This window comes from Lissotriton helveticus, chromosome 4_1 (genome assembly GCF_964261635.1).
Source record: "Lissotriton helveticus chromosome 4_1, aLisHel1.1, whole genome shotgun sequence".
Taxonomy (NCBI): domain Eukaryota; kingdom Metazoa; phylum Chordata; class Amphibia; order Caudata; family Salamandridae; genus Lissotriton; species Lissotriton helveticus.
In genome coordinates, this window is record NC_136063.1 from 342074947 (window position 1) to 342147035 (window position 72089).

Below are 72089 nucleotides of genomic sequence, written 5' to 3' on the forward strand. Positions count from 1 at the left end.
CCATGTCCTGTGATCTACAGTATTCAAGCCCTTGGTCTCTGAGGATTTTCTTAGTACAAACTATATTCAATGAAGGTGAACGGAGGCTCAATTTCAAGTGAACAGCTACAGACTGGAGGACTTTCCTCACATCTCGCGCCCAGCGTAAGCTGCTCACTTGAATTTCCTCTCTACACCAAATTGAGACCTTCTGGTCACCACCAGGCTCCTGTCGGTTCCAAAATCTTATTAGGACATTTGAGACTTTACCTCCCATGCTGTCGGTCCAACTTCCATTTTAATGGCTTGGATCATGGAGCTATTTGGTAGGGACAGCAGCATTTTCATAATCTTACCTTCTTCCCGGTCCCACCCCCTTTTACCACTCAGGTAAAGCACTTCTGCTCCATAAAGTACTTGTGGGGGGATCATAACTTCAAGAGCCTTTAGAATCGGTCTGTGTGACATATCACCGTAATCTTTATTACATTTTTTCAAACCACAAACCAATGAATACGCCTTTGCGGTTTGTGCCTCCAAGTGGGTATTCCACTTTAATGCGCTGTCAAACCAAAGACCTAAATATTTATATTCACCTACTACGTCTAACTTTTCCTGTCCTAAAAACCAATTAAAATTGTTTACCCTCTTTCCAAAACATAGGATCTTTGTTTTCTCCATATTCACAGTTAAAAGCTTTTTATCACAATACTTTTTGAACACATTTAACTTCCTTTGGAGCACCATTTCCGTTTGGTCCAGGATCACTAGATCATCGGCATATAAGAGACATGACACTTTATTACTATTAATTCGCGGGCTCGCACTTTTTTCAACTTCCAGGACCGCTGGGAGGTCTGCTAGGAAAATTGAAAAAAGCAAGGGTGCCAGAACACACCCTTGTCTCAAACCGTTTTTTACTGGGATTTTCTGGGTTAATGAGCCCTTTGTGTCTCTAATGACCTGGGCCCAATTGCCACTATGTAATTCTTTTAAGATATTCAATATACCCTTTGGCATTCCATAGTTTTTTAATACTTCCCAAAGGCTATTTCGGTCCACCGTGCCGATTGCTGCCCGGAAATCGATGAAACAGCAAAATAACTTGCCATTTTGTTCCATCGATTTCCTGGCCATTGCCCACAGTGCAAAACAGTGGTCTATTATGGAGTGGCCTTCTTTGAACCCACCCTGTTCAACCGGCACAATAGACCTATGTTCAACCCAAGCTTTTAATTTGCTAAGGATTATTTTAGAATTTTCTTTTCTCCTATGTCTAATAGGTTAATTAGCCTATAATTCTTCGGGTCACATACATCCCCTTTCTTATGTAGCGGTCTTATTATGGCACCCTTCCAGTTTGGGGGCATAATCCCCTGGTCTAAAATTAATACAAACAGTTTTTTAGTAGAATTCCGCCCACCAGGGCTGATTTGAATTTAGTATCAGGGCTGGTAAGTTATCTGGGCCTGCAGCTCTAGTTAGATTCAATGTCCTTATTGTCCTAAGGACATTTGTTATTGAGCATTCTTGTTTTAAATCCTCTACTAGGCCTCTCCAATCTCTTGATGCCTCATTACCAATCCCACTCCCAGGGGCGTATAATTGCTGTATATACTCTACCCATGCCCCCTCTTCCACAACGCAAATCATAGGAGCAACCGAAGGTTCCGAAGCTGACTGAATTAGCTTCCAGAACTGACGTGTATTCTTGGATTCGATTGCATCCAATAATTTGCCCCAACACATTTCTTTATAGGTCCTTTTAGCATTGCGGATTAGAGCAATACATTCCCTCTTTATTTTTACTAGGTTATCCTCCCTGGCTTGCACAAACTTTTTCCGTAGGCTGCGTTCTTCTCGCCTAACTTCTCTTTTCTTTAATAACCAGACCTGGTTAAACCAAGTTCCTTGCTTTACTTGTGACCTTCCATTATTCTCATGGACTCTAACATCACCCCTTAATTCTACACGTATGCTTTCCACTACTTGAGTTATTTTCTCAACATACCAAGATAAGTTATGACCGCACAAGCAGCCTAATTGCACCTTTTGTTGCAAATTAGTTAGCCTCTCGATATAGCCGGGTAGTTATCCGCTTTGGATAGTCCATCTCTTGGGAAATAACTCTATCACATGCTAAATATTGGGCTATTACAAGCTTTACAATATTTTATGATCACTACATTCCACAGGGTCAATCCTAAAATCTTTTACCAACTCAAAATTCCATGCTAACATAAAAATGTAATCTATAGGGCAATTTTGAGTCCCATATTTAAAAGTTTTCTTGGCCGGGCAGTCCTGGGCTACCCTTCCATTTAGACAGAACAGACTTTTTGTCGCCAAGAAATTACCCAACTTCGCCGCATCTGTCGGTATTTTAATTTCCAAGAACTCAGCTTTTTTTTACTTCATAAGCCTCTAAAATTTCTGTATACCACTGATTACCACAATTTTGGGTTTAATTTATGATTAAAATCTCCCAATAACAACATCAAATCATTCCCATATTTGTCACAAAGTGCATCCATATCGTTCATAAAATATAACAATTCTGCCCCATATTCCTTGCGTGAACTCCTCTGCATATACACATTTAGGATCAGCATATTTTCATAATTTTTATCAGCAAATGATGTTTGTATTCTACAAGCCAGGAGCCACTTAGACGTCATAGGTATCTGGAAAGCCTTAGTCAACAAATTTGTTGAAATCAGAGTCAACAAGCCACCTGCGGGGCGGCCAGAGGTCGATTTTTCTGTTGGTTGATAAATTTGTTGAAACCCTTCCACTACCGGGGGAACACCGCAGAGCCAGGTCTCTTGTATACAAATGATTTCACTCTTTTTTGCAAGATCTTTCAAGGCTTCCTGTTTCACTTGAGTACCCAACCCACTTATATTCCAAGAGACCATTTATGTGCTCCGTGGCTGCCCCATTACCTATTCTACATCGCTTAGGGCATCATTGATTACTGAAGCCTCCCTATAGCTTTGTGAGGGGCCTGCCGGGCTTTCAATATTACTCCAATTCTTTCAGGCCTCCACTAGGTCTGAATTATTTATCATTTTATTGAAGTTTTCCCGCCCTTGGTCCATTTCCCTTCTTGGTAGCTTCACTTGTCTCTTGCCTAGCCCCGCATGGTACCTTAAAAAAGATCTCTGCTGAGGCACTATAGTTCCTTGTACTAGCTCTTCTTTCGGCACTAGTCTAATCCCCTCTTTTCGGATCTCCTGCTCTGCAATTATTATTGCCATCATGACAAGGGCCGAGTAGAACTGTACCTTGGTAACCTCCTTACCGTCGCCATTTGCCTGGAATCCCACCTGTCTCAAGTCTTCTGTGCCTATTCTTTTTAAATTTGAACAGAGCGCAAATATATTAAGAAGATGGGATCTATTTAAATAAGCGCTCTTTTTTAATTTTTTCCCACCCCTTCCCAATTTCACTTGTTCAAAATAAAGCGACTTATTCTCTTTATCCATCTCTTCTCCCAACTTTATTCCCCCTTGATGTATATTAAATCTATATCCCTCCTCCGGGCTGCTTTCCCGAAGTACCTTCTTTTTAGATTGAGCCTTACGGGAGGGTGCACTTACTTGCTCAGAGGCCACATGTCTTAAATTTGTTATCGCCTTTTCCTGAGGGGTTTGCTTCTTACAACCACACTCCTTTTTGGCTAGCCTCCTACCCCCGATTCTCTGATCTTATTCTAGTTAATATAGGTTCCCTCCCGGTTTTATGGGGCTGGATCTTAGAATCATGTACTATTGCCTCTGTTAACTCATACCTTTCTTCACATTTTTCTATCGCTCTTTTACACACCTTTCTTTTCACCCCCCTTTTTGACACACTTACTCTTTTTGAAAAACCATAGTTTCTAAGTTCGCCTCTTCTTTTTACCAGCATTGGCCATCTTGATTCATAAACATCTTGATCACCCGAGAGATCTACGTCAACATGGCTTACTGATGGGGGATTAACAGTTCTACCTTCCTCCTCCCCTTCCCTCCCTAGACTCGTAACCACCGACTCTAAGACAGGTCTTAACATTGAGGGCATTTGACCCCTAATACCCTGTAATTCTCCCTCAATTTTAGACAGGTGCATTTTTTGACTTTTCAAAACATCATGATTTAGCATTGTTACTTCTAACAACCCTTGTAACAACTTTTGCACCATTAGCATCAGTTCCAAAATTGAAGAAGCTGGGGTTTCTGATGACTCCAAGTTTACCCCAAGTGACTGGTTGTCGCCATTTTTGTCCAAATCTACAAGGTCGATGCTTCCTATTAAACCCAGCTTTTCAGTTCCAGCAAGACTTCCATCTGTGTTTAGGATTCTTTCATCAAGTTGCCTCGAACCAGGGCTAACTACCTCCTCCGGCGTTTGTCGAAACAGTCGCGGAGAAGAAGAAAGTCGCGGTGACTTTATTGTCCCCTTTTGGCCTATCAGAGACTGTACAGATCGATCGACCAAGTCTATGGAGTCTTCCAAACGATCATCAAAGATTAAAGACGCGCCCCCTTTCCATGAAACCTCCTCTTCTTCGGTGGCCATGGATTTAGCCGGTGAGAAAACCTTTTTAAAGTGCTTTCCCACAAATTCCTTAATTGTATGGGACGCTACACTCCCCTTGCTTCCACCATGTTGCAGTTCTTTGGAAGTTTTCTCTTTATTCTTTTGAGAGCGTTTAGTTTATTCCTTGACCCCTGGTGATGTCATGCTCTCTTGGTCTTCTTGTCGGCTTTCGCTGTTTGACTTTGCTTTCCTAGTTGTTCCTATAATGCTTTTGTTTTTCCGTGGGGCCATTTTAGTCCTTAAGCACTCCTCTCAAGTGCTTCTAGTTAAAAACAATTAATTTAAATTGAATATAAATGTAAAAATGATTTCCACTTACCTCTGTTGTGCCTTATGCTGCTCTCTTGCCCCGTGCCCTTCTTCACTTCTCCTTATAAATTTAATTGTCCAGATTTATTTTGCCAATTGGGCCCAATTTCCTTCCTCCACGCCCTCTGTTTTAACTCTCATGAGGGTTAATGGAGGTAAGTAAGGGTATAACCCGAGGGGCTCACTCCTTTTACTGAGTGACCCAGAGGTCAGCACTTTTATCCTCACTTATACCTCCCCCAGCCTCCCCCTGTCTCCTTGTCACCGCTCCACCTCCACGTCACAGGCAGAGCTCAGGGGGGTGGGGTGGGGGATTTCGGGGCAGTATGCACACAAGTTACTGGTCTCGCTGGTCCGGGCTCCTCTCTTCTCCCTCCTCGCGTCGCGGCTCCACTTAGCCCAACTCACGGGGCTCCGTGCACCACAGGGGCGAGGTCACCGCCTGGACTCGCGGGTCCCACAGGCCCCCGGTCGCCTCGCTCCTCACTTTTTTCAGCTCTCGGGTTTGTTTAGCATTGACACGGGGCTCGGCACTCGCGCCCGCTCCGCTTCGCTCTGCTCCTGCAGCCGGCTTCTCCCTCTCGCTGCAACACGCACGGCACGTCGGGGTCACGCAGTACGCAATAGGCAACAACAGAGCAAGCAAAAAAAATTGAAAGATTTATATAAGGCCACAGCTGGTTTATTTAGCTGCGATTTTTCTCTGAGATCCTGCCTTTTAACAGGAAGAAATCTTTGATCTCTTTCTAAGTGAGGGGCACTATTTTTATAGGGTCTAACCATACAGATATATTAAACAAGTTCCCTAATATGGCATTAATGTAGGATCACCACAGAATTTCTAAAATCATCCAAATTTAAACAATCTAAAATTATTGACCTGGTTAAATCCGTCCCTTCCAGTCTCCAAATTGATGCCCATTACAACAATGGCCCTGCCATCAGGATATCCACAAAGAATTGGAGCCCAACCTCGTGATGTACAATAGTATTTGATACAGATGGTGGTAAAAACAACAGGTGTTTTAAAAAACAGTCTTCTTCTATTTGCAGGGCCATACTATTGGGGTAACCCCAAAGGCCTGCCCCATAATGGGCGGTGTTTACTCCTTAGCTTTATAAATGGTTACCATCTCCATGATTGGTCGGTTTCCTAGTTTAACCCTAAAAATCCCTTGGTTGACCCTACTAATTTTTGCTCTCGTATTTACAATATGTTGGGTCCATGTACCATTGCCAGAAAATAAAATACCAAGGTAGCAAAAGGAGTTCACTGTATGTATTGGGGTACTGTCAATGAAAAAGGTTTTACAAGATTTCTGTTTGGCCCCGCTAATCATTGTGAATGTTTTCAGTTTGTTAATTACCATTCTCCTTTTGTTTCATAAAATCTGAAAAACCATCCATCAATCTTTGGAGACCTAACGGGGTCCGTGCCAATAGTACTGCATTGTCCCCATATAACAATAAGGGTATTGGATGACCGGCTACCCTTGGAGCATCAGCCTGTATTTGTTGCAAGGGGTTATCAACCTTGTTAATAAAGAGAGAGAATAAAATTGGTTCAAACATGCACCCTTGTTGTATACCACGCCCTACTTTAAATTTAGACGAGCATTGGCCCTGGGGACCAAAGCAAACTTGACTAGTTAAGTTCTCATATAGGCGGGAAAGAAAATTCCTTAAGGAGTCCGACGGGTACTTGTATAGACTAGGTCAGCCCCCCACTCATTAGAACCAAAACACAAATAAGGACCTGGCCTAAAACTAGAACTGCTGCACGTGGACCTAATATCAATCGATAGCTGCCACAATAATATGTGCAGCTAAAGTGGTGTAAATTCCAATGTCTGTCTGAATAGGTCCCAGGTTCTATGTGGAAATAATTAAAACATGTTCCCAAGGTGTGCAACCCCATGTGAACTAACCAAGGAAATTAATAGTGCCAGTGAGTCCCAAATAGTGGTGGAAAAAAAGTGTGAGAAGTGGTATGGAGTGCCTCACGGAAACAACACCATGGGAGTCTGACTGGTTGGTACTAACCAGTGGACTCAGGTTCTCATCATTAGCACATCCATACCATGAAAGAAAAAAAGAACAAACAATGTACAACAGTGATAACAAAGTGCACGTGTGCAATAGTATCAATGGTGAGTATACTAGTTGCGTGTGCTAAAGTGATATTGTGAACACTAAGACTGACCCCATAAAGAAGATCCTCTCATCTGGGAACCCCTTTATGTGTTAAAAACTAGCTACAACCAACACTAGCTAGCCACCTTTATTCTCTGCTGTGGGTTTGCTCACATTAAAAGGACACTCTGTTGCCTCCTTGTATCATAGAGGGCCAACATGTTTCATTGCCGGTAGATTTAAGGGCAATTTCTTCAGGGCGTGGGTCAGTCCCACCACTCTATTGTTCCTTCACACTTGTGTGTAAACCTGGGGAACAGATTTAAAATTGCAGACAACACAATTAGAATCACAAACTGGCAACCCTCCTGTGGTACAGATAAAATACTGGACCATTGGACATTAAACCATATACAACATATTTACCGCTTGGGTGCTCATTCTAAGCATACCGGTGACCTCCTTTTCTTTAGTGTCACTATTGCGGTTATCTCCCCTACTACTGTAGTTAGTTAGCCTGCCGGGAAGAAAGAATTTATGCGTGAATTTCGGTTTATCCATATCCAGAGTTTGTAATATGACACTGTTAAAAACCCAAAGATAAACGTTTTTGCCTTGGACTGATTAGCCTGTGGACCCTGTTAGGTTCACTTATTCATTTGGTCACTATCCCATATATCACGCTCACTCAAAGGTGTAATTGCATGAGTGTTCGCCGACCCGTTATTCAAGCGGGCCTCCTTCATCTCCCCCCGTTCTCTCCCAATGTCCCTACGAGAGGGTTGACTGGGATATTGAAAGTTAAGGGATGAGGGCTGGTGATTCTGACCGATAAAAATCTGTTCGTTTTTTTATTCTGTGAATTCAACACCGTTTACAAAATGCAGGTAACCCACCCACTGCTCCTTACCCGGGGCTCACTGGTGCCGCATGGAAATCTGAGTTTGCCTGAGTAAATTAGGGTCAACTAAATCAAATGCACTACTCAAATCGGCAAAGCATAAATACATAGTACCTGTCTTTGCCCTGGTATACTTGCTGATGAGTATCTCCAGATTTATGCATTGTTCAATTGTCCCCAAACTTTTTATATACCCGTACTGTACAGGGGTTACGATAGAGTGCTCTTGGGCCCATTCCTCCAGCCTCTTTAGTAGTACCCTATTCATAACTTTTAAAGTGGCATCTAGGAGTGAAATGGGGCTGTAGTTTTTAGGATCAGTTTTGTCCCCTTTCTTATGTTTTGGGACAATGATGGATACGCCCCATCTCTATGGTGGTGTGTCAGTTACAGCTGAGTTAAACAATCTAGTTCAAATAGGTCCCCATGATTTTGGTGCAGATTTAAAAACATCAACTGGGACACCGTCAGTGCCTGGTGCCCGTCCTCCAGCCCTCTCCTGGATGGCCTGGATAACTTCTTCACAAGTAATATTCAGGGCGTGGGGCCTCCCTCCATAGTGAAATGTGTCACCCATTTATCTACCGGAATGAAGGAGCAAAACTCTGCGATTTCATCATTCTTTAGGAATGGTGCATTTACTATATCCCAGAAGAGTTTGTTATTCCTAGTTTCTGCTGAAATAATCAAGTGTTCCCATGCTTCTTCCTGTAATTACTTTTTCCGGGTGGCTAAGGCTAATTTATACTCTTGTCGTAGGGATTAAATAGCCAGTATGTCTTGCGGTGTTTTAGACAGTGCATACTTTAACACCTGTAGTGCTTTGGTGCAAGTACCACTGAACCATCCCTTTTATTATTGGCTGGTATACCAATCTGCCTGGTTAAAAGTGATTTAATATACGTTGTAATACAGTGGAAGTTTTTAATTGCTGTATTTGGTGAGATCTCATCCTGAAGACAGTAAGCTATTTCTAGCTGGTTGTACATTATTATTTGCTACAATATCATGCATGGTCGACACTTGTCCACTTTATTCTAATACCATTTGTCCTGGAAGGATTAATATGGTTATCTAAATCATATACTTCACTCCTTGAGCCTCAAAAGAAAAAAAATAGGGTGAGTAAATTATGATCACTGAATATGGAGGGAACAACGCTAAGGTTGCCACACTAGTATATGATCCATGATAGAAAACATATTTCTCCCTGTAAAAGTTGGAAGTAAATCCCCTTTCAGGTCACAGCCCCCCCTAAGTAGACGGAAATCGTATTTTGAGGTCATCCAGTTTAGGGCTTCTCCATTCTCATTATGGCGGAATGATCATCTCCCTCTCAATCCATATAAGCGAGGCTGCATACCTGGTTATTGGGCATATCACATGCCTGAAAATTAAAATCTCCTCCCCATAACAGAACATAGTCAGTGCTAATTGGAGCTAAAATATTTCAAGGGACCGGTGCTGTAACCACGTTGGTACGTGTCGAATCAAAGACAATATTATAAAAATGTATTAGTATTAGTATCAGGTCTTTCCCTCCCTTTTTCCTTACCATTTTGCTTAGCCATAATATCTGTGCATGGGGTCCCACTGATGTAAACTTTTTGTCTCTTAACGGGAAGTTTGTTAGAAATAAGTGTCTGTGAACCCCCTTTTGCTCTTCCTGCTTATGACCCGATGGCTGCTAAAAAATATGAGGAATATCCATCTATGTGTACAGGGTTTATTCACCATGATGTCATAACTAGATACAGTGTTAACCCAGTCAATATTTCCAGCCTTATTTATTAGCTCATTCACATTTCAGGTTGTAAACTCAAACCCTTCCCTAGGTGGTTGTCCTGCTGGCTCAATATCTATTATACTTGAGGGTGTAATATTGACTCTAAGAAGGTCTTTGTCGGGTACCTCACATGCCTCCACTGACTCAGTTACCATACCTTCAACTAACCCACCCATGGAGGGTGCCTCTCTTGTGTTTGGGCAGTCCCTTGGGCATAGTTTGCTTAGCTAACAAGCTGTATGAGATATTTTGGGGGCCCTCTCTGACAACTCTTAGGATCCTTGTCATTAACTTGATCAAATTGAAGTCAGTCGTTATCATTTAGTATACTCAGCGTCTAATATCTATTGGGTGCAGCAAACTCCCGGACATATTGTGGGAGTAAACTTGTGGTATGCCTCTGTCTCTGGCGGTTTGATAAGCCCTTTTGACATTGCTCCAATCCCCTCAAATGGCGGTAAAAGAATCCGAATGGGAGTATGCCCATTGCCTGTCCATATATAGTTGATAAACCTGTCATTTTATGGAGACTGCTAGCAGTTCACTGGCTACTAAAGTTAATTATTACGCAATCACCAAACGGATCTTTTTCCAATGATCCAATCCACCCAACTCTTCTTGTAAACAAAATTTCCTGCGCTCTACTTGGGGTGAATAAGTGTCTAGAATTTAACCAGTGAACCACCTTGTTTTTCAAACATTTCGTTGTTTTCATGACTCCTGGCTCCAGTGGGGGACATTAACTAATACTGCCACATATAGGCATCTAGCAGGTGGCAAGTTAACGGTGACTACCTCTTGTATGGACACATTGGTGTTGTTTGGTTTTTGTATGGGGCAAAATTCCTGGTAGGTTTACTTAAAGGCTCCTGTATATTCCTATTCGTCAACCCCTCTTGTTATAATTTCGACATGAGGGGATATACAGCTTGTGTTACTACTCACACCAGTGGTTGTTATTCAGGCTCCCTGGTCCAATTGCATTTGGCTCAGATCAGCAACCTTTTTCAGACCCTTCTCCACCTTGGCCAATCTTTCTCTAAGTGGGCTTAATAAACTGCTGATAACAGTTGTTAGTTTATCCCAAAAAGGGGCTCATATGTGATTCTTTATATTGTTCGAGCCAATTTCTTGTCCCCCCCCAACAGAATCCTTTCCTCTGGGTTCCTTGAATCCGCAAATATATCATCTTGTGTCTTCCTTTTATGTTTGGCTGCAGGCTTACAGGCAGTGTTGGAAGTGTTTGCAGCTTGTAAAGGTAATGATCCTGAGACATCGGGAGAGGGGCCCTGATCGGTACAGTTAATGTCAATGTTTGGCCCAGAACTTCACTTGAGCATCCTGCGCTCTGAATATCATAGATGCTGCCTGTACTAGGTGTCCCCTCAGTGGATATTGCCCGTTGGGCCTCTCTAGTTTGGCCTGTTTTGGTAAGGGACATACGCCGTTCTGCCAAATCAATTTCCTTGTTTAGGGCCCCAACGGCGCGTGCTAAAAAAGGTGTGTATGGCAGTCCATTTGGCGAATTGCTCTGTGAATGGCTTCACACTCCCACCTTCCGTTTACCCATATTGCTTATAAAACTGGTTTGTTTTTTGTTAAATAGTCAGACAAACAGGGAAAGAACAAAATGAACGTCCTCATCTGTCCGCTCCCTTCGTACTGCCCCTCGGTTGTTCTCAGATGGCAAATTCAGGTACTGGTTTTCTACTGACCGCAAAGTAAAACCAAGAGACTTGGCCCAGCCCAGCCTCATTGGGCAACTGACGGGGGCAGGCAGGCCCGCCCTTGGCGCAGGCGTCGCCCAGGCATGCCCGCACACATCCCGCGCTGCGGGAGCCTGTGCTGCTTTTTAAAGCGCCTACTGGTGCTAATGATTGGCGTGGGCGATGGCAGGCCACTAGGAACTGTGGGCCTCAAAGTCCTGATCCTGGCAATGTGGTAGGGTAGAGCGGCAATGAAAACGGACTGAGAGGTCAAAAAACTTAAAACCTAGAAACTGCTTCACAGATTCCCACGCAGGGTCTTGGTACGGTTAGCATATGTCAAATGCTAAAGGGACACATGGCCTGAGCAGAACAAGAGAACAAGACTGAGAAACAAAAAACCTAAACATCAGCACAGTACCAAAACTTCCCAAGAGACTCAAAAAGGTATAGCACATTGCATGTTATAAAAATGTAACCCCTCGGCAAGCAGGGTACTGGTGATCCATCAAGTTCTACAAACATCAGCCGGAGCCAACCTTCCCACTAGAAGGGTTCAAGCAGCTTTAAAACCTTCCCCAGCTATAAGATGACAAGTCATGGGAGCAGCCAGGCCTGTGTTGACTCAGCAAGACCTACTAACACATTTCCTGGGCCAAGCTCCGCATGACAGTGTTCAGACTTTACTGCCAGATGTCAGATGATAAGGGTGCACCAAACAAACAACGCAACGCTCACAAAAGGGTCCCTCCGAAGACCCCCAATACCAGGTTCTAAGCCCTCCCCTCCATAAAGTGTGTCGGGGCTTCCAATTAGCATGCCAGGACAAGTGTAAAAAGCATACTTTAGGGCACACGCACAGACAGTCAAAAAACCCTTTGGAAATATGTGTTTGGAGCGTTTGCTGAACAGGACTAACACATGGTCGTAAAGAGAAGAATGGCACAGAAAAACATGGCACAGAATTATGCTACATGCTGTACTCTACTGGAGGTAAATAAATAGAGGGTGGCACATTGCTGCGGGGGAAATGTGGTTATAGTTTTAAGGATTTAAATGGCACTCAAAGCGAGGGGGGCCTGTATTTAATGTGAATAGGGAGACAGGCTATGAGGTGAGGGGTGGCACAGGTTTGATTCCTTGACGTTTTAAAGATTGCTTAAAGCCTAGTGGTATGTTGCTTAACATGAATGTTTTTAGAGATCTTGGGGGGGGGGGGGGTGTTTGTATTTTTAAGGCTTTAAACTGTGCTTATCATAAGGGGAACTGTATTTATTGTGAATGATGGGATTTGTTCTAAGGGGTGACCCAGGGTACCACTACTAATTATTTAAATAAATGCGTAAGGCATTTTGGTATGTTACACTTAAATATGAATAATGTAGAGGTTTGGGTGACGCAAGGCTGTAACCTTAAGACTTTTACAATGCCTAGAGACATTTTCTCCATGGTGTTTAGGTGTGTGTGTGCGGTACTGTAAGGGTGTCAGAGCACACCTAAATAATATACAATATTTACAAATAAAAATAAATAAATAATACCCTTTTTACTCACCCTCTGTCTATGCTGGTGGTGATCTGTCTCTGGCTATGTCTTCTGCTGGTAGTTTTCCATGGGCTTATGCTTAAGGTCCAAACCAGCAACAAGTCCACTCGGTGTCCGGGCCCTTGGTTGTAGTCAATAGTGTGGAAGGGCAATAGAGGGGCAAGGCCCAAACTTTCTGCGGGGTCCCTAAAGCACTCTGAGGTCTGGGAGGTGCTCTGCTGCGACACGTCCCATGGTGTGTTGGGGAAAGTAGTCCTTCGGATTTTCAAAATTAGGCCCCAGGATCATGTGTGGCAAAACCAAAGGGGATGATGGACAGAGTGTTGAACAATGCAAGCACTCACCCCCAGTCAACTGATCTGGGTTTAATCCATCATCATTCTTTAGCTCACTTCGCCACACAAATCCAGACATAGCCATATGCAAATCAGTCTGACCCTGTGCCTCATGGGAACAGTCCAGCCTGAACTGCCAAGCCATGTCTTCCCTGGACCGGAAACAAGCATCCTGGACTGGTTTCTGGCTAATCAGCCGTCATCAGCCATGATAGCTTGAATCCAGTGTCAAAGTGAGCAAGGGACCCACGTCTGGGCATACCCTGCCAACTTAGGGCGAACAAAGCAAAACCTAAGGGGATGATGGACGGAGTGTTGAACAATGCAAGCACTCATCCCTAGTCAACTGTTATGGGTTTAATCCATCATCATTCTTAAGCTCACTTCGCCACCCCAGTTGAGACATGGCCATATGCAAATCAGTCTGACCCTGTGCCTCATGGGAACAGTCCAGCCCGAACTGCCAAGCCATGTCTTCCCTGGACCAGAAACAAGCATCCTGGAACCGGATTCTGGCTAATCAGCCGTCATCAGTCAGGCTAGCTTCAATCCAGTGGCTTGTTTCCAGTCCAGGGAGGACCTGGCTTGGCAGTTCGGACTGGACTGTTCCCATGGGGCACAGCGTCAAGACTGATTTTTATATGGCTGGGTTCAAACTGGAATGGCATGGTGAGCAAAATAGATTTAGGCCCAGATCTCTGTACTGGGGTGAATGTATGACATTGTTCTGCATTCTGTCCATCAACTGTTGCTTTTGCATTTGTCACCCCGAGTGGGACAGGTATGCTCAGACGTGAGTCCCGTGATCTCCATGCCACTGGAATCAAGCTATCCTGGCTGATGAGGGCTGAAATCCCGAAACCAGTCCTAGGATGCTTGTTTCCAGGACAGGGAGGACATAGCGTGGCAGTTCGGGCTTGACTGTTCCCATGGGGCACAGGGTCAAGACTGATTTGCATATGGATAGGTTCAAACTGGAATGGCACGGTGAGCAAAAAAATGATGGATTTAGGCCCAGATCTCTGTACTGGGGTGAATGTATGACATTGTTCTGCATTCTGTCCATCAACTGTTGTTTTTGCATTGGTCACCCCGATTGGGACGGGTATGCTCAGACGTGAAGCCTGTGCTTTCCATGCAACTGGAATCAAGCTATCCTGGCTAATGAGGGCGGAAAGTGCGAAACTGGTCAATCAATCAATCAATCAATCAATCATTTGTAAAGCGCACTACATACCCGCAAGGGTCTCAAGGCACTGGGGGGGCCTCTACTGATCGAACAGCCAGGAAATGAGTATCCTCCTGAAGGTCAGCAGGTCTTGGATCTGTTGTAGGCTCTGTGGGAGGTTGTTCCATGACTTGGTGGCGAGGTGGAAGAAGGATCTCCCGCCCGTGATTGTTCTTCAGATGCGTGGGACGGTGGCGAGTGAGAGGTCGGCGGAGCGTAGTTGGCGGTTGGGGATGTAGAAGGAGAGCCGTCTGTTGAGGTAGGCGGGCCAGTCTTGTGGAGTGCCTTGTGTGCGTGGTGAGGAGCTTGAAGGATATCTTCTTGTTGACGGGGAGCCAGTGCAGGTTTCTCAGGTGGAGGTGATGTGGCCGTGGCGTGGTATGGCGAGGATCAGTCATGCCGAGACGTTTTGGATGCGTTGTAGTCATTTGATGAGCTTGGTCGGGGCTCCCGCATAGAGGGCGTTTCTGTAGTCGAGTCGGCTGCCGACAAGGGACTGGGTGACTGTCTTTCTTGTATCTGTTGGGATCCATCTGTAGATCTCGCGGAGCATGCGGAGGGTGTTGAAGCAGGAGGAGGAGACGGCCTTGACTTGCTTGGTCATTGAGAGCGTTGAGTCGAGGATGATTCCCAGGTTGCGTGCGTGGTTGGTGGGTGTCGGGGCTGCCCCCAGTGCCGTCGGCCACCAGGAGTCGTCCCAGGCTGAAGGGTTGGAGCCGAGGATGCAAACCTCCATCTTGTCCGAGTTCAGCTTCAGACGGCTGGTCTTCATCCAGTCGGCAACGGCCTTTATTTAATCATGGAGATTGGCTTTGGCTGTGATGGGGTCCTTGGTGAGGGAGAGGATCAGCTGAGTGTCGTCGGCGTAGGTGATTATGTTGAGGTCATGCTGCTGGGTTCCGTGTGCGAGCGGGCCCATGTAAATGTTAAACAGCGTCGGGCTGAGGGAGGATCCCTGGGGTATGCCGCAGATGATCTCGGAGGCTTTGGAACGGGATGGGGGAGGCGGATGCTCTGGGTTCTGCAGGAGAGGTAGGAGGAGGTCCAATCCAGAGCCTTGTCTCAGATCCCTGCGGCGTGGAGGCGTGTGTTTAGTGTGCGATGTCAGACGGTGTCAAAGGCGGCAGAGAGGTCTAGGAGGATAAGTGCTGCGGTCTCGCCGTTGTCCAGCAGGGTCCCAATTTTGTCGATGCTGGCAATGAGGGCAGTTTCGGTGCTGTGGTTGCTGTGGAACCCTGACTGGGAAGGGTCCAGGATTGTGTTTTCTTCGATGTATCGGGTGGCTGTTTGTTGACGGTTTTCTCGATGACCTTGGCCAGGAGGGTGAGCAGAGAGATGGGCCGGAAGTTTCTTGAGGTCTCTTGGATCTGCCTTGCGTTTTTTGAGTAGGGTGTTGATCTCGGCGTGTTTCCAGATCTCCGGGAAGGTCTCGAGGGAGAGATTGATGACCTTGCGCAAGTGGGGTGCGATGGTGCTGCTTGCTCTGTTGAAGACGTGGTGCGGGAATGGGTTCGATGGAGAGCCGGAGTGGATTGAGCGCATGGTCTTGATGGTGTCATCGATGCTTACGCTGGCACAGGCTTGCAGGGGGTCGTGGTTGATGGTGTACGGAGGATCTGTTGTGTTGCTGTCTGTTGCGGCTGTCTGGGTGTTTAAGCTGTCGTGGATGCCTGCTATCTTGCGGTGGAAGAAGGTGGCGAGGGAGTCGCACACGGCTTGCGACAGCGGGATGTCGTTGGTGTTGGAGCTGGGGTTGGAGAGTTTCTTCATGACGTTGAAGAGCTCCTTGCTATTGTGTGCGTTGTTGTCTAGGCGGTCTTTGAAGGAGGTTCTCTTGGCCGCCCTGATGAGGTGGTGGTGGTTGCGGATGGCGTCCTTGTGTGCTGCATGGCTGTCCGGAGTTTGTTCACTTTGCCATTTCTTCTCTACTTTTTGGCAGGCTTGCTAGTAGGCTAAGAGTTTTGGGGTGAACCAGCTGGCCCTCTTGCTGGTGTCTCTGTGGGGGGGTTTCTATAGCCGGGTGAGGGTGTTCGGGCAGTCCTCGATCGAGCGTCTGAGCCTGTGGGCAGCATCATCGCTGTTCTAGGATGCGTGTTTCCAGTCCAGGGAGGACCTGGCTTGGCAGTTCCAGCTGGACTGTTCCCATGGGGCACAGGGTCAAGACTGATTTGCATATGGCTGGGTTCAAACTGGAATGGCATGGTGAGCAAAAAACTATGAATTTAGGCCCAGATCTCTGTACTGGGGTGAATGTATGACATTGTTCTGCATTCTATCCATCAACTGTTGTTGCCAGGGTCGAGTGTGGGGCACAAAGCCCCAATGATTTTTAAAGTAAAAAACCCCAGAGCACAATGAGGTCTGGTCGGTGCTCTGGGGGACTTGTGCTGCACGGGATGGTGTGGGGTTCGAGGCCCCTTGAATTTAAAATAATTACCCCAGAGCACGCTCTAACCATGTGTTTTTCTGGGGACATGTGTGGCTGTGGTGCGCGTGCGAGGCTCGATCCCCAAAGCTTCTGTTGACCCCTAGAGCCCTCTGAGGATCAGGATGGGGCTCTGGGGGCTGGTGAGACACACACTGGTGCAGGGATAGGAGCCCCCCTGAGGTTCTTAAAATGAGGCCCTTAGAGCCCACGGTGTTCCGTGTGGTGCTCTGGGGGCATGTGTGGCAAAGTCTGCTGTGGGCCCGAGGCCCAAGCTTACGAGGGCCACCCCAGAGCCCTCTGACATCCTGATGGGGTTCTGGGGACACCTGCAGCATGGTCCAGGGTGGGGCCCAAGGCCCAAAGTTTACCATGTAGCTCTCTGAGGTCCGGATGGGTCTGTGGGGTTAGTGGCAGGGACCAGTGTGGGCCAGAAGCCCAAAGCTGTTGAGGACTGCCCCAGAGCCTGCAGGGTTCCATGCGAGGCTCTGGGGGGTTGGTGTGGGCAGTTCCGGGGTGGGTCTCAAGGCCACAAGGGATTTTAAATAATGGCCCCAGAGGCCGCTTCCCAAGTGCGGGACTCTGGGGTTGGTGGCCTGTACGACATTGTCCTATCTAGTGTTCGAGTCCCCCTGAATTTCCATATTAGGCCCCTAGAGCCCACGGTTTTGCGGTGCTCTGGGGGTGTGTGCGGCCGTATCCGTTGTGGGCCCTGCGGCCCAAAGTTGAAGTTACCACAACCCAGAGCCAGCGGTGTTCCAGGAGGCGCTCCGGGTTGTGGTGTATGCTGCCGGGTTCGGTGCGGGCCTACAGCCCAAACATGCGATTCAGGAGGGCTCTAGGGTACTAGGTGCCACATGGGGCTCAAGGCCCCTATTTCTAATAAGTAACCCCCCTGAGTCCCCTTACTGAGGGCACTGCTCTGGGGGTTGTGGGACCTATGCAGGCATGGCTAGCGGCGTGGCATGGTCCAATGTCGGGCAATAAATAAGGCCACCGGTGTCTGCATAGCCCTAGCGGAACTCCTGGGGCTGGGGGCCGTTGTCAGCTATTCCTTGGACCCCACGTGTGTCAAGCTGGGGCAGGAATGGTGGCTGGATGCATTTGGCAACTGCTGCGATGTCAGGCCTTCCCCCACTGTGATGTCTTTGCTGCGGATACCACTGACGTCACTGCAGGGGCGGATCCTGACTTCACAACGGCTGTGAACGGCCTCCAGCTATCAGTGTATGGCAATGTATTGGGAGCTCCCGAATGGGACTACTCTATGGCTGCGTGTGACCAACTATACAGCCCCAGGGACGCTTCTGATATATAACACAACAAGTAACATTACACCTACAACAAGCCAGGGCTGGGGGCTTTGTCAATGAATTTTAGTTGCATAAAATAAATAAGCAACAAATACGGTATGGTTTATATAGCATATTTAAAATGTTACCGTTCTGAAATGGTGAGACTGTGAAAGAAGTATACAGAGTTGTTTGGAAATTATATGAAAGGCAGTGATTGTTGGTACTGTTGCAGGATTAAGATTTTTTCTTTTATTTATTTTGAAAGCAGATGGTACTATGTACATTGCAAACAACAATTTACAGCCCCACCAAATGAAAAAAATAAAGCAATAAATAAAGAAATAAATACATAAATAAAATGCCAGGATACTGCCTATGATGAATGTTCATTCTGGTAGAGCTAGGCACCTAGATCAATGTTGCACAGGGAGGCTCATGTGTGGTAGGTAAAAATCAGGGTTTCTTATTTAAAAAAAGTAAATGTATATACAGGGGTCGTTTTTCAATTTTGAGTTTATGCTTCTCAAGACTTTAACTAGGTTGTATAACAGTGGGGTTGTCATTTGTGTTCCATTAAAATGTACACCTCTGGCTTATGTAAGATTTTCCTATAGGCTGATTTATACATTCCCTATGTATGGATGATTGTCTCTATGTAATATGTATTTGCGTTTTCTAGGGTGACAAGTAGTAATGCTATGTTTATGAGAGCTAGTTTTAAAAGAGGCATGCTTGATCTAACCTACAGGACCTCCAGAAAATAACTCTCAGTGATGAAGACCTACTGAACTTTCAGCGAGGTATATTTATTTAGAGTTCTATAGTTCTGAGTAGGTTTTGTACACCGGTGTCTCAGAAACTCTGCTTTTCTAATGGTGTTCCCGTGTATGTATGATTTTACAGGCATGACGCTTAACTACATCTAGCTGTTGACGCTCTACAACAGTTCCTGGAGTGTCATGATGCGTTGTTCAGTGTTCTTACAGGCAAATAAAAAATGCTCCGGTTCTTTAAACTGTCTAAGACTTACTCTGTGTTAGTCCAGAAAACCACAGCAGTGAACTGTAGGAGGGCTCCTCAGAAGGGACTGCTAAGGCATGGTTTATATTATAAATGTGACATTTTGCTTTCTTTACAGGGCCCATGGAGTCATGCAAGGACTGTGTGGTTGTTCAAGAGCCAGCCCAGCGAGCAAAAAAAGGAAGGCTTCAGCATCTAAAGAGGAACCTGTGACAAAGAAAGGAGCTGGGAAAATACCTCTAACAGGTGTGTGTTTGTTTTTCAAAAGGGTGTCAAAAAGAACTCTCAGGTTTTATTCTCTCAAACAGAAGGGCCCGCCAACATGTAATAGTGGGTGTATAAAAGATTGTGTAGAAGTTATAGTGGCTAGTGTAAGGTTCCTTTTTTTGTAATATATATCTTTATGTTACATTCTAGGAGCAGCTCAAAAGCTCACTGGAGAAGAGCCATGTAAGGCTGAGAAGATGATGGCCCTGTTAAGCGACATCACAAAGACAGTACAGACCAGTTAGCCTACAGCGAAATGTGTGAGTAGGTGTGAACGCCAGGACAAACAATGCTCTTACTATGCAGATATCCAGCAGAGACCTGGCACAGACATGAAGGGGCAGATTTATGTTAACTGGCGCATCCCCAGGGATGCGCCAGTTAATGTGCGCCACAGTGCGCCACTGCTCCGCCACCCATGGTGCGCCGCATTTACAATGCGGCGCACCATGGTGCAAGGCAGTGAAGATGCGTGACGCATCTCTCGGCGTACGGGCGGCGCATTGCAGGAGTCATGTCGCAAGTGCGACATGACTCCTGCAATGCACAGGGGCCGCCTCTTCAATGCTATGGTGCGTCACCCTTACGCCTGCTTCAAGCAGGCGTAAGGAATTGACGTAGAAAGTGACTGAGTGAAACCTCATAGATTTCACTCAGCCACTTTTAGGAGGCGTTCCTGCGCAGGAACGCCCCCCCCCCTGCACAGGAACGCCTCCTTATGGCGCAGGGCTTTCCAACGTGACGCATCTCCTATGCCTGAAACATATAAATTAATACTCAAAAGTCGACAATACATAAGTTCAGGAGAGAACATCCTGAGGGTGGGTCATTAGAAATGCTCAAACGGTAGAACTGTAATACGCCAACACCAGGAACACACAGACGGGGCAAATGTAAGGTCTGTAGCAGAGGTCTCTGCAAGTACAATGCTTACAAGTACGAACCAGACTGTTCAAATAGGCTGGGGACAGTTGCCTAAAAAAGAGTGGCCCGCAAAAAGCAAAAGTGTAATAATAGCACTAAGCAGCATCAGCTTCTAACAAGTAAACTAAAGAAAGCCAGAATATGCACTACACAGCGGCTTAAAAATACACCAGAGTCAGGGTTAAGTCTGAACCCCCAAAATGATGCAGCATCAAATTCAACAAGCCCAATTCCTCAAGCTCAGGATTCAGAGCTTGTGTTTTTAGAGAGCGTTCGAAGTTACAGTCGAACGGGAGAGAGATTTAACACTACAGAACACTATGAGGAATTTAGGTTTGTTAACCTACACCACATAAAGTTCTCTGATCATAAGGTTTTAGCCATACATCAGGCTGTGCAAACGCTTATAGAAAGGTTGTTACACAATGTGGGTCCTCACAATTTCTTACGGGTACGCTTCCAGGGACAGGGCCTTGACAGTCCTATGTTCACCAAACAAAGGTCCCGAGCTGTCTTTGACGCTATGGAATTTCTAGAAAACTGCTCAAGGATTTTACCGAATAAGGCTGAACTATTCGCCTATGGTACTTTCAGAGTCAGAGCCCTCATTGTACGGGGTCATGAGAGGGGTATTTCCAGGCCTTTAAAGAGTGTGCTGTAGAGCAATAACATCGGTAAGAAACAACGTTGGCTGCCCAATTTTAACAAAGGTGCAGCCAGTACCTGTCTGGCAGCCAGCATCGTGGGGTTGCTGCAGGGTCGCAAAAGCCCGACGCTGTCATCATGTTTAGAAGCCAATGAGGTGCTTGAAATACCTCCAGATCACATGGTCTGCTGTGGCAACATAGGTTTTTTTGAGAACTAATGTGTCGTTGCGGTGAAAGTTCTTTATCAGAACATTCTTGGAAGTACTTTACAACCGGGGAACGTGTGAAAAACAAGACTGTATATATGTCCTCTACTACGAAAATCACTTTTACGGCATCTTGAACTTTAAAAGTTTTCTAGGAGCCAAGTACATGTGCACCTACTGCGATCACATCTACAACACTAAGGCAAATCATCAATGTGAAATGCATTGTAAGATCAAAGGGATGGTTGTGTCGTAGACAACACCCTGAAGGTGAGGTGCCACACCTGTAATCTTTTTTGTCACAACATACAAAACAAAGCTGTTAAATGCATCCCTAAAGTGGATTGCCGTGAGTGGCTGAAGATCACAAATGCAAAGGCATGAAATGCCCAATGGGTCAGACTCATTTTAGGACGGGAACTGTACACATGTGCTACATGGTTAAAGGGAGGCCTCAGACCAAACCGAAGAGTACATAGTGTTTAATATTGAGTGTACACAGGAGACTGGGGTACACCAACCCAACTATATTTTCACACACCATCTAACTTATGATGACAGAAGGGAGTTTGAAGGGCGAACATGCTTTGGTGATTTCCTCAACACTTTCATTCAAACCAAATTCAAAGGGTGTACCATGCTAGCCCATAACTCAAAAGCATATGACTCATTCTTTATTTTATAAAATATGATTTGTGAAAAGGTACAAATAGAACTCATCACTCAGGGTTCCAAGCTGATGCTGTTAACGGTTGTCCCGTTACAAATAAGGTTCATAGACACCCTGAATTTCCTACCCATGAAATTGAGCTAGCTGCCAAAAGTCTTTGGTTTTCCAGGATGTAAATGTTATTTTCCATACTGTTTTAACACCTGGGCAAACCAGAATTATGTTGGGCCATGCCGCCTCCAGACAGCTGTGGGGATAAGTATATGATGCCTGGTGAGGACAAGATTTTTCTACAATGGTACGATGAAAACCGTGAAAAGGAGTTTCATTTTCAAACAGAGTTGAAAGATTATTGTCAGGCTGATGTTATGATCCTGTGAAAAGCCTGCAACCTCTTCAGAGATGTTGTGGTGTCTATGACTAAGAAAGTAAGGGTTTTGAAGCCCAAGACAGTCAAATACAAAGACCCTTTTCAAAACATCACTTTGACTTCATGTTTTTAAGACTTAAAAGTATTGCTCTAGTTTTGCCAGACCTCTATAACGAAACATTATTCACCCCCCTCTATCCAATGGCTCATGTACGTCTCTGAGAAGGAAGACATACATATTCCACATGCCTTACAGGGTGGTGAATACCACCTCGGTCCCTATTACCTGGATGCGTGCGCTGTAATTAATGGAGTGTCAGCGGCCTTTGAATACAATAGCTTATTTTACCATGGCTGCCCTCAGTGTTACAAACCCCATGAGTTCAACAGACTGATGGGTGCCAATTTTGAGCACAGACTTATTCCTTTGAAGGCCCAGTATGTTGAAAAATGTGGCTTTGCTATGAGGTCAATTTGAGAGAATGAGTGGTTTGGCATGCTAACATCTGATACGGAAACTCTGTTCTTTCCTTAAGAGGTGTGATTTAACAGAGCCTCTGGATCCCTGTGATGCCCTATTTGGGGGACGAACAAACGCTATACAGCTGTATAAGACCGCTGGTGAGGGTGAGAAAATACACTACTATGATCCAAGGCATCTTTACTTTCCGATGCTACCATACAGAGTTGACGGTAAGCTAATGTTTCCCCCCTGTCGAACATGGGCTGTGAGTAAAGAGGTCAGTGTGTGTAGACACACTGAAGAACAAAGGATGCTCACAGGGACATGGTGTACCATAGAGGTCCAGGCAGCCTTAGAGAAAGGCTACAGGCTTGGCAGAGTACATGAAGTGTGGCAGTTTAAGCGTACCACAACAAGCCTCTTTTCTCCGTACATTCATTTGTCCCTCAGAAACAAACAGGAGGCCTCAGGATATCTCGATTGGTGTACTAGCCAGGATGAAAAGCAAAAATACATCAATGACTACTACACTCATGAGGGCATATGCTTGCGACCCCATCTGATAGAGGTCAACCCTGCCAGACAACAGTTAGCCAAGCTATGTCTGAACTGCTTATGGGTATTCATTCAACAAACAAACATGTCAAATACGACCACCATAACAGATCCTGATGAGCTTTTTAAGTACCTTTTTGCCCCTTGTCACGAGGTGTCAAGCTGCGAGTTTATCGATGATGAGTCTGCTGCTTTGTGCTGGAAATACACAAAAGAGTACCCCACAACATGTAACAACACAAACATCTTCATAGCATGCTTTACAACCACTCATGCGCGTTTAGAGATTTATGGGGTTGTGGATTAACTCTAGGACAGGTGCTTGTATCATGATACCGACTCAGTTATTTTTGTGAGTAAACCAGGGGATGAAGACCCTCCTCTTGGTGATTATCTAGGTAATTTGACCAGTAACTTGATATGGATGAGTATATAGTCAAATTCACCTCATCCGGACCTAAGACCCAGTCTTACAAAAAAAACAACAAAGCATGTGTGAAGGTCAAAGGTATAACATTAAATGTCAACAACAGCCTAAAAATCAAGTTTGACAGTGTTAAGCATCTGGTGCACGAATACTCTGCTTTGGAAGACCGTGAAAATGATAAAACCATATCTGTTAATCAGCTCTGCATAGTCAGATCCAAAAAGAAGATGAAAATTACAACTCAGCCCCTACATAAAACCTTATGCATTGTTTCTGATAAAAAGGTCCTGACAGAGGACTATAAAACACTGCTGTATGGTTATTAGCCACATTAGAGCAACTGACTTGTACACTATGGACACATGATTACAGCATCTGTTCTCCTGCATTTTAGCAGGTCCCTCAAACTGTAGTAGAAGCTACTTTATATAAAATGCTGCAGGGGCTTTATCCAAATCACCCAACAACATTGTGTGGCCTTATTCTTGCTGGCAAGATCTTTACACCAAACTATCCAAAAGTTTCCCTCATACCAGGTTTGTAGAAGGTATACCTGATATTCTCAACGATGATGAGCTGCTGCCGCCGAACCTCGTAACCTTGTAATTGTAGACGACCTTATGGGCGAAAGTGGGGATCATCCTGAGCTAGAGAAAGCTTTTACTCAATATTCACACCATCACAATCTAAGCATATGCTATATGCTACATCGTGCAGAACCTGTTTTACAAGGGTAAGAACAGTCGTTCTATAGCTCTCATTTCTGATTTTATTTAAACCCCCCGTGACAAACAACAAATATCCATCATAGCTAAACAGATGTACCTTGGAAGCACACATTTTTTCATGGAGGCCTATAACGACGCTACTGCAAAACCCCATGGCTACCTGCTGTTTGACTTAAAAAATTATACTCTAGAAGACTACAGGCTCAGGGCTGACATTTTCCCCCCTAATTTCCCCGTTGCTTACACACCTAAGACCAAGCCCAGAGCTTCTAAAAAGACATGTTAAAGGCGCTTTAGTGACATTTACAATTTAGGTCTTAAAATATACGGTGGTGACTATGTCTGTCCGCTTGCTGTGTAATTTAGCTCTCCTATAAATGCTGGTTACAGCCAGCCCCCAACACAGAAAGGCCCTCCTGTGCGCTGCCATTTCAGAAATAGCCATAAGCACCCTAAAAGGTAACACCCCTGTATCAAACTGCCAGTTACAGGTGCTGAAGAAGAAGCAATACCTTACCAAGAAGCTCAGTAATAAAAGGGTGTCCCTCATTTCCAAGAAGAAACTGGTAAAGCAGTCTGGTGGATTTATAGGTTCGCTCGAGGCATTGATGGAGCATGCCTCAAAGATGAATTAGGTGCCGTTGGAAAATGTTGTCCCATCTACAGACAATGCCTGGGATATAAAGAAAAATGAGACTCTGAGGCTGGATGCTGAAATGAAGGAAATGTTGAACCGGACTAATATAAATCCATACGACAAAGCAAACCTTTACACCAGCACCCTAAAACATTATTGGGTTGTTTACAAACAGTGGAATACAGACAAAATAAGCTAACTCCATATGCCCCAGACTCTGAACAATAAACATCAAAGCCTGCAGCCCCAAAGCAACCACAACAGCCGCCTCAAGTGCCCACATCACCCTCAGATATCTTTGTTGACGACCTCTTGAAAAATATATGTCAAAGGTACCTAGGGGCTGCGCAGATGTTGATGAGTAAGCTTGCAGTTTCTAAAGACCTAACAGCGTGGAATGAGCGGAGCGAATTCTTCTACAGTGGTCAGCTGATTGTTGGATCACACATGTACAATCTAGTCAAAGGTCTCAAGCATGCCAGACCCTTAACAAAGCAAAATGGTCCTAGAGGTTGGGAGCAGTTTCTGCGACCCTCTGCTAAACTCAATAGCCCTACAACGCTCGTGGGTAATGGCGACCATCTGCGCCTGTTTGAAAGTCTGAAGAGACCCATGCTGACGTCACCACCAGCCTTAGGCATTTCGCTGCTATCCACCTCTTGGACCACACCAGTTACGACATCTGCACCTCAAAAAAAAAAAACATAGCCAAACCCAACACATGGATTACAGACTAGTGCTTCTCCAGACTTTTTGAACAATTGTACCCTGTACAGGTGTGTGTATAGTTATACACCTGCTAACAAATGTGTCTGATTTTTTCTTCTTATATATTTTACTGTAAATATGATGTATGTGTCAGAATAAAAATACGCAGTCCGTATTCAGGTTTTATAATTCCTTTATTTTAGACAATAATCATGAAACAGGCAGCCACTACACGACCTTACAATTTTGACATACAGCATATTGCGTTTTAACAGGACAGACCATAGAACCGGTCTTTTCTCTTACATATTTCACAACTATACGGTCATTGTTAACAAGATCATTTGACTATATGGATTTAAGAAATTTCTAAACGTCATACCCTCGACATTTTACTAATAAAATATATACAATGTTCACTGCATGTGATGGCTAAGAAATCCTGGACCCGCCATACTCCACCCTCGCAGCAGTTTTTTCCACATACTTGAATATGGGTTTTGTATATATGCTGTGTTCCCGGAACTCTGCGGTACTGTCAAACACTGTAATCTTGTCACTATCCATAAACAGGGTAGCCCAATGTGTTCCGTCCTTGAAATGTGGATCTGTGTTAAAGACAAGGGTTCGAGGTCTTTCTGCCCCTATTTCATTTGGTAACCCATCGCTAGGGTAAACACCTAAAAAGTATATCCTAGTGTGTTTATGCCTGCTTAAGAACTCCCTTATCTGCACAATGTCCATTTTACAATGTTTTAAAGATAGTCAAACAGAATCTGTCTGGCGTGGTTGACCTGAATGACACTGTCGAATACAGAAAATACGACCATGTTCACATTCACAGACAGGGGGTTACTAAAACTTATTTCAGCTTTTAGATTTATGTTTTGGACCAAGTTATAATGATCGCCGTCTTCCATGTCAGGGGTCAGATCAAATGCGAACAGTGTGTATCCGGCCCCATAGCCTTATCTTGACATGACTACACCGCAGTCCCATCGATGCTTCCCTGTTATCAAAACCAGCCCCAGATATTCTTGATATTGTTGGAGGTTCCAAAACTGGGTGTATAGGGTTTTGCAGGAATCACAGAGCCCTAATAGACCAGCGTGGCATAGTTGATGTCGTAGTGCTTGAAATTGAACGGGTTTGAAGTATAGACACTGCTAAAAGTGGTATTGTCCACAAACCTAAGGATAATAAGTTTGGGTAGTTGTCCCAGAAATAAATTCTGTTGCTGGGTTAGTTGGGTACCTGCAGAGATGCTAAATACCTTCAGAGCTACTCTTTCCACTGCTTACTTGGTGTTTGATTGTTGCAGCTGGTCGGTGTGAGCTAGTCTGATGCTTGGGGACACTTTAACTCTCATTACAAACAGGCTTGCGGATAGTATGTCCAGCTTGTACTGTCCTGCATCCCAGCTTATGAGACAGAATGAGTCCTTGTTGCTGATAAGCCTGATCTTAAGATCAATTCCATTGACAAGCAGTTTATCTTGGAAGAAGAGGTCTGAATGTATGCGTCCCAGGAGGTCAAAGTGGCGACTGCCTACTGCCCACCCTGCTCTTTTTACAAAACGATGATTGTCACCGGCCAGCTCTTTGGATTCAAAGTAGGCGTATGCATCCTTGTAAAAGAGCCCCACTGAAAGCTGAGTGTCAAGGGATTTGCTACTGTAATTTGGAATGCTCTCGAGGTAGGCTCTGTATGCGTACATGTTATCGCTCTGTGTGATGAGACGATCGCCCAGGGTGATGTCCACCTGATATAACGTGGTTGCGAGGGGGTAAGCGATCGTCCCCACTTTTGTGTTTGCTGCTATGTTGGAACCATCCGCTTTTACAATTTTACACATAAGATGCAGCATCGTGTTGTTGAGATCGAGATACATATCGGTGGATCCCCAAAACAAAAAACTCTGTAGGGGCCAACAGGGTCAAAACGGCTAAAGGTGATACCTCCATGAAAAATCTGTTTTCGATGCTGGTCTGTGTAGGTTTTAGAGTAAACAAGTCTAGCTCGGATTTGACGCACTCGACCGATGCACAATGTACAAAAGCCATGCTTTAGTTTGCGTTGCTTTAGAAAATATTTATTTAGAGACATTTCTCTTCTTTTTCGAAGCTCTTTTCCATCTTGGGTTTCTTCTTTTGTGAGTGTCTTTTGAAGAACTCCTCCTTTTTGTATAGGGGGCCGGTGGTCCCCTATGCCTCAAAGCCTGACGTTTCCTTTTAACACTTGTGCGGGTTCTGTATACCTGCTCCGCGCCTTCTTGTGGCTGCTTGTTCATGCGGTCTGCGACAGCTGATGTAACAGACATAATCACCTCTTGGCCTATGTTTGTAGCCGCAGCTTTAGCACGGGGCTTTGCAATTTCATAACCTCTTCTCAATATTGTCATAGCTCTTCTAAATAAACTATGAAAGAAATCTCCCAAGCCGGCCCGTACATTACGGCGGACCCTACGTTGGCCCTCCATAGACAGCCTGATTTCTGTAATAGTCTCTGTACCTAGACGGATGCCGTATCTGTTCACGACCACCCTGCTGTTCGTTAATAGTCCTTGTCACGTCTCAGCCTTAGCAAAAACGTTCCCGTATTTAAAGGCCACCAGCCCAAACTGGTCATCAAAGATCATAATTGAAATAGTGTCAAAATGGTTTTTAGAAAGTGCGACGTTGTCAGGCTTGTTAAATTGAATATTGACCATCGAATTATTTTCACCCCGCACATGGACCCATCTTAACAGTGATGAATAACTATCCACAATATCACTATACACGTAGAGTGTATAGAACCCTCCGTTAATATCAGGGCATGAGCAGTCGGGTTCAACTGGAATACTCACATGTTGCACTGGCGTAAAACCCTTCTTAATTTACCAGAGCAGTTAAACATTGCATGTGACCAGGGGCTTTAAGAAAGATATTCCTTCTAACACTATCTAGCATGAAATTAATATTGACAAAGGTTTCAATGTTGGATATGGATTTGTTGATGGCATCGATGACACTTAATGGTTGGGTAGAATCCTTATGGGAAACCTGCAGTTATGCTCACAGGTCCTGCTCCCGCTTTATGTTAAATGTGGCTTCGTCCGGTGCAAATGTATTCCCTCTTCTTGGGTATTGGATTTCTGTTAGGGCTACTTCCCAATACCCTTTCAAGTCCACGGGTTTAGCCAATTTAACAGTGTAATTTGAAATCTTGTTGTCAGGGAACATGTCCTTAGAGGCGTTGAACAAGAGAGTAATATAAAAGGGCACTGTCCCCATCTTATCTTGAGATTTAGACCGTCCCAAACTCACAAACCCTTCAGAGAGCTAGCCAACACCGAATAGTTACATTTCTCCAACCATCTGCTCCATTTGACAAACGTGTGTCTGTTAGCACAGCTACCTTTCCTTTTCAGAACCTTTACAACCCTAAACACTCTGTGCGGATCGTTGGGTACCATTTGTAACTCTTCCTTGTAAAAGACTCCAGACACCTCTTCCCCAGCGTAGTCCTTTAATCTGTAAATATACAACCCCTCTTTAAGCTCCACACTTTCGACTATAAATATCTCATCGCTAAATGTCTGCTGGTATCCCTTTGTTAACACACCTTTCAATTTTGAAATCCTAACATGGTCCCCTTTTTTAAAAAGAGGCTTCTTCTCCATTGTAGGGAAATGGTGACTGTACACTGTTTTCCAGACCTTTAACAAATTAGACGGTGTTTCTCTACGGGCGTTGTTTTGATGGTTCGAGGATAACTGGCATTGTAAACATCAACACAAGCCTGTAGAACATTGGCGTATCTGTATGTGTTGTAGGCCGTAAAGTATCTCCACAACTTAGACCTTAAAGTTCAGTTAAACTGTTCTAGAACAGCTGCTTTTACTTCTGTGTGTGACACAAAATGTTGACCAGCATGCTGCTTTAATAATTTCTAAAATGACTTGCTTAAAAATTCATTTCCCACATCTGTTTGTAGTTTTTGAGGGATTCGCCCCTTCTCGAAGATGGCTTTGAAAGCAGCTGTGACGCTCGCCCCACTTTTATCGCTTAGCGCTTCTCCAAAAGCGTACTTGGACAACACATCTATGACAGTTAATATATAGTGGGATCCATTATTATGTTTCTCTATATCTTGAAGGCTGATGATGTCCGCCTGCATTTGATAATCTATTTGTGCATTAACAATTGTAGGTCGCCTCTTAAAATGCCTTCTGGCTGGTTTGTGGTGGAGTGAATACACCTCCTCCCCTGATAAACATGTCTGCACCAGGTCTCTGTTTACCAGTTCTTTTTCATCTGCAACCCTTCTATACTCAGCTTTGGCACTTCCAAAGATAACAACCCCTCTTGTATCATAATAAAGTTTTCTTAAACGGGCACCAGACATGTTATCAGTCGCTACAGCCATTGAAATGGAAGATGCTTGGATTGTGTAAGTCCATTTTAATAATAATGAAAAATATTGGCAAAACATTAACAAAACACATTTCACATTTTCATAGTATATAGCATAATGGCTTTGCACTTTTTATAGACACACACACAATGCTTCTAGCAGGACCTTCCACAACATCCCCTACACCAGGATGCAGAGTATAATGCATAACCACATGGCCCGTGACATTCTACAGTTTTGTTCTAAACACACGCATGTATATAACGTTACATATTAATTAATTTTATTTCAAAACAGTCTTCTGGGGGCTAAAGAAGCTGTTCTTTCATTTTTTAAATACATATTACACATATGCCTTTCTACAAGCCTTTCTAGCATCAAAACCTGTACACAGACCTGGCATACCCTGCAGTTTTGAGCATGGTTCACTGGCGTACCAGATCTCATTGAGTGCCATTGACAATGTGTTCAACATATCAGGGTGGACATATTTCTTTTCAGAGGACAACCTATACACAACCTTTAGCAGTTTATACTCCTTTTACGGGTCTAAACTATATATATAATGGATTGTTCTTGCTCTGTATGAGTCACTTAGGCATTCATGTGCAGCTTGCTGAGGGTCCTTCATTTGATGTCCGTAACGAAGGATGTAATAATCACATTAGACACATGTTAGTACAACTGCTGCAGCAAAACCTTTAACAGACAACACAGCATTTTGGTGTACCGCTGGAGTTTCCTTTTCGCAGACACTGCTCCTAGATGCACAGACACAATTCATGTGGCCATGGTTGTTTTGACATGTGGAACTTTCAGTCTGCTTTGAACACAACAGACAGTAGACATTTACGTAATTCACTTTTGACGGCTGGCCCTCGGCCCCTGTTTTTTTTTGGGGTGGGGGGGCGTTCTACATCTTTAAAAGAAGAAAGAGAGAGACAACCCATGCGTTAAAAATAAAATACACCATTATACACGTTAACTTTCTATAATGTTTTTTACTAATCAGAGCATTTTCATAGCCCTCAGCTGCACCCCTGAAGTCTTCAGAGTCACAGATGTCCATTGATAACCCACAATCTTCGGAGTTTGTACCCGACTGTTGCACGACAACTGTCTCGGGAACTACTTCCTCCATAGACGCCATATCTTCATAGACGGGTGAGTTAGGAGGCGCTACAGCTTCTTCACCCTCTTCCATTTTGAAGAAATTGCCTCCAGCAGGCCCTTCACTGCTAGTGGAGCCCTCACTGTCGCTGTTATTGACCTTCATCGGTGACACCAGGTGAGGCCAGTCCTTCAGACTCAGCACTTCCATCCGGCAGCACAAGCCAGTGTCCAAAGCAGTAATGTCGCAGCCCATATCTTTAGGAGCTTCCTGTTGAGCATTCTCGTCCACGCTCTCTGGTGGTATGCTCTGATTATAATTATTGAGCATGGTGTATCCACCCTTCAGTTGGATCCATTTGATGATTGGGCTGTATCTCCTCATATTGATAAGTTCCTCTTTCTGTATTCAGGCTCATGTTTGCTGTACATGACTCTTAAGGATGCCTTATATGTATTCTGAGCAACCCCTTAAAGAGGCGTACACCTCTACATCACAACTTGAACACATGGCATCATAGGGTTCTGGTTCACTTGGGTCTACAAAACAGATCACCCCTATGGCATCCCACCCCTTTGGAACAAGTGGTCACCTACATCATTTACGGTGGAGTGGGACCTGTCACTTATAGTTCATTTTGGGGGCGTGGCACCTATCACTTTTAGTTCATTTCTAGGGAGTGGGACCTGTCCCTTTTAATTCATTTCTAGGGCGTAGCACCGGTCACTTTTAGTTAATTTGAGGGCATGGCACCTGTCACTTTTAGTTTGATGAGGAAAGGTATCCCTTTAGTTTACTTACCTTTGTCAATAGGCCCCATAATGTGGAAAATTGGGTATTCTTCTCTTGTTTCATAGAGTTAAGCAAAACTGGGGATACTTCAGTGTATTCACAGAACACTCTTCTCCCCTCTTATCACATCAGAGTGCATTTCTTTATTTGATGGGTCCTACCCCTTCTTCCATGGTGAAATTTTTGGTAAAAAATATGTATTAGAATCCTCTTATTTATTGTTGCCATACATTACTCTAGTCTGATGGAATGGGACCTGATATCTTTTTGAATCTTGAGGTTCTCTGATTGACATATTGCTTTCTCATCTTCAGGGAGGTGGGCGTCAGCCTCTTGTCAACAATGAATACGTAAAACATGTAGACCAAGAAAATGAGAGAAGCCTTCCAAAATGGACCTAAAATCCTGGGAAAGGTCTTTATTATCAGCTTTACAAGCTTATTCTTGTATTCTTTTCGATTTCATTGTCTACATTCCTCTTTTTTGGTCTAGTAAACTATCCAAATAGGTTTCTCTGTTAAAAGAAAACAATTGTCTGCTTTTTAATTTTCATCGGGGAACGTCAGTTCCTCAACAGATGGAAAGAGAATCTAAGCTACTTGTAGTGAAAATTGCTTCCATTGTTAATCATGCATTTCTAAGAAAACCAATCTTAAGAACAGAGTGAGAAGACATTTATTAGGCAGAATGTCATTCTCTTAAGTATAATGCGATAGGATATTTTCCTTAAGTCTCGCATACTCTATGCATGGCCACAGGAATGATAAGCTTGCGTGGTCACTACATTTTTTGCATCATTTTACATTAGCTGCATTTTTGACATAATCCATCCTCTGCACCATAATATGCATTTTCTTTTGGAAAGAGTTTACTGGTCAACTTTCTGTTGCTTATTGCTATATTTGGGTGTTAACTGGCACGAATGAGGTGGAACCATTGCCCAGACACTGTCAACAAGTGTAAAAATGACAAAATAATTAAGTAATATTATCACAAAGTGTGATGTATTGCACCAAATAATTTGCCTTTTCTTACCGCATAATGTGGCCCTTAAATGCTGCATATTTCTAGTGGCCCTGATTCTATATAAGCATTATGTCTTGTCCGAACTCTTACACCTCGGATTTGCTGTTTCTTGTGGAACGTAGCTTTGCATGCTTTTAATGTTTTACCAGTAACATTTGTTGCTGGAAAATGTAAGTTCTGTGCTACTGAGGGGCTTATTTATGCGAGGGTAGTGCCATGCTTGCACCATGCAACATGGTACGTGTGTGATGCAAACCTCTTAAAATCAGGAGTAATGCAATCCGTTAATCCGTCTGGGGTGAAATTTCATGGGCACTGCATGGGAGTTCCCATGCAACTCCCATGAATTATTATGCTCTCCAAGATTTGCAAGAACTTGAAAACCCAGGGATGCTCCAAAATCTTAGACCTTCCCAGGGGAGGCGTAGCAAGGAGAAATATCTTTATTTTGGAATGTGCCTCCCTGGAATGTTTTTGTGGAGGAAGGTGCCCTTTCCTTTGCAAAAACAATTCTGAACGCAACCCAGGCACCAATGCACCATGGTGTAAGTGAGCCGGATTGGAGCTACGATGCTAAAAGGGAGCAAGCGCAGGGGAAAGGACAGGAATGTGCAATGTTGACTTAAATACCACACATTCTGCCCTTTCCCTGTCACGCATTGCAGCACAGCAAGGCAACTTGCTGTGCTGCACTGCAACATAATTTTTACAATTTACAATTACAACATAAGCTCATGAATGAGCCCCTGAATGTGTTTCAAAGAAGTATTTGAATTCAGTACACAATGTATGCGTTTAAAGGCACAAGTGGGAACAATAAAAGATTGCTACTTTCTATGGCCTTTATTTACTAAATGCTGCACAGGCTTGTGTGAGATGTAACACAACTTTGAACTGTGTGTTTGAAATGGTTCCTCTGATTTGTTTTTAAAACACAATTAAAATGTCAGCACCAGGATCAGTACCAACCCTTCCAACTAGTGGGCTGGCTCCTGAGAATACTACAACGATCACTGCTAAGGCTATGAGCAACCTGCCTGGACAGGCTGAGTGAGGGGGTTAGGTGTAAGTAAAAGCGGGGAAAGCAGGGTTTGTAGGTGTAGGCAAGAGCCCCAGGAGCAGACGCAGTGGAAGGAAGACACCACAACCTAAAATGAGAGTTACCCCTTCATTAAAATCATGCTATAAGGTGCTAATATCCCCAGCCACAGAAGACATTGCAAGGGGAGACATCAACCCTACCAGAATGGACCAAAGGGCTAGCCCAGCCTTAGAGGCTAAAACGACGATGCCCCTTCCCCCTCCTCTCCGAGCAGTTCAGAATCTTACACCAGCTGATGGTACCAGCCCCCGAGTGACAGTTCCACCGTCAATTAGGTTTAAAGCTTTGGAGTTGCATGAAGGGAATAAGCAGGATGAGCAGGAGAAGGCTTTGCATTCGGACCCAGATATCGGATGCTCTCCCCAGGCTGTCTCAGTCTCAGAGGCCTCTTTGGCTTCTATCCTTCTGGCTCTTAACCCCTTCCATGCTCACACTGCTCCTGTGCTCATGACGAGCTGAGCTCGTCATGAACAATGGGATTTAAGGGCCTGCAGCACCAGGGGAGAATTGCTATAGCATTCAAGGTGTTAAGGAGGAGATAAAGAGTAGGTTCACAATATCTGAACAGAATCAGGTTGCAATACAGGTCTCCTGTGTTGCTTTAGCTCAGAAGCGTGAAGAAGTCTCTGCCAGCACAAAAATTCTGGAGCAGGAGATCCCCAAAATGAAGCGGGCCATTGATGTGAAGGCCGCTGGTGTGAGTAGGCTTGTCAGGCAAAATAAGGAGATGAAAGAAGACCTTGAAAACCTGGAAAACCACTCGCACAGGAACAATCTTAAGCTTCTTAATGTACCCAAGTCTCTAGAGGATTTGGATATCAAGGCCTTTGTGGTCTCGCTGCTCCAGGAATTGGTCTTATTAAATAGGCTGGTATTGATCTTTCGTCTGAGATCCAACAGGCTCGTCAAGACCCCTTTAAGATGAACCCTTAGAGGCAGAAACCTAGGAAGATCTTAATTAACTTCCTCACCTACACTACTAAGGAGGTGATTCTGACAATGGCGCGGAAAGAAGGCCCTTACTCTGCTGGATCATACTCGTTCTCTATAAGATCAGACATTTGTAAAAATTCGGAAAAAAAACACAGATATCTCTTTGGGCTGCTGTTTACAGAATTACGAATGTCAGGGTGAAGATCTCAAGTTACTCTCCCACATTGTAAATCTTCGGTCTTCCCTTTGTTTATACGATACCCACCGAATGCCTCAAAGTCTTCAAACAACTGGAAGACTTTTACTTGGACCTCAATTGTTGGTTTAATTATGACCTTGATGTCATCTGCATACAATTTTTATTTTGGCATTGATGGAATTGGGGGGCAGATATTAGCACAATTCTAAATATCTATTGCCAGGGGCTCGATAAAAAAAGCAAACAGAACTGGCGATAAAGGGCACCCTTGCCTTGTGCCGTGTTTAATTTTCAACGACCCTGCCACGGCCGTATTCATAACCACATTGGCTACTGCGTTAGCATACTGATTACGGATCAAAAGTATAATCTGAGATGGAATGCCAAAATGCTGCAGAATTGTAAACAGTGTCTCCCAAACCACGAGGTCAAAAGCCTTCTCGGCATCCAAAAGTAAAACTAAGGCGGGTATCTTCTATATATCATAAATAATCCAAAGCCTCTGTCAAAAAGTGGGTATTCGTAGCAAATTGTCTGCCAGCAATAAACCCATTATGATTTGGATGGATCAAATTCGCCACATACTTATTAAACCTGAGTGATAAAAGTTTGGTGAAGATTTTATAGTCGGAATTAAGAAGCGTTATTCGGCGATAAGAATTAGGATCCCTCCTGTTCTTATTCTTTTTCACAAAACTCACAATATTCCCCTGTCTAAAAGATTCAGGTACTACTCATTCTAACATAGAATTTATCAACTGAAGAAACAACTCTGAAAATGAATTAAAAAAAACTTTGAAAAATTCAGATGGAAGACCATCCGGGCCACAAGCCTTCCCATTAAGTAGGCTTTTCACAACTTCCTCCAGCCCTTTCAAGGTAAAAGGGTTAACCATGGATGATTTCTCGGATTCTGAAAGTATAGGTGGCGGATTATCATGAAGAAATGTTTCTAATAAATGATCATCCACCATCTGAAGCTTGCTATAAATGGCCTTATAATGATTAAGCTTTATATCCCCGATTTTAACTGGATCGTCTGTACGTACGGCAGTCAAGGGACAAGTTAGTGATTTAATTTGATTCGCAACTGCCTGCTCCCTGGCCTGCCACGCCAGGAGTCTGCCAGTAAAAGTACTCTCCTCATACGACTTCTGACGAAACTGTTGATAAATACTCATTTTGGCCTGGTCAAGCTGCAATTTTGTGGAGGAAGAAGGATTCTGTATGAATGACTCATGAAGTGCTTGGATCTTATCTTCCAATTTTTCTTTATCTAGCCTGCCTTTCCTATTATTAACCCCCGAACAAAAGCTTTGAGTGAGTCCCAGACTACATTTATTGCGGCCGACTTGATGTTCTGAATTAAAATTTCTTTAATCTCCAGCCCCATAAACTTCACCCAATCCTCAACGTTAAAGTATTGTTTATTTAAAATCCAGCGTTTCGGGTGTCTCGGACCTCCCCCCAGATTGATTTCTAATACTAGCATTGCATGATCAGAAGAACCAATCTGTCAATGATCTATTTCAATGGAATTTTGTTTCTCTTATCAAGAAAGTGTAGGGCTTGCTTTCTCAGTGGAGCATGCTTCCCCACTCTATCTTGGGGCGAGTAGCTTTAATTAAAATGTCTGTTCTTCCGCTATTCAATTTTTTGTTTTCCTCAATACCATGCACTTTATTAGGTTCATTTTTCACTCAGGTAGAGTCCATGTTTACTCCATTCCTCTTGGCAAAGAAAACCCCCAGAATCACACTCAGCACTTTATATGAGGATTTGGACCAAGGAGGATTGGCTCTTCCAAACTTACGAGATTACTATGATGCTTATTTCGCACAATACTTATCTAGATTCAAATTCTCACCGCTCCCAAACCGTTTGTGTAATGATTTCATGAAGCTAATCTGTAAAGACAGTCAAATTCACTCCCCCTTGCTGATTGTTAGATCCCCGAAATTGGTGCGTTATAAGTGCCTTCACTGTTTTTTTTTAAAATGACAGGCATTTTTTAGGAAGTACTCTATTCCTGTAATTAATTCAGCCACATTGGTAGAAGGAATCTTACCCGTGTCAGGGGTAAGACAGCCTTTATATCTGGCATCAAAATGGGCAGCAGCTGGGTTTACCAAACTTTCGGATTACTGGAGAAATGGGTATTGGGTGACAATAGCTGAAATGTCACAATTGATCTCAAATGATTTTATTTTGGTAAATTCATATAGTATGCTGTATTAATATTTTGCAGACTTAGATCTCTCTTTTTTATTTAAACAGAGCCAGTTGGTTGATGAATTACTGATTAGAGCATCGGATAAAAAACCAGGTGCCTGAAAGAAATATCTAGCCTCGACTAAGGGGGTGGATCTTGAATTGAAAGCTATTAAGAAATGGTCGGATCACGAGAATCTTGAGATGTCACCCTATATTTGGTCAACTCGCAATAAACTTAATTTTAGCACATTGAGAGGGGCAAACTCTTTCGAAAATTTATGCAAACCAGTCCACTCAATGTTTTCGATGTACAATTCATCCAATAGCCAATTGGTCGCATATTATGTTGAGCTGTCCAAAAGTTTTTAAGTATTGGGTAGATCAATTTAGCTATTTGAAACATGAGTGTAATATCCAATTGGCAGTTAATGATAAATTAATTCTATTTGGTTTTGATCCTGACCTTTCTTTTACGGATTCATTGACAACATTTTTGTATATAGCAATGGCAGTAGCTAGATCGCTGCTATTGCAAAAATGACGTACCGACTTGATTCCCTCGGTCTTGGAGTGGGGTCAGAAGATGAAATCAGTTAAAAAAAGTGAACGCATTTTTGCACTACGAATTGGAAGCATTAGGAAATTTGATATGATATGGGGCATCTATTTTGATTAAAACAAGGGGGAAGACTGCTTTTATGCTGTTTTTGTAGGTAGGGTTGCGGTGATGAATTTAATGGATTTCCGATTGTGTAAATGTTTATATTCTTCCTTGCTGTGTGTACTATTAATGCTTTATGAATTTGTCTAATTTGTCTTAGATGAGATTTCTCTTGTTTCTTCTTTTCTTTTTTTGTTTTTTCGAAGTAATGATGCAATATTTATATGTTTATATGATAATGTTTTAAAATAGATCAGGCATTTGTCATGCCACTGCTCAGAAACAGTGGGAACTGGGGAAAAGGATGGAGGAGTTGAATAAACCTGGAGCCAAAGCGCAGTTGCTCCAAAAAATGTAGAATAACCACATGTATAACTATGGGTCAGTTGAAGAGGTCGATGACTTGATAGATGAAATTTGGAAAGGTGCAGGTCTTTAGGAATGGGGGCAGGGTAGGCCCACATTTCACATATTATATTCTACAGATGAGAGAAGACCACTAGGCTTTATTCTTATAAAGTCAGGTAGGGTACCCCAAGGGTGGGGGCAGAGAGGGGCACAGGGTTGGGGGTGGAGGGCTGAATGGGCACGAAGTGGGGGGCAGTGGGAAAAAAATACAAAAAATAATGTTCTCTATAATACCAGAATGTATTGAATGTGTGGAATGACAGTGCCTTTAAGATGTGGGGAGCTAATGAGTTAACATGCTTTTCTTAGAATGTTAGCAGGCTTAGATGCAAGTGTAGGCAGAGGTTGGTAATGAAATATCTGGAGGAGAGTAAAGTGCATGTATGCTTGATCGCGGAAACCCACTTAGATACTAAAGACATCCAAGCCTTATTCTCAAAACTACCCTGGGTAGAGTGCTAATAGTAATTGGGTAGACTTCAATGTTTTACTGGACACTACACAAGATGGGTCTAACAGGAAGAGCCATGATCATGCCCCCATGTGCGCCAGACCCTAAAGAATATGATGCATGATCTGGTGCTATCAGATGTGTGGAGGTAAAGAATGGGAGCCAGTCAAGGCTTTACATTTCACAGTAAAAAATGCAGCCATTTCTCCAGGTTATACTACCTCTTTGTGGACAGGGCTAGAGGCAATAACGAAAATTAGCATCCTCCCTGGTCTTATTTTGGACCATGCTGTTACCAGCAAGTGCCTTGTGTGTTGTGTCAGAGTATCTAGGCCAAGATGGACATTAAAGAAGGCCATTCTTACTGATTTTGAGAATGGGTGAGGCACTAAAGTGGGAAAGTATGGCTTATTTTAATGACAACATTGGGTCTACCTCCTTAGATATTGTGTGGGATGTCTTTAAGGAATACATATGAGGAGTTCTGCATAATCTGGCATATGTTAAAACGAATGCCGAGAGATAAAGTCTAAAGGGAATTGAAGATAGAGTGGGGTCACAGGAGGCTGATGTTCTCAGGGCTGGCTCGGGGTATGCTGTCGTGAGGGAGCAGATACAGAGACTCCTAGAAGAGGCAAGGCAAGACTACAGGATCAGAGTGGATCAAAAATGTAGAGCGCAGTGGCAAGCCCGCTGTTTGCAGAATTTTGAGTATGGGTAAAAGGCAGGCCCATTTCTGGCATGGAAAGGCAGAGCAGACAGATCAAAGAATGTCATTAGACAGGTCGTTTTAAATGCCAGAGGGGATGTCTCAGATAAAACGGATGACTTGCAAGCCTGTCTAGTATCCTTATTCTCCATGCTATACATGGAAGAGATCTGTCCCAATCAAGACCTCCGCAAAGTGTGGCTAAGCAAAATACAACTGCCAAGTCTAACAGTAGAGAGTCTGGAGTTACTTGAGGCCCCAATAATTATGGAAGAGATCCGTTTAAGCCTAGTTAAGACTAGGAACGGTAAGGCTGTGGGTATGGATGCCCTCCAGAATGAAGTCTATAATTTATTAACAAAGGTATTGGTCTCGGTCTTGGAAAACCTGTTTAACTGGATATACAGGCAGGGTGGGTACGTCACAAGATCCTAGAAGGAGGCCACAGTAGTTCTCATCTTGAAACCCTCCAAGGACCCTTGCAAGGCAGATTCCTATCAACCGATCTCCCTGCTGAATGCAGATTATAAAATCTTCATGAGTCTTCTAGCAGGGAGATACACTCAGATCAGAAGGTCTTCATGCCTAAGAGGAAAATACAGGTGCTGACTCAACAACTCATTGGCACAATAGATCTTGCTTTTGAACGCTCTGCCCCCTGGCAGTGGTCTCTATTGATGCCGCCAAGGCTTTTAATCGAGTGTGTTGTGTATTTCTCTGGGAGGTCATGAGAGCAATGGGATTCGGCACTAGTTTTCCATATACACTTCTGTCGATATAGGAGGGTGCATCGGCTAAGATCCTCTTAAATGGCATATTGACTTCCAGCTTCAGTGTATCAAGGGGGACATGGTAGGGCTGCCCTCTCTCACACCTATTGTTTGTCATATATATAGAACCTCTGGCCCAACTTCTGAGATCAGATGCCCAGGTTGTCCCTTCCAGCTCTCCTCCTTGTAGCAGCAAGAATGCACTATATGCAGACAACATACTGATCTACACAGCAGACCCATTCACTACTATTCTGAAAGTAGAATTTGGCACCCTTTCAGGATATTCAGTGAGTACCTATAAAACTGAGGTGATGTGCTGGAATGTTAAAGACTGGGCGGGAGAGTGAGCCCCAGATTAACCTGCAAAGAGTCAATAGAGAAATATAGTGCTTACCTGCTAGGTGGAATAATCTCTATTAACCATTTTTGGGCATGTCAATATTATAAAAATGGTGATCCTCCCTAAATTGACTTACCACTTTACAGCTATTCCTCTTGTGTTTCCAAAATCAGGCATTGACAAAATTCAGGTTAAGGCTGTCAGTTTCATTTTGGCCTCTAAGTGTGCTAGGCTTGCATGGAATAAACTTAGACGTAGACTCAATAAGGGAGGGTTGGCCTTGCCTGATTTTAATCTGTATTCAGTGGTGGCTGGTAGATTTTGAAACAGTGAGGCGAAAAATTGTGTCCTAGTACGAGTGAGCAAGCGGAGCGAATGAGCCCGAACTGAAAAAGAAGGGTGCAGGGGGATTTTCCCCCAGCAAGAAAATGTTGCAAAGAATGGATTCAAATAGGTGCCGCTCGCAGGGCGGTTTCTTGCCTGTCATTGTTTCCTGACGCTACAGGAGTAGCTTGCCGTCTGTTCACTGCTCCAGCCCCTGGTGAAGAGGAGTAACACCATCTGCGTGGCCGCAGAGGAGGCGCGAGGCGCGGCTCCGGGACTGCGAGGCTCAGTGCTCAGCTCCATCAGCTGTTGCCTCTTCCCGTGTGAGCCGCGCCCCCTCCCAGTGCCCGCCCCCACCGAACTGCTCTTAACCTCTCACGGCCCCGCTACGCGGGTGCCGCTCGCAGGGAGGTTTCTTGCCTGTCATTGTTTCCTGACGCTACAGGAGTAGCTTGCCGTCTGTTCACTGCTCCAGCCCCTGGTGAAGAGGAGTAACACCATCTGCGTGGCCGCAGAGGAGGCGCGAGGCGCGGCTCCGGGACTGCGAGGCTCAGCGCTCAGCTCCATCAGCTGTTGCCTCTTCCCGTGTGAGCCGCGCCCCCTCCCAGTGCCCGCCCCCACCGAACTGCTCTTAACCTCTCGCGGCCCCGCTACGCGGGTGCCGCTCGCAGGGAGGTTTCTTGCCTGTCATTGTTTCCTGACGCTACAGGAGTAGCTTGCCGTCTGTTCACTGCTCCAGCCCCTGGTGAAGAGGAGTAACACCATCTGCGTGGCCGCAGAGGAGGCGCGAGGCGCGGCTCCGGGACTGCGAGGCTCAGCGCTCAGCTCCATCAGCTGTTGCCTCTTCCCGTGTGAGCCACGCCCCCTCCCAGTGCCCCGCCCCCTCTCACCTGATAGTCTTTTACCCAGGACCACAAACGCGCATCGCGGGACGCGGGCGGGTCGGAGCCTGGGGCGAAGCCTGGGCCAAGGGTGGGCCCGTCCTAGCCCGTCACAGGCCGGAGGAGACCGGGCCGGGCGCACCCCCCTAACATCTAATGTAAGGTAAAACTTGAGTAAAAGCTCCCTAAGAGTTAAAGAAAACAACAGTATAGCACTCCTTCTAACGACACACTACTAATACTAGTTCCACATACTCCGTTGTACCTGGCCATCCAATATACAATGTCCACAAGAAGCACCAGAAGTAAGACCATGAAAAAAAACATAACAACTACTGTGGGTCCTATCGAACAATTTTTACATAAAGTAAACAAAACCATTGACCAAACAGTATCGCTGATTGACCGCCGTGTCTCATATGAGGTAGACCAAGCACGGCGCTCATCGATGGGTATTTTGGCCCAGGCCCAAACCCCAAATGTGGTACCTTTAAATAAATCAACCATGGACACAAATGTTGAAATCCACGCGTTACCAAACACTGTTGACCTATCAGTAACCTCACAACTGTCTAACTCACAATCTTCTGAGGATCTTGAACTGACCCCCGATATCTTTGCAAGCTTCAACCAATGAACACCGACTTAACACAGTCTGAACTTAAAGGCATAAGGGAAGGAGCAATCCCTAAAAAACAGAACCATTTACAATTACGATCTCATAGCTCAGAACACATAATTGTCACAAACCTGGATACTGTTTTACCCTCTAGCCAACAAACTCAACAGCACACCGACATTATAGAATCCTCTAAGAACATTTTTTCCGATGTCCTCATAGTTGAAGACCACGCGAACAGTCTCAGCACCAAACCGAATCGACAAGAAAAATCAGTTCCTCATATGGAAAAAAGTATAAGTCACCCCAAAGTAGATACAACTTTGTTAAATAAAATTTCAGAAATAATAAAACATCAACTACAACCCTTACAAAAGAGCCTTGAAATAATAGAAAAACAAGTGGCTATATTAATCGCCTCAGCTAAAACAACCACCAACCTAAGGAAAAACGATCTTCCCGTTTCTCTAGGCGTCGCCACCAACCAAGGAGAAAGAAACGCAACTAACCTATCAATACAACCAGCCAATAAACCAACTCCTACTAACACTATTAATACCACAACGAAAATGGTGAAAGAATCGGAAAATAAATCTACTAATCAGATCAATCCCGCGAAAACAAAGCTTGACCAAAACAACACAAAATCCATTTCCAGCACTCAAAACCAACCAAGCACAGATTCCATTTCAACAAATGCTAATCAGATAAAAACTTCCTCCATCCCACCCACTGCAAACACTCCCAGACTTGATCAACCACAGTCTCATAACAGCAAACCTGGACGATCTAATAAGAGATGGCCAAAGGTAGTAAATCTCCCCCCGGAAGCAGCTCCCTTCGTAGCCATATTAACGGGTGTCCCCGAATTAAGCAGGGACACGGACCAACCCACCTGGTCTCGACTTAACAAAGCACGATACTGGTTAAACATCAACAGGCCCAACCACTCTAATAACAACACCAGAATAACCACGGTAAGAAGGGTTTCTTGGATAGGTCATCAGCCTAAAACAACCTCCGGGGACTGCATAATCGTAAACTTCGAAAATCCACGTGCAGTCGATTACATTTGCTCCTGGGACACTCTAGAAAATAACGAAGGAATAAACGTTAAACGCCTATCCTTTTTCTACCCCCGACAAAATCATCGCTTTGAGGACCCCAGCTGGCCTTCAAACTGGTCCTGGAGTCAACCCGAGCAAGGACCAAGAAACTGGCATCAGGTTAATAGGGGACAAGGAAACAACCAAAGGTCCCACCCTCAGGGGGACTGGGGAAATGAACATAGAGAACGAGGTGACTGGAATAATTTTGGCAGAAGATCTTATCAACATAAGTACAACGAACCATGGTCGGGAATTCCGACCTTTAATCATTTTAGCTGCCTAGATATGTTCGACTGACCACCATCACAGTCCCACATGCCAAGCCAAATGCACAAAACTAGCATGCTACTACCCTCATCACCTGGTACCTCTAAACCAAATACTCTAGGAAAGGCTCAAAGCCCATTACAACGAGGAACAAAAGACACCATCCTAAAACCCATAATTCCAAATGGAGGCCACCAGTTTGAAACCAGACAACATCACGTCAATCTGGTCACAGGTCCGCAGATACCGTCACCATCTCCCTTAAAAAAGCGACTGCCTGAAGCGGCCCAGATTGGAGACGGACCAAACCTAACGACATATGAGCTATCCCCTCCTCCTACGACCCATCCTAATGCCAATACAACCAATGCCGAGAGGAACCTGCTATTCTGGAATGTGGCGGGTCTCGCATCCAAGTACAAAGAGAAAGCCTTTTTGGATCTGGCCCAGACAAACAATCTAATATGTCTTCAGGAGACATGGCTGAATGATCCAGTCCACCTGGTGGGATTCAGAACATACTTCTCGCAAGCTACTAAATCGCACTCAGGGAGAAGCAAAGGGGGTTTAACAACATACATCTCGAACCTTTGGCCCTGCCAGGAAACAACGCCCATAGCTCTTCATCAGAACTACCAAGTAATCAATATTAAAGTAACTAATCAAATTTCCTACACAATAATAAACTTCTACAATAATATGAGCTCGGCGGACTTACTCAAAACACTCAGCGAAATCACTGAAATAACAAATAAGCAAAAAATTAAACATGCTAAAGTTACACACTCAATAATCTGGGGCAGAGACTTCAACTTACACATCTGCGACAAAAGTAACGCACCCACCTGTGGGATCACCGATGAACAGGATAACCCCCTAACTCATTTTCAACATACGGAGGAAGGAACAAATATACAAGCCGCTATGTTTGAGCTGGATTTGGGGTTTGCGAATATGATAATGTCACCGACAATTCCATTTACGTCAACTTTTCATGGTAGAGGCGCTCAAACACTAATTGATTACATCCTGGTTTCTACCATTAACGCAGATCGCATAAAGCATTTCGAAGTGATTAATAATGTACTCAGCGACCACTATCCCCTCAAATTAATATACTTAGAACCTGTCTGCTATAAGAACCCAGCAAAGGATAATTTTGCCCTATTGCATCAAGAAAAACTTACGCTAAACAGGTTGAACGGCTTCACCCTAAAATGGAGTATTTTAGACCAAGAACTGACCACAAAAAGAATAGTTGAAAAATGCAGGACACTTATCAATAACTGTCTAAATCCTTCTGCCACTGCGAAAGAAATCCTGAGCGACTATGACAAAATAGTGAAGACCATAGGAAATGAATTAATCAAACCCAGAAAACAAAACAACACACTAAGAAAAGGATACCAAGTGCACAAAAGCCTATTCTAATCTAAAGAAAGCCCTAGCAAAGAAAGAACGAAACAGGAAAGAGATAGTCAACTTAAGGAAATCATACGCGCACGCACTAAAACAACGGAAAAAAGAGATACAACTCAACCTCTGGACTCAGCTTTTAGACAGCAGCTTGCAAAAAGATCACCTAGCATTCTGGAGAATAGTCATAACTCCATTTTTAGCTGGGAACAAGGAGGGCCCATCCTTGGATATCGCAATAAGCGCGGAGGACTGGGTGTTGTATTTTTCAGGGGTCTTTGGAGTGGCAAAAACTGGAGATCAAACTCCTCGACCTGACCTTTCACCGGTGAAATATCCGTTAGACATACACTTTACCATCAACGAGATACAGAAAGCTATTAACCTGGCAAAAAATGGTAAAGCGCCAGGTCCAGATTCCGTTCCAATGGACCTTTACAAATTTCTTCCTGACCTCTGGTCCCCACTATTAACAAAAGTACTGAACGCAGCCAAAGAAATCAATCTCCCTAACTCATGGTCAACATCAATCTTGGTCCCTATTTTTAAGAAAGGCAATAGAGACAGTCCTTCCTGCTACCGACCCATTTCGCTCCTGGACTCAGTGGGAAAGATGGCAGGAAGGATACTTCTTGATCGTCTCCAGGAGTGGTCCAAGGAACAAGGGCTTCTTTCAGACCTTCAATACGGGTTTAGGTCAGGCCTGAGCACCGTGGACCAAGTTTTGAACTTAACCCTACTGGCCGCAAAATATACATCTGTAAAAAAAACCAGTCTCCACATGGTCTACGTTGACCTTACGGCAGCGTTTGACTGTGTGGTACATTCAAAACTTTGGTTAATAATGCTGGAAATGGGGATTGACCCTGCAATAGTGGACTTTTTACGTGAGCTATATTCTGGCGCCACAGGCAAGGTAAGATATGGGTTGGAAGGACAACTTACGGATAGCTTTCCAATACAGAAGGGGGTCAGGCAGGGGTGTGTATTGGCCCCCTTCCTATTCACGCTGTACACTAACGGCTTAGAGGCAGTAATGCTACAGGGAACAAAAGACTTTCCAACAGCAGGCCGGCGTCCAATTCCGGCACAGTTATACGCCGACGATGCGGTGATCCTCGCTCGAACTCCAATTCAGCTACAAAGAGCTTTAAACAATTACTGCACTTTCATGACCAGTCTTAACCTGAAAGTTAACATAAAGAAAACCTTTGTGATGCATGCCGGCAGTAAGGGGAAAAGGGTGAAAACAATCTTTGTGGACAACTTACCGCTTGAAACAACAAAAACCTATCCATATCTTGGCATCACCATCGATGAGGAGTTCAAATGGAAAGCCGCAATCAATTCCCGCAAGCTATCGCTCATACGAACAGTGGGCGCTCTAAAAGCCTTTTCTCTTCGCCTACGAAAAAAAACCCTGGCAGAGATGTTAAAGATCTATAATGCTAAATGCATTAGCACGGCGATTTTCGGAGCAGGAGTCTGGGGAATAGCAAATGTTGACCAAATTCAAAAAATCGAAAACACCTTTTTCAAATTTTTATTAGCAGTCCCCAAAAGCACGACCACCTTTGGATGCCACCTAGAACTGGGAGTGGAACATATCTCCGACCTTATCAAGATCCAACCCATAATGCTATGGCGCAGAATATGGGCTACGGACGAATGCACACTCACCAGAGAAATTATTGAGGACTGCATGAACGTAGAGCACATGGAAAAGATAAAGTGGCTACACTATGTAAAAACTTTCCTTAAAGATATCGGCCTCCTGAGGTTCTTTAATGACCCACAGTCAGTAACAGACATAGCAAAAAAAGAGTTAAAAAAGATATGTCTGTCTCATTTAAACCAACTAAGGCTGATGACAGAAATAGGCAAGCCATCAGTACAACACTGCCTTATGATACAAACTGTACCATCTATTCAATCATATTTGCAGCAAGACCTGACTCAATTCGAAAAGTTACTGCTCACCCGTTTTAGGTTCAATCTTTTCCATATCATGGTTTCATTTCCCACTCAGAACAATTGGACGCATAACACAACAGCGTGCCCCTGCGACTTCAACTACCCTCAGTCCACAATCCACGTTCTTTTCTTTTGTACTTTGTATTCATCATTCCGTAAGAGATGGATTTTACCAGTCCTAAAAGTAATGAAGGTCAGAAGATGTCGTCCAGCATTCCTGGCATTGCAGTTCTTGGAGAATCCCCTAGTATCAAAATCTGTGGCACACTATCTTAGAATGTGCCTCAAACATCGCATGAACCTTTGAGTAATCCGAGAATCTGTCTTAACATGGACCCTAGTAAATATACTGTATAGTATAAGAGTCCTCATTTACAACAACTCATGAACTTTTAACTTCTTCTTTTAATTTTTGGTGTTTTTTACTGCGTATATTTGTACTTTTGTGGCTTTCACACTGAAAACCGAATAAAGATATTTTGGATTCAAATAGAGCCTTTTACACCACATATTTACTGCAAATTATTGCACAAACGGGATTCAAATATAGCATTTTAAAGCAGAAGTGTGAAGAAAACATTAGAAACATATAAAAAATGTGCCCAATCCTCTAACTGGTCTGCTTGCAAAATAACGCCCAATGCAAGCACACACACAACCAATGGAAACAGGCCCTCTAAGTGTTTTCTACCTGTAACACATCTCTGCCTCTTTAATATATAGGCTGATGAAGTCATCAAGTCTAACATCATTGATAACACCATACATTGCAAATACATTGCAAATACTTTAAAAATTAGATGGCGATTGGCTAAAGAGATCCATCCCAGGATTGCAGAAATTATATTTCAGCAAACTGTGTTTAGTTTGTAAAATCCTCATAACTGAAATGTAGGTGCAAAACAAAAAAACCTGATGACAAAGTTTGGGTGGAAAATAGAGATATACTGAAAGTGACAGATATGTTTTATAAAATGTTTCAGGAATTACATTAGAGAAAAAGGAGTTAACAAAATAAGTTTAATTTTTAAATTCAAACATAAATAATAAAATCTATATAAATAAATAGCATAACAAGAAAAAAAATCTAAATCAGTGAACAAAGTAGTTTGCATTTAGGGCCTCTTTATGAGGTTTTGCTGTAGGGCAGCACAGAAGGCCTTCCTGCTGCGCTGCCCTACGGCAAAAGAAAAGGGCATGAATGCACTGTATCTATCAGATATGACACATTCCTGTCCTTTTCACCTGCACCCGCACACAATGAGCTGCCGTGCGTCAATGCAGGCACTGTTGCACCATGATGCATGGGTGCCTGTATTGTGGGCTATCACAAGAGGCTTTTTCCTCTTCTCTGTACTGCAGAAGGCAACACACATAAAACAAGCATTTACAATGCAATGGTCTCTGCACTATTAAAGGTAGAGCTATTGGCATTGCTCATGACATTTTTTTTTCATTATATTTTTTTTAAAAACATAAATAAACGGTATTGTCATTTCCGATGGCAATAGGTGAGCATTAGACAGTATTCGCAGACACAGAGCCACACACACACACACAGACAGAGCCGTGCACACACACACAGACACAGACAGAGCCACACACAAACAGACAGAGCCAAGCACACACACACACACACAGACAGAGCCACGCAGACACACACACAGACAGAGCCACGCACACACACACACAGACAGAGCCACGTGCACACACAGACAGAGCCACGCGCACACACAGACAGAGCTACGCGCACACACAGACAGAGCCACGTGGACACACAGACAGAGCCACGCGCACACACAGACAGAGCCACGCACACACAGACAGAGCCACGCACACAGAGGTACAGAAAAACCGGGATGACAAGCAGGGAACAGAGGCACAGAAAAACCGATGGGAACAGAGGCACAGAAAAACCGGGGGAACAGAGGCACAGAAAAACCGGGGGAACAGAGGCAGAGAAAAACTGGGATGACAAGCAGGGAACAGAGGCACAGAAAAACCAGGATGACGAGGAGGGAACAGAGGCACAGAAAAACCGGGATGACAAGCAGGGAACAGAGGCACTGAAAAACCGGGATGACAAGCAGGGAACAGAGGCACAGAAAATCTGGGATTAACACATAATAACACATATTAGCATTAATAAATACCAGTAGCGCGCGCTGAAACTAAACGAGGAGTGAAAAATGCAAATCGGCCACAGGCGCTTGCCACTGAATATTATAGTGACATCCGGGAATAAAAATGCAAATCTGCTACTTTATGGAAGGCGGAAACAGCCAGCACGGGAAGATGTGGTGGCATATCCTGCACCACACAGCAGCGAGCCCAAGAGCCAGTGGAGTCCGAGGCCCTGAACGTCAGGATTGTCGGCACCACGTCCTGGTGGGCATGGTGCCTTTGAGAGCGAGTCAGGTGCTTCGGGTTGGCACCGATCCCCGGGTGGAGCCCGGCAGCCCCACCCCTCCGCTATTACGACACATTTAAAGGGAGATGAGTGCCCCCGTACAGCGCCCCATGTGACCCACGCTGGTGGCACCATACTGTGCCTCTACCCCCAGGTATCTACACCGCCCCCGCAAGCACTGACTAGAATGCTTCATGGAAGGAGTAAGACAAAGGCAGTGGGCACACCAGGAGTAAGAAGCAGACTAGAGAGCTTCATGGAAGGAGTAAGACTTGGATTAACAATGTGTATGAGAAGAGCAAGGCATGAACTACAGAGGTACATGAGAGGAGTAAGACAAAGACTAGAGAAATGTATGAGAGGAGTAAGAGAGTACAGAGATAGATGAGAGAAATAAGATGCAGACTATAGAGGTGGATGAAAGGAGTAAGAGACAAGAGGTGGATGAGAGGAGTAAGACACATGCTGGAGATGCTAGAGAGATCCAAGAGAGGAGTAAGGCAGACCAGAGAGCTGCACGATGACAGTAAGATGAGGACTAGAGAAGTGCATGAGAGGAGTAAAACCCAGACCAGTGAGGTGCATGATAAGATAAAGATTAATGATATGCATGAGAGGAGTAAGCAAGACAAGACAGTGGCATGACAGGTGTAAAATGCGAACTAGAGAGGAGCATGACAGGAGTACGACGCACACGAGATGTATGAGAGAAAAAGATACGGTTAGAGAGATGAGATGCATGAGAGGAGTAAGACAGACTAGAAAGGTAAAAGTGGAGTAAGACAGAATGAAGAGATGCACGAGAGGAGTAAGAATAAAGAGATGCATGAATCAGAGGAGTAAGACGGAACACAGATACATGGGAGGAGTAAAACAGGATAAAGCGATGCATAAATGAGAGGATTAAGACAGAATAAAAAGATGCACAAGAGGACAAACAGAATAAAGAGCATGCATGAGAAGTAAGAAAGAATTGAGATGCTTGATAGGAATAAGACAGAATAGAGATGCATGAGAGGAGTAAGACGGAATACAGATGCATAAGAGGAGTAAGACAGGATAAAGCGATGCATGAATGAGAGGATTAAGACAGAATAAAGAGATGCACGAGAGGACAAACAGAATAAAGAGCATGCATGCGGAGTAAGACAGAATAGAGATGCATGAGAGGAATAAGACAGAATAAAGAGAAGCATAGGAGGAGTAACATTCAATAAAGCGATGCATGAGGAGTGGTGACATCGGCGGCTCTCCTCTCTTCCTGGAATTCCGCTTCGTCCACACACTTTGTAGCAGTGATCTTTCTGAGGCACAACACAGAGGAAAAATTACATTTAGTATTTAGGGGTGACCCTGAACATTGCCTCCTCAGATTTGAGGAAGAAATAAGAAGGACCGAACTGCCCTGCACTCAAATAACAGACTTTGTCTCCTGTGTGCACTGGATTTCCTCAAACCAAAGGCCAGAGTCCAGACTTTGAGATTCTGCACAACTATGTACCCGGCTGCCACGGCCCGAGGTCCAGTGACACCATACTCCGAAGAGGTCCCACCGGCGATCCTAAGTTGGGATTTTGTGACCCCTGACCTCCCACAAGATTTGAAACTAAACATGCAACCTTTACTTGAAGGGTTCCCCAACCGTGACCAAAGGTGGCAAGATAACTGCTTCCTGAGCCTGAAACTGATCTCCTGAGGCGGAAGCCGGGAGCAACGATTTTAAAATATAATTTGTATTTTGTGTTTTTACTTGCTGGGCACTTACCCTTTACCTCTGTTCCCCTTACCGTCTGTACCCGCGCAGCCAAATAAGGCGCTGCTGCGGGCCACGGGGAGGATTGCCGCCATTCTCGGGGGAAGCCCTGGGTCTAGGCCACGCCCACTGATGCTAGGCCTCTCCCCCTCCTACCTACTTAAACCGCGCTCTCAGCATCGCACGATCCAGCCTGAAACTGATTTCCTGAGGCGGAAGCCGGGAGCAACGATTTTAAAATATAATTTATATTTTGTGTTTTTACTTGCTGGGCACTTACCCTCTCCTTCTGTTCCCTTACCGTCTGTACCCGCGCAGCCGATTAAGGCGCTGCTGCGGGCCACGGGGAGGATTGCCGCCATTTTCGGGGGAAGCCCTGGGTCTAGGCCACGCCCACAGATGCTAGGCCACGCCCCCTCCTACCTACTTAAACCGCGCTCTCAGCATCGCGCGATACAGCCTGAAACTGATCTCCTGAGGCGGAAGCCGGGAGCAACGATTTTAAAATATAATTTGTATTTTGTGTTTTACTTGCTGGGCACTTACCCTCTCCCTCTGTTCCCCTTCCCGTCTGTACCCGCGCAGCCGATTAAGGCGCTGCTGCGGGCCACGGGGAGCATTGACGCCATTCTCGGGGGAAGCCGTGGGTCTAGGCCACGCCCATTGACGCTAGGCCACGCCCCCTCCTACCTACTTAAACCGCGCTCTCAGCATCGCGCGATACAGCCTGAACCTGATCTCCTGAGGCGGAAGCCGGGAGCAACAATTTTAAAATATAATTTGTATTTTGTGTTTTTACTTGCTGGGCCCTTACCCTCTCCCTCTGTTCCCCTTACCGTCTGTACCCGCGCAGCCGATTAAGGCGCTGCTGCGGGCCACGGGGAGGATTACTGGTATTCTCGGGGGAAGTCCTGGGTCTAGGCCACGCCCACTGACGCTAGGCCACACACCCCTCCCCACCTTTTTAACGGTGTGTCTTCCCCGGCTGCGCAGCGGACGTGCGCAGCGGGCCCGCCGGTGGCGCGCCAAAGGCTAGCCCGTCTGCGCCCGTCCGCACCAGGCCGGGACCCGGGCCACCTCACCCTGCCAGTTTTCTTACTTATTCATCTAACCAGTTACTGGAATGCGATGACAATTGGCCGATCAGTTCATCCATCTTGGCCAGGATCAACACCTTTGAAATTGCTCAGCCCATCCATGCTAATCTTCCAACTTTGAAGCCTAAGCCGCGATTGGTGTCGTTACCTCCTGCCTCTGTAAGTCCCTCCCTTACGGCCTCTGTCTCTCTTCTTAACACCCGCTCTGCGGTCAGGCATCAAGTAGAGCTTTTCGACCTTCTAGATACCACTAAGCCCGAGATTTTATTTCTTACAGAAACCTGGTACACCGCTGATTCTCTGCCAGATGTCCTTACTTCTCTTCCCGACCCTTACTATATCCTCCGCGCCGATCTCCCTGAGGGGAAGACCGGCGGTGGAGTGGCTATGATAGTCCGCTCCAATCTTCAATTCCAATCCCTTCCCTATCCTTCTATTTCATCAGTTGACTTTTTGGTTGTTCGCTCTTCTAATCTTGCGACCCACCTCACCGTTGTGCTCCTCTATCGTCCCCCTCAGACTATGTCTCCCTTCATCCCGGCTATACAGGAACTGCTGGTCACTCTTGTAACTAACAACTCCGCTGTTCTTCGGCTCGGGGATTTCAACTTTTGGCAGGGTGACGCCCGTGAGGACACTATGTCCAAAGACTTTTCTGATACTCTTCATTGTATCAATTTTATCTCTCATATTTCTCCCCCCCCCACATTCATGGTCATACTCTTGACCAAGTCGGGTCAACCAATTTATCTATTTCTACCCCTACTATATTGCCCTGTGTCTGGTCAGACCACTCCCTGATTTCATTCTCTGTCCACTTGGGCGAGGTCAACTCTCCCCCTCCTCCCAAAAACTTCTGGGCCCGCAACTGGAATAGGGTGGACCTAGCTGCATTAGGCCACTCACTAGCCTCATCTGCCCCTGTCCTGACAGACACTCCTCCCAACATGCAGGTAGCCTTTAGCAACAACTGGCTATCAGATGCCTGCAATCAAGTTGCTCCACTCAGACGGGTTAAAATTCGTCGCCCCCACGACACCAACAGATGGTTTACCAACACCCTTAAATCCCAGAAATTTACGCTTAGGCAGGCTGAGCGACACTGGCGACGCAGATATTGCCCTGACCTTAAGGCCCAATACCTGTCCCTCCTTCGGGCCTATAAAAATGCTATAATTACCACCAAACTGGAATATTTTTCCCAGAAAATTCATCAGGCAGCCAATAGGCCCAAAGAGATCTTTACGATTGTACATGAGCTAGCTGCCTCTGACAGAGCTGCTCCTAAGCCTATCCCCTCTCAATCTCTCTGTGATGCTCTCAATGATTTCTTCGTCGAGAAGATCATTACCATCAAGCAGAATATACCCCCGGCTCCACCTCTCTTTTCCTGCCCCCCACTGCCACCGCCATCCTCCACCCTTGACCAATTTCCCCTGATCTCAGAAGATGTCTTTCGCACCCTGCTAGGGAAAGTTAAAATGGGCTCTCCCACGGACCATTGCCCGGCCCACATTCTGAGGGAGATCTTTTCCTGCTGCCCGGTACCTTCTGTCACCGTCCTTAATACCTCCATCACCTTAGGAGTTGTACCTGATTCGTTTAAATCGGCCATGGTCATCCCTATCCTAAAAAAATTGGGCGCCGCGTACTCTACCCTCCAACTTTAGGCCCATTTCCTTGCTCCCGCTCCTGGGTAAGATTCTGGAGAGCCACATCACTTCTTCTCTCTCCACTTACATTTAGACTAATCATCTCCTGGCTGCCCATCAGGCGGGCTTTCGACCTGCACATTCGACGGAGTCCGTTGTCCTCTCCGTTGTCGATGAGCTAAGACGCAGCGCCGACACCAATTCCACACAGGCTTTAGTACTCCTTGATTTGTCCGCCGCCTTTGACACGGTTGACCATTCTATCCTTCTCGACCGTGTCAGGGGGGCTGGCTTGCGGGGGTCGGCCTTAGCCTGGCTCACCTCTTTTTTAGCAGGCCGCATGCAGGCTGTCCGGCTGGAGGGCTTCCTCGCCCCTACCCGCCCTGTTTCCTGTGGGGTACCCCAGGGTTCATCCCTCTCCCCTCTTTTGTTTAACCTATACATATACCCCCTTACTGTTGCCTTACAGGACATGGAGGTCACAGCATTCAATTTGCCGATGACCTCCAGCTTATTTTCAACCTCTCCCCTTCCCCTGATTCAATTTCTAGGGTTCATTCCACCCTGACCTTCATTTACAACTGGATGAACCTCAACCAACTGAAATTGAATCCGGATAAGATGGAGTTGGTTCTTATCGGCGGTCTCTCCAATCCTTGGTCTTCCGCTTTTTGGCCCCCTATTTTTGGTCCCCCCCCCCCCCGTCTCCATCTGCTTCCGTGAAAACCCTGGGCATAAAAATTAACCAAAACCTCTCTATGCGCCCCCAGATCAGCGCTGTGGTCTCCTCATGTTTCCTATCCCTCAGGACCATTCGCAAAATCTCGCTGTACTTTTCTGCTGAAGCCCTCAAACTCATCATCTTGGCGATGATTCTATCTCGCCTGGATCACGGCAACGCCCTGTATGTCGGCATCCCAGCGTATGAGCGCTGTCGTTTGCAGCTCATTCAGAACTAAGCGGCCCGCCTTATCCACAGGCTTCCTAAATCTAGCCATATTACCCCCCTGCTAAAGGCTCTCCATTGGCTTCCCATAATGGAACGTTCGCTCTTTAAGATGGGCTGCTTGATCTTCTTGTCCCTAGCCGGCACTGCCCCTGAATTTATTAGGTCCAAGATCAAGGTGTACGTTCCCGGTAGGAACCTTCGCTAATCCACCCAGTTCCTCCTTGCTGTTCCTCGCTTCCGGAGGAAGAAATTTGGGGGCTCCAGTTTTTCAGCCCTTGCTCCCCTTTTCTGGAATGCACTCCCTTTCGCGATCAGATCCACTCCTAGCTACTTGGATTTTCGTGCAGCTCTTAAAACCCACCTCTTTTCTCTAGCATATTCCTCTTAATTTTTTTTTTCTTTTCTCTTCTCTCCTCAGGGCCAGTTTCTTTCTGTAGCGCCAAGAAACCACTTGGTAGTAGAGCGCTTTACAAAACCCTTCCAACTTCAACTTCAACTTGACTGAAGCGGTCCCGGAAGTCCGACCTCGTCTGTCCGACTGACGCCGACCACGACCGATCGCAGCCTAAGGAAATCGATGCCCAAGATACCTCAGCCCTCAACACCTTCCAGCCTTGGGTGGCCCAACCAATGGTGTCCAAGATTCCTCCCAGATCCCCAGTCGCCTTCCCAGTTGTTGGTCTCCTCCAAGAAGTCCTCCCAACTGAGCCTGCAAATTTCCAAAACCGACGGTCTCCACTGAGAAGCCCAGGAACTGCAACGTTCGCTTTACCTCCTGCACCCTGCCGCCTCGGTCCCGCTGGCGGTGCAGTTCTTGTGTTGGTCATTGGCCCCTGCAGTGCCGACCGCAACCTCAGCAGCTTTGCTCCCACACTCAAGTAACCTGCTTGCCAGCAGGCCTCAGCCAAAGGCCCCCCTTAGCCCGTTTCACACTAAAATCTAACCACTGGATAAGTATCTCTTTATGATATCAAAGATTAGTGCTTTATCCTTAATTCTTGGAAGATGGTATTTAGTGTTGACGACAAATAGAAGCCAGATATTAGTTTTGGCAAATTTTACATAGCGCAAACCTTGAACATGGACATGAGTGCTTCTCAACAGACATGTACTATGATATTCTTTTTGTCAGTGCAGGGAGATTTGCTGGGATTCACAAAATGCTCAGACAAGGTAGAATTCTAACCTGGTGTATTATGTTGCACGGCTGGCAGCTGTAGACACTAGACCACAAATCCTCCTGTGAGAGCTCCTGTTGTTTTCGGCTCAAGGTTTCAAGGGGACCTCCAGCTGAGCCAGACCCAGGCTTCGGGCTCAAGCAGTTAGTGGCTCGCCCATCTCTACCTACCACCCATCCTCCGCAGAGTAGCACATTTTTTTTTCTCCTGCTACCCATACTATACGTTTTTTTTTTTTTTACAATCTAAGACGTAGGGACATTAAGTGATTGATTTGGGCTCACAGAATATTTGGTCAAGTGCCACAGCTGAGATTAATACACAGGTCTTGTGTTTAAAGCAGCCTTTATTAGCGTGAGAGCCTGTAAGAAAGAGCATGCCAGCGTCTAAAAACCAATGCGCAGTACAAGAGAAGGAAAAGCACTTGTTTACCCAGCATCTTTCAGAAGTCTGGCTACGAAAAACACTTAAATTGGCCGTGCCTTTGGGTAATGGCATTATTCGCAGCTTTTTATTGGAATAGCTGAAGCGGGAGACTTGGTGTTCTCTGGTGATGATTTTCACACGCTCGTCTTTTGTTTTTTGGTTGATTTTGAGCTGGAAACCCTCGGTAACGGGTGGCGAGGAAGAGGTGTTGAGTCCAAACTGTTATGGGAAATTATTTTTGCAGAAAAGAAAGAGTGTGGAGATGCTCACAGGGAGCGCGAGCTGAAAGAGCCGAGCATTTCCTGTGCAGCTTCAGCCGTGAGGGCACACGCACAGGCATGTCTGTGACAGTCTTGGGCTCGGCTGAGGTACATCAAGAACACACAACTCGAGGAGGCGGTCCTTCATCAAGGGCGTGACAGCACATCCGCCGTCAGCCAAAAGGCAGGAAAAAAAAGAACCGAGTAAGGAAAGGGAAGGAAAGGAAAGAGCAATGCTGTCACAATTCGCACTCCTTCCAGGAGACTCTCTCATTCCTGTAATCACTAGCCCCATGCATACAAAATACCCTACTTGCCTCTACCACACTCCTGCTCATTAACACCTACTCACGCCACCTGCCTCGGGCATTGCACCTGCGTTTCTCGCATCACTACCCTCATATACCTCGCTGATGCCTCTCTCATTCCCCACTCTACCGGACCAGCACCCTTACTCTGCGGCGTATAATACACCACATGTGACCTCTCTCACACCTCTGGCCCCGTTTAATCCATTTGCCACGTCTCTTGCTTGCACAACCCACTGTGGTGTCGCTTATTATATTAACTGGGCGTACACACACCACTAGGACCTAATTTTTGCCAACTTGACTTCCCTCGACCGCCTTTCACATGTCACATAACATTCTGTGTGCTGTCTCACCCATTTATGATATATTGCAGAGCAACGTTGGCATTGCCCTACAAAACCCTGTCAGGAACCGTCTAGGGCTGGGCCTTGGCAGTGCCCGTGTAATATAGAGCACTTCTAGCGCCACCCTGCCCGGCCTCTGAGCCTTGCCTCCACTCTTTAAGGCACTCAGTGATGCCTGACGACATCTGTGGCTCACCAGAGTGCAGGATACCCCATTCCAGAGGAAGACGTTACACAATCTCTCCACTGGGACTTAAACCACAGAGTCATAATGACGAATTAATGACCTAGAAGACATGAGCTCACCGGTGTCCAATCCCTGCAAGCACAGCTCTCGCAAGGGATCTCGAGGCACAGGCTTCCCACTGCTAAACGGGCGCTGCTGATTGGCACTTACTGAAGATGTTTACTGGGTTACAAACGGCTTGACCCAGGACTTGGAAGAATATATAACAGCATGTTTTCCAAGTCCATGCATGTCCAGTTATCTCAGGCCTGTTCCTTTCTTAATTCTGGGGGTTGCCGTGCTGTTTTTATGCTGGGTTACAAGATTCTCCGCCTGTGTCCCGACGTTCACGTGCACCTAAAGGACTGGCAGGGAAAATTACTCGCACGTCTTCCTACAGTGGCATAGGGCCCGCAGCGGTGATTCAGGCCTCTTATTGATGACGGCCTCGGGCAGTGCACGGAGTCGTGCTCTTGAGCACCGGAGCAGCAGTTAAAGGGAGCGGTAGTCCTCCAAAGCCTCACTGTGTGCCGATCGCACGGTACCCAGAATCACACGGACAGGCGAATTTTGGCAGAGAGTACAGGCTGTGCACTGAGATATGCACACAGCCCCTTTGTAGCGCCCGCCATTTGCATTTAAGCCCCGTCCTTTTCAGACTGGGGCGTGTTTTTTGTTGAGTGACGGATGATGTCACAGATAGAAAGAACGCATAAAACACGCCCCAGAATCCGAAAAAGACGGGGCTTAAAGGGAGTGACGCCCCTCTCCTCCAATGGCTTGTCAGCATTTACGAGGCCAGCCAATGGAGAAGAGGGGCAGGTTCAAGCCCCGTACACTAAGCAGTGCGACGGAGTCCTCAACCTAAAAAGGAAAAACAAGGAGAAATAAATATATTTCTCTGCGTTATTCTGCTTGTGCCACTCTTACGCCTCCCCTGGAGAAGCATATGTTTTTGGCGCTGCCTTAGATTATCATTTTCTCGTAAATCTAGGGCAGTGTCAAAATTTCATGGATGTTGCTGGGAACACCCCCAGGAACACTCATTGCATGCAGAAAACTGCATTAAAGGGGACAATTTTAATTTGGCATTAACAAATAAATACAAACACACCCAGTAGATAATGTGGTAGGAAAATATTGTTAAATAAACACAAGTATGTTAAAGTGACAATGCTTGGTTTCCACTCTTTATATTTGAACAATAATATTAAACAATGAACGGTAATTTAAAAAAATGAAAATTTTCAGCAGCATCAGCACATAAAGACCACACACACAGAAAAATATCTATGCAAACCCAAAAGACGGAAACATTAAACTTGCTCAAATCGATGAATACAAAAAGCTTATAACAGCAACTGATTGTGATTTGCAAAGCACTAGGAAAATGCTGAAAATGTGTCATTGTGGTTTAGCTGTTTAAGTCAAAACCCCCCTAAATAGGTTATTGGGTATCAATCTTGTCCACTTTTTGTACAGAAATGTTACTAAGTGATCTTTAAGGGTGACAAACGTCTCCATAGTATGCTTATTAAAGTCTGGAATGTCTCTGATAAGTTCCTTTTCTATAGACAACATGGCCACTGCATTCAGAAGAGTCTCTATCATAGTGTTCCATAAGAATGTTTTTATTCTCTTTAGGGTTGAAAAACATCGCTAGGACTCTGCATTGGTCATGGGTGTGGTGATCAGAATCTTCCACAGATTCAAGGTCTCTGAAAATGGTTCTTGTAGATTGTTTTCAACAAATAAACCGAATAAAGGAAGGGCACAAGTAGCTCTTTGAAATTCATGCCTCCCATATATGATCGATAGTTCAGAGTTCAATTTTTCTTTGTTTAGCATGGGATATGCCTTTATAGTTTTGTTGAGTATTTGATTTGGAAATGATCTGTCATGTCTGTGAAAGTGGTCACTTTGGAGTAAAGTAGCACATACAAGAAGTTTGGTAAATTCAAAGAGTTATTTGATATTTCTTGCTCCATAATCAAACTAAGTTGATGAGCATAACAATTGGGGTAAACATATCTAACTTTTTTTCTGGACTCCCCAAGAGCCCCCACTCATCACACTATCTCCATCATAGCTTTGAGCAATTACTTTTTTCTTGTCACTGGTAACACATCATTACGTTGCTGAAGCAAAGTTATGGCAATTGTATGAGCAGATGAATCTTTTAGTTGATTAAAACAATAGAATCTCTCAACAACTTTATTGCTGGCATCAACATTGCGGAAAACCAGTACAGACTGAGCCTGTGAAGATACATCAGTAGTATCATCAAATAGCCACAAATTCAGTGCTTCATAGCTGCTATATTATGACATCTCTTGTTACTTCCAACATACAGTCCAGGAGTTCTTTCTGGATGGTTTTAGAAGTGCCTTTAAAAACTGTTGCTGATTTTAAGTGAGTGTCCCCACGAAATGCCAATTCAAAAGCGCCACAAAAAAGCACACAGTCAATCAATTTTTAAAAAAATGCACCTGTTTTTATCATTTTCTAGGTTATGTTTTCTTATTCACAGCTGGGTGATATCTGTCACCCAGCTGTGAAGCAATATTTATTCTTCCAAACATGGCAAGCTTTATTGAGCTTTCTAGATGAGATTTACATGCCACATGCGTCTTTAATTTTTTCAAAGAGATGCTTTAAATCCTCAACTCCTGATTTTGTCCATGTTACTTCACCACCAAACAGTAAGCAAGGAAAGCAGAAGAGCAAATCTTTAGTAGTGCTAGCAGTAAGACACATTGTCTTTGTATACCATGTAGAAGTGAATTTTCTAGTGCCAACTTTTCCATGATCTTTTGTAGACTGTTCAAGCTTAAGTTCAGGCTTATCAGGCCCTACACTGTTGATCTGCATTTTTCTTCTTCTTTCAGCCTAAAAAATGGTGTGAGGAGTAACTGGTCAACTGTATTAATTTTGTATAACAGAAGGAGCTAGTGATTCAAGTAGTGTGATGGAGTAGGATGGTGCTTTGAGTCTTGTAATGATGCTGGCTAGCCTTTCTGCCAGTTACTGGGTCAATCGATGGCCCCTGTGAATAAGTAAAATGAGGTGTAAGTTTTGACACTAGATAGTGCATAAGTAAAAATGCGATGTAAGATAATAATGACCAGAACAAACAGTAGTGAGTAGTGCAACATGGAAATTCTATGAACCAGGCAATGCAGAATGGCCCTACATGCCAATGGCTTATTATCAAAGTCTCTGGAGCATGACAGACAGTGCTTTACAGACATGTTATTGAAATACTGCAAGGTACAATTTAAACAGTTGCCCCATTCTTACATCAGATGCATGTTATGTTATTAAAATCCATTTTAACAATAAAAACAGGACCTGCTTATGATGATGGCTTGACTTTCAAGCATTTATCACACTGGCAACATCTGCCTCACCCCCCATGAAAGGGCGACATTTTAGACCAGGACAGCTTTGCAAATGCATCCTTGCTGGCTGCTCCTGCACATCAACAGAGATTGTTTTTAAAAAGGCATATGTCTTACTTTTCACTGCTGAATGAGTGGAATTTTCGCTTTGCAGGTTATTCATTCATAGGGTTGCATCATAATCACATGTTTAAATAAACTGGCTACCTGTGAGTAGATGTGTAATTTTTAAAACACTCTCTGTACCAGAACATCCCTACTAGAAACCTTAATTCATCTCCTTGACCATTCTTTGCTTACAAAGACAACAATTGGGTGGCAGGGTCTTCCTCGCCCAACAAAATATTTACATTTTAGTGTTTTTTTATGTTATCCACATTCATAACCAGTGCAAAGGACCTCTAGGTTACAATGCACTTTAAAAATAAAAATTCTAATTCAAATGAAAGCACACATGTTAAAATAGATATCCACACCTTCAGGACTATCTGAAGATTGTTTTATTGTATGTTTTTTGTCATTATGCCAAGAAGTATTTGAAACATAGCATGGAGTCATATTTATTTATTTATGTATTTGTCGGATTTATATTGCGCATGGCTTCCTCAGCAACAGGGTGTCCCAGCGCCACCAAAGACAATGAGAGTGACCGAGGAGGAAAGAGACTTAGAAATTGACCGGAAAAAGCTAGGTCTTTATGGCTTTACGAAAAGCAAGGTGGTTCTTGATCCCTGTGATTGATACCGGAAGCAAATTCCAAAGTTTCACGCCAAGACAGGGGAAAGAGCGGCCTCCGGCTCTGGCTCTCAAAACACGGGGGATGCTAACTAAGGCTTGGTCAGCAGACTTTAGGGAACGCCATGGCACATAGAACTGTAACAAGATGGACAGCCCCAATTCAGCCCTAATCTTCATGATCGCAAATGGTTTTATTGAATTCAATGTAGCTTTTATGCTATTAAACTTTAGTACACGATAATTCCAATGGAAATATTTTGCATCATTATTTTGTTGGGAAATCCAAGAGCAGGAGTAAGATAGTGTATTATACTTATCGGAAGCTCTTTATACAGTGGTAAAACACACATCACCTGTCAAGAAAGGGCTGGTCGCTGAACAGAAACCACTTCACAGAAAAGGGCTGGTCTCAGAAAGGCCAACAAATAGAGGAAGCTACCCCTATGCATGTTGCAGACTTCAAAAAGAACTTGTCCCTGTTGTTTCTTATTCTGCAATCAATAATTGCTTTTTTTTTTAAAACAAGGGTAACCTGTTTCGTGTTACAACAGGCTCACTGACATTTAGGCAGAGAACATGCAGGAAGACTTAAACATCAAACTTAGGGTCACTATACATATTACAGTCACTTCAAGAGCTTTATTTAAAAACGTTTTATTCATAAAAATGAAACTCGAACCTGGGGCCTCCCTAATGGTTACAATCTAATACACAAATTAAAAACACTTTGATACAATTAATGCAAAAATCCTTTAAGCAATTTAAAAACAGTTGACGCGGCGTTTCGGTGTGCACTCGTTTCCACCTTCATCAGGACTTTAAAGTTTCTTTATTACAATCTAGAAGTGAAAAACAGTTCTTTTAGCTTTCATATATTGATTACTGGCCCTATTTTATTCTCTGCCTATACAGTTTATTGTTGTTTCCTCCATAGACATTTAGCTCATTTTGCTCATCGCAATGATCACCTCTTTAAATTGTATGGGTAGAGGTACATTATTGGTAAAAAGGGGTTTGCACGATTTTACCCTATTATGTAATTTCTTCTTATTGACTGATGCTTGTATTCATACCTCATTCAATCTGATAGGCTATGTCTTCTTCATTTCATAGTCCTAGATGTACTTCAATGAGTCACTTCCTTGGTGCTGTGGAAGTCTATGCCTTTTCAATTAAAGCAGAGAAAAAATGGATATATAAATTTGAGAACTATAATCATTCTGAGTTTAATGTCACATATCGATATAGCCCACTCTTGATTTTGTTACCTTATCTTGTAGGACCTCACTTCTTGGTATACGTTGGAGCCACCGTGTTAAAAATATATTGATGATCAGTCGAATCAACTACAAATGTTAAAAGGGATATAAGATGATTTTTTTGTCTAGTATTCCCTGTTATGAACTATTCAATACTAATAGGTGTCATTGTACACAATGTACTTACCGCGTTTAGATATCCGGTTGATGTATTCTTTATATGATAATATCTGGTTAGACAGGGTCTATTCATCAATTTAGACTTCTATCTCTGAAAGTATAAGATAATGGCGAGGATTTAAAATTTTGGTGCACACGACTTTATATAACATGCAGTATCTCAATCTCTGTCATTTGCGAATTTTCATTGCGATTCATAGTCTAATACGTGTTGCTACCTATTCTCGTCATAATTTTAAAAAAGAAAACAACTATTTAGCTTGTTGGGCCGTATTTAAAAATAATTCAGCACTTAGTGACGGTGGAAACGAATGCACACCGAAATACCGCGTCGACTGTTTTTAAATTGCTTAAAGGATTTTTGCATTAATTGTATCAAAGTGTTTTTAATTTGTGTATTAGATTTTAACCATTAGGGAGGCCCCAGGTTCGAGTTTCATTTTTATGAATAAAAAGTTTTCAAATAAAGCTCTTGAAGTCACTGTAATATGTATAGTGACCCTAAGTTTGATGTTTAAGTCTTCCTGCCTGTAAGTGAGCCTGTTGTAACACGAAACAGGTTACCCTTGTTTTAAAAAAAAAAAGCAATTATTGATTGCAGAATAAGAAACGACAGGGACAAGTTCTTTTATAAGTTTATGGTCTCAGAAAGGGACATTCTGTAATAGTGTTCATGTATTGTGGACCTCTTGGAATGGAGCTTTTTTGATGAAGCCTGTTTGTGGTGCCTAACTTGGAATGGAATCTGTGTTTGATAGCCATATTGCAATAGAGCGCTACTAAAGGTAAGTTAAAGCACACTTTTCCACGTTACAGCCATGCTTGTTGATGACATACCATGAGCATCCAATCATTACACTAATTCATAGCTTTGTGAGCTGAAATAGAAGAGAGCTGACCATGTTTCTTTAAAATATCACACTGTTTAAAATGTACACATTTAACTTGAAAATTATCTGAGTTACTGCAAGAGCTAAACACAGTCTAGCTCAGGAAGAGGGAGCAGTGGCAGCCTCAACAGTGGCACAGATCTGCACTGTGTCCGTGCCCACGTTCATGACATGCCAGATGACATATGTCAACACAATGTATTGAATTTCGGAACTTCGGTTGGAAATATCCCATCTCTAAAAGAGAGTTGGAACAAACCAAAGTCTTTTGCAGAAAAGAAACATACTGTACTACTGGACTTAAACACTATTGAACATTGGCATCAACAATAATTAGAAAAAGGAAATTATTTGGGAGAGAAGAATTTCATTTTTATATACAACATCATTGATGCCCACATATAAACACAGGCACAAAACACGTTTCCCTATATTTTATCAACGTACTGTTCATCACATGAAATATAGTGACTGCATTTTTAAAACATAAAAGTAATTCTTAAGGCTGCGAACCCATGAATAAACTGTACCTTTTCATGTGCAATGTATAAATGATTTCTTGAAAGACACTAAGTATTTCCTCTAATATTATTTGGATCATGCAGCTTTTAGTATTAATGCTTATGTCTGTAATTGCAGCTGAAAGTGAAGTGACTGCGTACATAATATGTTAATAATATAATGTCATGATGCAATAACTAGTCTTTTCTAGTATTATAAACGTTATGTTGCATGTGTCAATGAAATACCATAGTGAAGCTAGCCCCTGGATTTTGGCAGACATGGTATCATTTTTTGGGGGCTTTTATTCTAGAAATAATTATTTATAATTATCAAATGTAGATAGCATGCATAGATGATAGCTGTGGGACACCATCACAGTGAACATCCTTGAACCTAGTTAATAAAAGGGGCCTATTGGTCCAGTTTGGCCTTGAATCCATAAATGTATTTTAAACAAAACATAGCTCGGAACAAGATGTTTAGACAAACCCCTTTCTATTAAAAAACAAACTATGAATCTAGGACTGTGAATATCAAATGTATTTTTAGGTCGAGCCTGGGCAGTTCATGCACTGCTCTGCACTGCAAGCTGTATTCAGGCATGGACTTGAAGATCCGCCCACTCTCTGCCCAACTTTTCAATTGGCTGCTGTTACGGTCCTTTCTAAATGGTTTCTTCTGATTTGTCAATAGGCTTGTTAGTACTTCCTTAGTAACACATTGTCTTCATTTGTAACCTCCCATGAGAACTGAACTTTTTACTCGTGTGGTTACACAGTACGTGTATTTAGTCTGGGTGCACTATTTTCTTTAATTATTATGTCCTACTGCCGACATGACATGCTTTCCTGCAACAGCTTATAAGATGTGCGCAAGGCATCTTCAGGTTTGAGAATGGCAGCCGCTTATTTCTTTTGTTTTGCGCAGCTTCCGAAATAAATGAACATAAACTCACTAATGGTGCCCGCGGCTTGTAGCCCCTCCTCTCTGTCTGGTGGCGCACTTTAAATATCAGCACAGTGCCGACTTTAGAATTAACAACATGGGCGCCTGCTTTCACATTAACACCTACGCCCCCTTTCTTTGCAACCACACCTTTGTTATCTGCAAATGCAACTTTTTTTTCCCAGCGCGATGCACGCCGCGCTTTCTTATGTTTTTGGGACTTTAGCTGCATGCTGCAGATCCAGTTACAAGTTGCTTGATAGGTCTCACATTTGCGACTGCTTAAGCTATTGGCATTGTAAATAACAATAGTGATACACATCTGAGGAGGTTTAAAAACGGGCAGGGGGCAACTCCCCTCGAATCAAATATGACAACACAAGCAAACACCCTGGGTCTAGATTAAAATGGTGGAGTGCGGAAACTTCCTGTTTAAAGGACCACCATAGGTGGCATGCTTCATCATCGGGAATATCTTCGCACTGCGAACCTAGTTGCAGTGCGGGCTACAACCCCTTCACTGTGAGGGAGGAGCTCAGGGATGTTTTCAAGGTTAATTGGGTGGTATACTAAAACCATCAGATGACCCGGGAGTGGGGGGGATGGTGAACTTGAAACTGACTACCAGGTATAGTGAAGAAAAACTTTAAAGGGATTAAAAAGGTGTGTCAGCTATGGCAGGAAGATTCAACCAGTCACTAGGTGGTAATGTGATCGACATGTTTCAGCCTCAAATGCTCTCCGTAGACGTGACGTGGCTTTCTTCAGGACCAAGTGAAGAGTAAAAAAGATCTGAACAAGTGATTATAGCCACTGTACCAAATCTGGTTAGTGGAATAAAAGGATACAGCCAGCTGTCAGCTTGTTGCACCGATTATAAAGATCTGCTGGTCAGCACTGTCCCTGTAAAGAGACAAGTGTTAAAACATAAAGTTTGTACAGATTTCCACACACACTCCTTGGTTCACGTGCCACGCATATATATATATATATATATATATATATAGTCAAGTCAAGTCAATAATACTTTATTCGATTACAAAGTATAATCATAAATAACGCCGGACCTACCAGCAGCGGGGAAACTACATCTCCCAGCTGCCCCGGGGTCCGGCGCAGCAGTGACGCGATCGACGCGCCCGGAGGCGCTTTAAGTGCAAGGAGCGCCGAACGCGCTCTGGGGCCACAGGACTCTGATCCTTCACATGCCGTGAGGGCAACGGCTCTTACTTACTTGTTCCCACCGCCGTGAGGGCAACGGCATCTTCCTTTTCGCGCTACTGGCCTTGAGGGCAACGGCTGCAGTTTCCATCACGCCGGACCCACCATCAGCGGGGAAACTACATCTCCCAGCTGCCCCGGGGTCCGGCGCAGCAGTGACGCGATCAACGCGCCCGGATGCGCTTTAAGTGCAAGGAGCGCCAAATGCGCTCGGGGGCCACAGGACTCTGATCCTTCACACGCCGTGAGGGCAAAGGCTCTTACTTACTTGTTCCCACCGCCGTGAGGGCAACGGCATCTTCCTTTTTGGGCTCCGTGCAGTGAGGGCAACGGCTGCAGTTTCCATTACCCCAGACCCACCAGCAGCGGGGAAACTACATCTCCCAGCTGCCCCGGGGTCCGGCGCAGCAGTGACACGATCGACGCGCCCAGAGGCGCTTTAAGTTCAAGGAGCGCCGAATGCGCTCGGGGGCCACAGGACTCTGATCCTTCACACGCCGTGAGGGCAACGGCTCTTACTTACTTGTTCCCACCGCCGTGAGGGCAACGGCATCTTCCTTTTCATGCTCAGCGCCGTGAGGGCAACGGCTGCCGTTTCCATCACGCCGGACCCACCAGCAGCGGGGAAACTACATCTCCCAGCTGCCCCGTGGTCCGGTGCAGCAGTGACGTGATCGACGAGCCCGGAGGCGCTTTAAGTGCAAGGAACGCCTCCCGCCCCGCGGGACACGCGCGGGCAGTGCCCGGAGAAGCCCAGGACAAGGGCGGGACTGTCTGTGGCCAGAAGAGGCCAGGCCGGGCCACCCCCCTGACATCTACAATGGGTAAGTGAAAACAGCAATGTAATGGGGAGCATGAAGGGAAAAAAGCCAAAGTGCCGAGGAAGTCTGAATCAATCATATCTTATTTGACATCTGCTGTGGGGGTACTATTGAAAGAAATCAAGAACGCTGAGAGAGAACTGGGCATGGGCAGCGCTGAAGTTGCCCCCGAAGCAGGTGTTCCAGTATTGGACCGGACCCTGAGTATACCTTTAGAGCCGAACATTGTGATCGTTAAGCCACCCACACTGCCCGAGCCCCCTGCTGGTGAAACTGACTCATTGGGGTTGACAAAGGGACATGGGGTTAATAGTTCAAAGACCCCCCTACAACATCCATTACGTAAGCGCAGGATGGTTAAAAAATCCACCAAGAGACAAAAGCCTGCTGCTGCTGCTCATTGTATGGACCCTAATGTTAGAGATTATGTCGGGGAAATGATCGAGGAACTGTTCACAGCACGCTTGGAACCTGCATGAGCGGCCATTGCAAAATACATTGTGGACACCCTAAATACATATGTTGCAGGGCTGTTAAAGAAATGTGATAAAATTGATGTGTTTTTGAAACAGTATATAGGTCAACAAGGGTGTCTAACCCAGGACCAATTAATTCACTCCGATAAATCCAGAGCAGTGATTTCTTCTAAAGAGAATAGGCCCATTAAGGAGAAGTGCCCAGAAACAACCGTAGAATGCAGACCCCCTACCTTAAACAAAGCTGGGTTAGAGAATATTAATTATGGAGCAGGTAACATCAGGAGATCACCCCCACCCAGAGCTAGACAGGAGCACCAACAGTGCTTTACTTTGGATCTACCGCCTGATGCTGCCCCACTGGTGGCTGTGTTTACGGGGGCCACCCCTTTAAGGGATGGTAAGTAGGAATCAACTCAGGATCTCTTGAAGTTCGCCAGTCACTGGTGTGCACATTATAGTAGTGGAGGCTTTGAGATTACAAGATCGATCATTATGGCAAGGAGAGTGGATTGGGTTGGCCGTCGTCCCAAAAATATTAGCGGGGATTGTGTGGTCGTGAATTTTAATACCCGGTCTATCGCTGAGAGATTATTCTGGGATGCCTCGGAGTTGGATAACACAGGCATTAGATCGGTTCCCCTGGGCTACTTTTACTCACCAGTCAGGCCATACTTAAAGAATCAGATTAAACATCGGTCATTGCCAATTCGGGGGGGCTTGTTAAGGACTCCCGACACAATAGAAGATATTGCTCAGATGGGCTAGAGGTGGGGCCAATACAGAGGACAGAAAGGGTTCTCCAGGCTATTTCACAAACTAATTCACCCCTGCATCAGTCAAATATGGACATAGGCCTCTCAAATCCTTTCTCTCCATTGTCTCAATTGGATTCAAATGACTGACAATACGTTACAACTCAAGATCAGGTTGATTTAGAGGGGGGGCATTCACACAGCATTATGTAGGATTCTTAGCTGGAATGTGGCGGGAATTAGGTCCAAGAGGACTGATGATCTGTGGTTGGATTTTGTGAAGCAGTACGATATTATTGGCCTGCAGGAAAAGTGGGATGTTGCTAGCAGTTTTAGTTTGGATGGTTACCAAAGCTTTGCCATCCCAGCAGTCTAGGAAAGCGCTGGGAGGCCTAAGGGTGGTCTAATTTTCCTCATTTCTCCTAACTTGAAAGGTGTCGTTAATAAACTGGACTTAGATTCTAGTAATATTATGATATTAGAGTGGAGTGGGATCTTTTCGCAGAATCTTCTTTTAATTAACTTTTATAATTCCAAAGATAGTCCACAGTACAATGAGCATCTAAGGGCTCTGGACCATTTTCTGTCAGTCTATAAACTTACTCAGAACTCCATTTTCGAGGTGATCCTTTTGGGTGATTTTAATATCCATCCATCCCCGTGGATTTATACAGTTTTTACCCAAATTTCTGGACCAAGATCTTGACCAACGTCTTTAACGCCTCGTCCTCAATGGGTTTCCCATCCTCATGGGCAAAATCAATTATAGTTCCGATATTTAAAAAGGGGTCTAGAGGGGACCCCGCCTGATATAGGCCAATCTCTTTGTTAGACTCTGCAGTAAAAATCTTGGGCAGAGTCATCTTACATAAACTCAGGGATTGGTTAGAGGGCAGGAGGGCCCTCTCGAACCTCCAATATGGATTCAGAGAGCATAGGAGTACCATGGACCAATGTTTAAATCTTCACCTCCTTATAAGTAAATATACAGTGGCTAAGGAAGGATTGTTATACATGGGGTTCATGGATCTCTCCTCAGCTTTCGATTTAGTCAATAGTTCTAAATTATGGCTTATCCTCCGGGAAATGGGAATAGACCCACCACTGCTTAATTTCTTAAGCGACTTGCACCAGGACCTCTCTGCAGCAGTGAGGGTTACCCGGGAAGGACGGTGCACCAGCCACTTTAGCTCAAAGAGGGGTGTCTGGCAGGGATGCATCCTGGCACCCCTCCTTTTTACAATTTACATTAATGACCTGGAGATGTCCCGCGTATGGGAGAATCGGTTGTTCCCGTTCTCCTATACGCGGATGACGCAGTGTTACTTGCACGCACGGGATTAGGCCTCCAGAGGCTGCTGGATCACTTCAGCAGGTTTATGGATTCCCTGGACCTAAAAGTTAAGAGCAAAAAGTCACAGGTTATGGTGGCAGGGACAAGAGGCAGGAATGCTAAGATAAAATATTTCTCTTACAATGGTGTGGCACTGTCAAAGGTCCCGGTTTTCACCTACCTCGGGGTCCTTTTCGATGAAAAGGGAAACTGGGGACCGCAACAAAAGCTGAAGAGCAATGCGGTAGCAAGATCAACAACCGCTCTCCTGGGTTTCGCTAAGAGGTTGGGAGCAAGACCTATTGAGGCAATACTCAAGATTTACAAATCAAAATGTTTGGCATTTGCCTCTTATGGTGCATCTATATGGGGTTATACATTCCAAAGCAGGATACAAGTAGCAGAAAACAGGTTTTTAAGAACACTCCTGACTGTTCCCCAGTCGACACCAACATATTCTTTACATACAGAATTAGGATTGGGCTACATTGCAGACCAATTAAAAATGGCACCATTGATCTGTTGGGTGAAAACGTGGTTGAACGAGGAAATTACCCTGAATCACCAGATCCTAAGTGATTGTGTAGCTCTAGATAACGCACATAGGGTCCCCTGGCTGATGTACGTTAGAGCGGCGTTCATCAAGCTGGGACGACCTGAACTGTACACATCACCAGAAACTATAAAAAAGGAGGATATAGGTTGGATTAGGGAAAATTATCTGAACATGCTAGAAATGGAACAGGAGGAGAGGGAGTTAACGAAACCCTGTGTTAGAGCCAATTATCTCTTGTTAACTTCCCCCTTAATTGAACCATACCTAAAAATCGTAACTAAGCCATTACATCGCTACTTGCTGGTTAGATTCCGGTTTAATTTAATTCACCTCACCCTAGGTGCCTTTCCAAATTGGGGAAAACCAGAAAATTCTGCAACTCGCAATGTAGAAATCGCAAACGGCAATGCATGAAAAAATCACAACTTTTTTTGCAATTCCTTATTTTTCCTTAATTGCGATTCACAATTTGCGAATCGCAATTAAGGAAAACCTTCCTATTTATTCCTATGGGCCAAAAGGCCCATAGGAATGAACGGGAAGGCAGTCACATTTTGCGATTTTCAATTTGCGAATTCGCAAAATGTGAATGCAATTTCAAGGGTGCAGGGGGGGTCCAAAGAACCCCTCCCTGCACCCCTGAAATTTAACTTTAAATGCTATTTACACACACACCTAAGGACATGTGTGTGTGTAAATTAAAACTTTCAAATATGTAACTTGTGCATGTTTGAAAGTTTTCGGTAAATTAGCATGAAGTTCAACTTCATGCTAATTTACCCCTTCCAATTTGCGAATTCACAATTTAAAAATTATCATGCATTGCATTTAAGAAATCTCAAATTGCGA

At 44.5% G+C, this 72089-nt stretch overlaps 1 pseudogene; it reads right to left on the minus strand.

Moving 5' to 3' along the window:
• Positions 1-30534: 30534 nt before the first annotated feature.
• LOC144827996 (uncharacterized) lies at positions 30535-31741 on the minus strand (annotated as a pseudogene).
• Between the last annotated feature and the right edge of the window lie 40348 nt (positions 31742-72089).